This window comes from Pimephales promelas, chromosome 7 (genome assembly GCF_988280905.1).
Source record: "Pimephales promelas chromosome 7, fPimPro1.hap1.1, whole genome shotgun sequence".
NCBI classification, from domain to species: domain Eukaryota; kingdom Metazoa; phylum Chordata; class Actinopteri; order Cypriniformes; family Leuciscidae; genus Pimephales; species Pimephales promelas.
In genome coordinates this window covers 11360911-11432999 of record NC_142775.1, presented here as the reverse complement: position 1 = coordinate 11432999, position 72089 = coordinate 11360911, and the positions used below count along the sequence as shown (strand labels likewise).

Genomic DNA, 72089 nt, shown 5'->3' with positions numbered 1-72089 from the left:
GAACTCACAGTAACGCCAGAGACCGTCCAGCCAGAGACCGTCCAGCCAGAGACCGTCCAGCCAGAGATGCTTCATGTCACTTCTGTCGAGCCAGAGACGCTTCACGTCACTTCTACCGAGCCAATGTCTAAAGACAAGATGGCCGCCTCCGAGGAAGTGTCTACGGACAAGATGGCCGATTCAGAGACTGTTCACGTTACTTCTTCCAATTCAGAGACACACATCACTGCCTTCAAGCCAGTGTCTAAGGACAAGATGGCCACCTCCGAGCCAGTGTCTCCGGACAAGATGGCCAAAACCATTGTCTCCGGACAACATGGCCGATCCAGTGTCTCCGGACAAGATGGCCGATCCAGTGTCTCCGGACAAGATGGCCGTTCCAGTGTCTGCTCCCGAGCCAGTGTTTGTTTCCGTGTTTGTGTCTGTCCTTGTGACCATTTCTGTTCTAGTGTCTGTTCCTGAGCCGGGGTCTGTTCCTGAGCCGGCATCACCACTGCGGCCGCCCGAGGGGTCTTCACCGCCGCGGCCGCCCGAGGGGTCTTCACTGCCGAGGCCACCCGAGGGGTCTTCACCGCCGCGGCCACCCGCTCATCCTGCTCAGCCCTGTTCGCCCGCTCGGCCTGCTCCACCCTGTTCGCCCGCACGGCCTGCTCCGCCCTGGTCTCCTGAGGGGTCGTTTCCGCCCTGGCCATCCATTCTGCCGCAGTCTGCAGTTCCTTTTCCGCTCCACGGACCTGGCCCTCCATCCCTCCCCCGGATCCCCCTCTGCTCCACCTCCCTCCTGGACTGTGTTTTGAGCGTCTGGAAGCCGCTCTTTGGGGTGGGGCTATGTAATGGTCAGCAGGTGGAGTGCCCTTGAGAGTCACCAGAGGGCACTCCACACCAGATGTTCATGTTTCATTTACAACTACAATTCCCAGAACTCACTGCCCGGACTCATCAGCACTCATCTCATTCACCTGGTTCTAATTGTCTTGTTCAGTTCACACTATAAATACCTTGTGTTCTCATTAGCCGAACCAGTTCTTTGTGTTTCGACAGCCAAAGAACCGGTTCGCGGCCGGGAAAACTGGTTCCAAAGCGGCACCAACTCTTTGCTGGGCTAGAACCGTTCTTTTAGCACGTCATGTTTACGTCGGGGGCTGGGCGGGTTTAGATGTGTTCTAAACATATTTTCTGACCATCGCAAAGCCAGGAGAAACTGCAGAAACACGCGAGCGTTTTTATTATTTTTTTTATTTGAAACATAAGCAAAGAAAAAAACTGTCACGATATAGAACAAATAAATGGAAAGAAAAAAGACACAAGACAGGGGTACATAACTTATCAGAAAAGATTACATATCAAACGAAATGATTAATAGACTTACATATTTCAATTTCAAAAGGGGTAATTCACTCATTGCGAAGTCTTGTTGTACTGTGTGTCTGCATTTCTGAGTGTTTTCCCATGTTTGTTTTTCTGTTTTTGACTTTGGATTGTTCTTGGACTCGATTATTGCTGCCTGCCCTGACTTCTGCCTGTTTCTTGGATTCCCTTTGTTTATTTTCCAATGCCATTCTTGACCCTGCCTGTACGACTATTCTAAAATAAAGCTGCATTTGGATCTCCACGTCTCGGAGCAGTTCATAACAATTTCTCATAATTGACTTTTTCACATATGACTTGATCACAATTGCAACTTTATTTCTCGTAACAGTGATTTTTATCTCACAATATGCCTTATTTATTTATTTATTTAGTTAGTTATTTATTTTATCTCACATTCACTATAGTTTTAGAAACTATACAGACTATAACTTTAATTAAAACTAATTTAAAGAGATTTAAAAATGTTCCTTCATGCAGTTCTAGAGCAATATAATGTCCAATACAGTGATGGTTACTATTCTACATTGTGTACTCTTGCTTTTCAATGCCAGTCTTGCATCTTGAATCATAAGGATTGTTTCTGAAAAACAACTGACTGGTGTGTAGGTGTAGTTTTCCATTTTCTCAGTGTGATGGTGTTTGTGCAACTGCCCGAGCCCTTTGTAGGCAGCTTGCACAATAAAGATGTAAGCCACGTGTTTGTGCATCAGAGCCTCACTTATGGAAATCGTGCTCTTGAAACAGGATTCTATTAGCAGGCAGAGAGAAAGAGTGCTGTTTGATTAACGATGCTCCTCAATGCAAAATTAAACGTTATCTTATCATGTTTCTTCACCTTTTCATTTCAAAACAAATCAAGTTCAAGTTTAAGTTTCACTTTATTTATCCTTAGGAAGAAAATTTACTCTAAACAAAAATAAAAGCACCACCAGATGTCAACAACATTATAAACACAACACAAGACACACATCAACACCTTAATCAATGAATCAATGGAGACACTCCTTCCCCAGAATCAAATGACAAAAAACAAAAAGAAAAAAACAATGCAATACACAGATCAGTATATCTTAATGAATAATGACCAAAATAAATAATAATAAATAAGCATATACTATAAAAATTCATAAGATATCACCTAAGTTCAGGTTCCTAATGGCCACAGGAATAAAAGAATCCCTGGCACGTCTGGTTCTTAGCAAGGGTAGCCTAAAATGGCGACCTAAGGGGAGCAAAGCAAACTCCCCAAAAAGTGGGTGATCAGAGCAATTTAAAATTTGGTTATTTAAAATTTGTTTAAAATTCCGCTGGAGCAGAATAGCATCAAAGCGATTGTGGTGTTCTGTTCTTGGGTGTATAACGAACACAGTCATTTTGATGTTCCTAAATCCAAACCGCTAAAGACGCAGTGGCAGAGTTGTTTTTGAAAGGAATATTCACCACGATCAACGTCAATGCTTTCATGTTTGTGCAAATCATTTCTTAGCAGACTGCATTATAAACGAGGATCAATACGGTAATACTGATACGGTTGCACAGATGTGTCCTCAGAGACTCCAGCTGTCATGCTTTCTCCAAAATATACCCTCAACTGTTGTCAAGGTAACAAAATGCCCCATAGAACAGAGAGTCATGTTGATAAAGCTCATTATCATTTAAACATGTGCATACATGGCGCGCTGAAAACTGCTGTTTTTGAACAGGTAAAAAAAAAAAAAAATTGGAGGGTTATATTAATAATTTTATTGTTGAGAAGGTACATTTTCCAGGCAAAAATGTACAGGTCACAATGTAAATCTGATAAACCGCATATCGTTGCCATCACCATAATTTGGTGCTACAGTATTTACATGAATCATTCAGCACAACATTGTTAACATTTGTTATCTCGGTTATTTACACATATACAGTACTGTGCAGAAGTCTTAGGCACACTAGTATTTTCGCCTCAAAGAAATGGTTTACATTTCCAGTAGGAAATATCAGTTTACATTTACAGACATTAATTGTGCCATTAATTGCAATAATCCAGTGAAATTTTTGAATTCTGACAACAGCCAATGCTCCACACGGAGGTCGGATCTCACCATCATCGAGTGCATCTGAAATTATATGAAGAAACAGAAAAAGGAGACTAAGACCAGAATAACTGCGGCAACGTCTCCAAAGAAGCTTGAAAAAACCTGCAAAACTAAAAACTATGTGCAATACCTTTAAACGTAAAGGGTACTAAACACCTATTGATTTGATTTAGTTAACTGTTAAAAGTTAATAACCGTTAATAATAGTTAACTAGTAAAATGAATTGATAAATAAAATCTATTTATGATTATGACATTATTTTTGAAAACATTCTCATTTACAGCATTTTTACACAAGTGCTTTTTCACAGTAGCTTTGCAGGCAGGCAGTTCTTCTGGTCCTAGTCTCTGTTTTTTCTGTTTCTTCATATAATTTCAGATGCACTCAATGATGGTGAGATCCGACCTCTGAGTGGAGCATTGGCTGTTGTCAGAATCCTTGTGCATTCAAAAATTTCACTGGATTATTACAATTAATGTCTGGAAATGTAAACTGATATTTCCTACTGAGACACTACAACAAAATATATAAATAACTGGCTTAAAACCATTTCTTTGAGGCGAAAATACTAGTGTGCCTATGACTTCTGCACAGTACTGTACGTTAATGAAGTGACATGATGTACAATGCAGCTAGAAGGTAACGTTAACGTTTTCTAATGTTAGGCTAACGTTAAAGGGGAAATGAAGCAGTGAATCAATTTCACATGATTTACAAGATGGATTTCCAATATAATCAACAATTATATAAGAAACATTACAAATGTAAACATTTAGAAGAAAAATAGAAAAAACTTTGTATCTTTCGCCACCAGGGCGCCGCCATTGTGCAGTTGACGTCACGGGGTTGGTTGGCTCAAGTTTAACAGGCTCTGGGCATTGAAAATCGCGAAATTGTGTTTACACCCGTGTTTTGACCGCGGACGACTAGGTATAGTTATTAGACAAAAAGACGACGTCTAATGTTATATGTTGACAAACTGCACATAGAAACATTGTTCGCGATGTCTGCCGTCAGATATTCCCGTCTCGTCAACAACATGCAAGTTACGTTGCTATGTAGAACAGCCGCGGTGGTGGTTTGGGGCGAAGAGCGGGTTTGCAACGCTAACTTTAGCAGGTGTCAGTGTGGCTGTTGTACTGCGATGCCCTCCGTGTCGAGATGGGTCTGTCTGCGGACTTGTCCGTGTCAGAGTCCATCTGTTGTTAAGAGGTTGATCTTGAGCATGTATTGCGTGTTCAATTCTGCACCGGCGTGCACGTTTACCATGCTGTGCCGGGAGTTAGACGTGTGGAAGCGGCGATGCTTTCCCTGAAGGATGTCAGAGCGGAGACACTTTTTCCTAGTATATTTTGGCTGTAGCTACTAGCATTACCAGTGCGAAAATATGGACGTTTCATTTCCCCTTTAACAAATACATGCTAACTTACGTGTTGTTGACGAGACGGGAATATCTGACGGCAGACATCGCAAACAATGTTTCTATGTGCAGTTTGTCAACATATAACATTAGACGTCGTCTTTTTGTCTAATAACTGTACCTAAAATTAGTCGTTCGCGGTCAAAACACTGGTGTAAACACAGTTTGATGTCGCAATTTTCAATGCCCAGAGCCTGTTGAACTTGAGCCAACCAACCCCGTGACGTCAACTGCACAATGGCGGCGCCCTGGCGGCGAAAGATATAAAGTTTTTTTCTTTTTTTCCTCTAAATGTTTACATTTGTAATGTTTCTTATATAATTGTTGATTATATTGGAAATCCATCTTGTAAATCATGTAAACTTGATTCACTGCTTCATTTCCCCTTTAAGCCTAACCTTACATTAGAGATTTTAAAGATAACATTCAAATACGTTGTTGACTTTTAGAACAGAAATTTAGAACAGATGTAGACATCCTTGTTTAATTTATCTACTGCATAACATAATCCAGAGCAGACACTTATCTCGGTTGAGATGTGGCTTGGGAAAAGGGAAAAAAAATACACACCGTTTCCCAGCCTCTTGGGAACCTCTAGCCACTAGTGTCGGAGTAGCATGTACACCATGCACACCGTTTGACCATTTTAAACTTAAAATGACAAGAAAAAACGAATGAAAACTGACTAACTGCAATGCATTTCAATAGACGTGGAAGCAGAGAATGTCCGAGTGTATGGGTTAGCTGCGCACTCGCGTTTGAGGGTGTGGCTTAGCCATAGGCAATTGTTAATGTAGACGACTATTGTTGATCCTTATGTTTTTGTGTTTGCATATTTCAGTATTGTTAGTGATTTAAGAAGATCTGTAAATAATGTGTCTGAGTGGCACATAATGGAATACAACAGCAAAGATCTCATATCCTTGAGTATAAACCATAAAATCGATAATTAGTTTATATTACCCTGTATAACTTTCATTATAACCAGAAATCCCCTTTGTGCAGTATTTCTATGCTCCATTTTGTTCTTTCAGTTTACAATACATCTACATCGTGTTCCTCTAATAATGTTTCCCAGCCAAAAATGTGCATGCTTCCTCATAAGCAGTGAATGATTCTCATAATGGAGTGTAGACACTGACCACATATATCTTCCAGACCTCCCTCAAGTACTTTTAGCTACATTTCCTGTATTTGATCATGGTGAACTTAAAGTCACTTGTACAACAGATGGGATCAGAACAGTCTGTGAATGTCTCAAGGAAATAAGGCTGGTGACGGCTACTTTACCACAATGTGATATGCCAGCAAGAATGACTAATGATGTGTATGGGAAGAAATCAGTTTCTTTACTCACAAAAGGAATTCACAAATGTGCATGTATTAAATTAGAAACATTTTCCATCTCCATGTTAAACCAGTAGCCTTTCACTTTTCTGTATTGTTCGTAAATGATACCTCAAATTCTGTGGCACGTTGAGGAGAGGTAAGCCATTATTTTTCAAAGTGATCAGACTATTTGCTCCTGATGGATGTAAAACAGGTGAAAAAAAATCATATGGACTTACATTGAAGGAGGGACCCAAGTCACATTGTGAACGTGATTTCACCAAGTACAACATGTTACTGGATCAATATATTTGTTGATCCTTGAACAACATTCTAATCAACCAATCATATTTGAGGAACAAGTTTACAGTTTATGTCAAGTTTAGGCTCACAACCAGGGTTAGGTTTTTCTGCATTAGTGATTTTCACCCATCATTTCCCTCTGATTTTAAGGTTAAGCTATGGGGGGAGTTTGGTTTAGGGGTAGGGATATGGTTAGGAATAAAATTCCAGACATGAATGTTCCAGGGTCAACAAAATATGTCTTATAGACATAAGGCTATCAGCCCCTTGACCTAGAGTTTAGAGCAAATTGCCATTATTGAGCTAAATCTATTGTTATTAGTACTATTGTCACTATTGTTGTAGATTGCTAGAGCTAATGCTACTATTGTTGTCATGAATATTATCATTGTGAATATTATCATTAATACTAATACTAAAATTAATATATTATTGTTGTCTTTGTGATTGTTGGGGTTACTATTACCTTTACCAGAATTTGACTGATACTGCCTGATTGCCCCTATCTATATGCTTACATCACAGAAAGGATCTTGTGTGCCTACATACACTAATTTGTCAATGACTGTGTTGGGCTGTTTTGTATTTTATTGTGTTTGTTTTGTTCCTGTGGGCGAAAATGCCTTGTTGATGCTAGAGGTCAGAGGAGAATGGGCCGACTGATTCAAGCTGATAGAAGAGCAACTTTGACTGAAATAACCACTCGTTACAACCGAGGTATGCAGCAAAGCATTTGTGAAGCCACAACACGCACAACCTTGAGGCGGATGGGCTACAACAGCAGAAGACCACCACGGATATCACTCATCTCCACTACAAATAGGGAAAAGAAGCTGCAATTTGCGAGAGCTCACCAAAATTGGACAGTTGAAGACTGGAAAATGTTGCCTGGTCTGATGAGTCTCAATTTCTGTTGAGACATTCAGATGGTAGAGTCAGAATTTGGCGTAAACAGAAAGAACATGGATCCATCATGCCTTGTTACCACTGTGCAGGCTGGTGGTAGTGGTGTAATGGTGTGGGGCAATGGTATAGGGGCAAACTTTTGGCTGTGTACAATATATTAGTTGATTTTAATATATTTACAAATATATAATAGATAACAGCAAATTGTGATGAATGTCACTCTTTCTTAATCAGCTCTGCAGGGATGCAAACCCCAAAATGGAGCTAATGGATACCGGACCCACTCAGGCAAGCTCAATGAAGATGTAAGAACAGCTTTGTCATGGTTCCCTGAAAGAGGCAAATTATGTGATTTATTTAATTTATTTTATTTCAATTATGTAATTTATTTCATTTATTTTCGCAAGCTACAAAAATAAGACAAGCATTCATTCATTTTTCATTTGTTAGATAACATTTCATACATTTATCATGGCCACAAATTTATTCATTCATGTTTTACTGACACCCCTATTTGGAAGGAGTACTTCAAGTGTTCCATATGTTCTAGTTGCCCTTTAAAGCCCTGTATTGATTTGATGTGTTGTTTGATTATATAACTGTTACATAGCAGATGGAAAACAGCTCTGAGTTGCAGCTCACTCAACGTTTGTTATGTAATATAAGGCCATTATAAATACATTTTCACATCTTTCACCACCACAGAATGAGGTTATCTTACTCAAAGTCACACTCACAGATATCATCACAAGTGCGTGGTATTTTACCACATGATTGCCACAATTAATATGTCTTTATGAAGTGCAAGAATGTCTTGAGTGCACAATCCATCCGGTTAAGTGCCTGCAATGCTTTGTCTTATTGTATTATTCTCTATTCAGTTCTTTTCATTTGACAGCACGTCATCCTATTAACAATGCTGTTTGTTTAGAGTTAAAACCCCTCTTTGAAAGAGAGATTCTGACAGATTGTGTGGGAATTCAAAAAAAGTGCTTGAATATTTCCATGGATTCTGATAAATACCACCTTCCCCATTTGAAGGGGAGAATCAAAAGAGAGACTGCATTGTAACAGCCGACAAATAAGGCAAACCAACAGAGGAGGAGGAGGAGGAATACGACACCTCACTCCATTCTTCTGTTGCCCATGTTTGTTTGCTTGTTTTCTGTTTATTTGCTTTCTAAACCCAATGTTGTACAGCTAGTTGTAACAATGTTGTAACGGTAACACTTTACAATAAGGTTCATTAGTTAACATTAGTTAATGTATTTACTAACATGCACTAACCATGAGCAATACATTTGTTACGGCATTTGTTAATCTTTGTTAATGTTAGTTCATGAAAATACAGCTGTTCATTGTTTGTTCATGTTAGTTCACGGTGCATTAATTAATGTTAACAAGATTTTAATCAAGTATTAGTAAATGTTGAAAATAACATTAACAAAGATTAACGAATGCTGTATATGTGCTATTCATTATTAGTTCATATTAACTAATGTAGTTAACTAATGTAAACTAACGAACCTTATTGTAAAGTGTTACCGTTGTAATGATGTATGGGTGAGGCATGATGTACATTACCTTTGCCAAGTAGTGCTCTCTAAAGTGAACTTGAATTTCTAATTAGTGTTGGATTCGCGAAATGGCATAGGACGATTCTCAAATTATATAGATGTAAAAAAGATTAATTTTAAAAAAAATGTGTTCTTACACGCGAGCAGCTCATTGCATGTGCATTTAGGAAAGCATCAAGTGCCAAAATGTTCCCAAATGTTCCAAAAACATTTTTTTTTTAAAGTTTTTTTTTTATACATACATACAACCCCCTTCTCTCCCCCTCCTTTTCTGCTTCTCTCTTTTTGCTCTCTCTCTCTCTTTCTCTCTCTTTCTCTCTCTCTCTGTTATCTTTCACTCATACTCGCACACACACTAATCACCACCAACCCTTTCAGTAGATTTTCCCAACCGACTTGTAATACCGTATCTTTATATTTGCCTGTCCGTATGTATTTATCTGCCTTTTCGTTTTTCAATTGGTCTGTTATTGTCCAAGCATTAATTTGGATATATACTGTATATATATATATATATATATATATATATATATATATATATATATATATATATATATATATATATCCAAATTAATCCCCTCCCCCCAAATATATTGCGTTCCCCAGAAAAGTTTTGAATTCCCTCACAAAATGTATGCTTTCCCATGCAAATGTTACACATTTAGAAAGGAGCAGACGTCTTTTCTGGTGCAACACATTTAATATTGGGGCTTTTTGCATGCAATCCTGCAAGACAGATATAACAGTATACAATTAATCATTCATGGAGCATCTCAATTCGGTGTGTTATCTGCTCGTCTCTGCGTTAACTGCTATATTACACATTCTCAAATCCAGTATGACATTTTCTAATTGCTCATTATAACAGTACCTGTTGCTCACTAACCTAAATTAACATTCACTTGAACCTACAGTTTGCAAATGAAACATGTGAACGTACAGTCTATCTTGCCCCATATCAAAAATAACAAATAACCCTTGTTAAACTTAATTTGAATCTATACATTTCCCCTTAATTGTCTGTTAAACACTTTCCAAAGTATATACATTCCCTTTCCCAGCATGACTTGTTACTCTAAATAACACAATACGCTTTAATGTTCTCTTCTGTCACATTTCACGACTCTTTTAGACTATTAATGAGCAAATCACTTCGTTTGAGTTTCCCTTAACTCTAATGTCCCCGCTGCATACAATTTGCTCAAAATGGCGGACACCCGCGAACTCCACGTGCGCTACTGAACTCGCGTCACTTTAAGTATTATTTTACCCGTCAGTATCACACAACTGCTGAATAACATTACTGTGCATACTTTCTTTCCATCTCTATTGTACAATACCAATTATTGTTTCACATACGAGCTTTCATTGCCGTCATTTCTGATCACGCTCTATCACGGGTAATAAGAATAGTTTTCATGCTCAAAACCTACCGAACACAAATCCTTAATACCCAAACACTAAACATAACTGCTCATGGACCACCCCGACCCACAATAGACACAAGCAATCTTACCTGCAAGACAGATATAACAGTATACAATTAATCATTCATGGAGCATCTCAATTCGGTGTGTTATCTGCTCGTCTCTGCGTTAACTGCTATATTACGTGCATTCTTGAGCAGACCTTGGAAAGAGCTCCCTCTAGTGGTTTGGACTAATTGATATACCCAGTATACTTATGAGTACATGTCATTTTTGCAGATATCTATCAATGTCACTTACAGGAGTCAAAGACACACTTCAAGCGCATTCAGAATTTTAGTCTGAATAGATTACTCTGAATATAAAAGTATAATAGTCTCAAATTTTTTTATTTTTTTTTTTGGGGGGGGTCTTCTGTTTCTGTTTTGGGGCTCTTCTGTTTCTGTTTTAATTTACACTAGTGCCACACTCTCCCCCACAAAACCAAATGTCTCCTGACATTTCAAAATAACTTGAAACAAATTTAACCATTTCTCATCAGGAGTCAACAACTCTCAACTATGCTCCAGGGTCTCCAGAAATGACCGCTTGGTGCCGGCGACTGCTTTACTTCTACCGAGCAGTCCCTTTGGACCAAAGAAGGTTGGCCTAAGGTATCATACGTGAATACCACCGATTTCTGTCTCTGTCGCTTTGGATAAAGTCTCAGGGGTTTGGAGAGTCCATCTCACACTCACTGTCATTTACCCCATTGTCACTGTCAATGTCTCCATGACTTGAGCAGGGAACATTTTCTTCAAGGTTTAGGGGCAAGTCCCCTCCTACAGAACAACTTAGAAGGGGCAAATCCTCTTCGCTCTGAAGGGGAAAATCCTCTTCGCTCTGTAGGGGCAAATCCTCTTCGCTCTGAAGGGGCAAATCCTCTTCGCTCTGAAGGATTTCATCTCGAGGCTTGAAGGGCAGTGCTCTCGGGTTAAGAGGCATACAGTTCCCCTCTTGCCACTGACCGGTAAGAACATACTCCTCCTCTGAATCACTTTCAGTGTTTACTGGAATCTGACTCTTTTTGTCTCTGTCACTCTTACTCTCTTTATCCATATTTCGAGTGTTCTGTGAGCGGAGTCGATCAGATTTTTCCCTTTCCAGCGGCAGGAAGTCACACGGTAAGAGAAGATTCCTGTGGATGATACGGCTTTTTCCCTTCTTGCTTTCAGGTCTCACCTCATACACCGGACTTTCAGCGTGTTTCTTTTCCTTAACCACGTATACCTGATCTTCCCAGTATAAACGTATCTTCCCAGGGCCCCCCCTAGGAGTCAAATTGCGGATCAGGACCCTGTCACCAGGCTGAAGATCTCTCCCTTGAGCCTTCTGATCGTAGTAACTTTTCCCACGGGCTGCTGCTTGTGAAGCGGTCTTTTCAGCAATTTGATATGCCTCACCCATCCTTTCCTTCCAACGAGACGCATAGTCCTGATAAGTGCCACACACTTCATCTGTCTTCAGGTTGAAAAGAATGTCAATCGGTAAGCGAGGGGATCTTCCATACAATAAATAGTACGGCGCAAACCCTGTTGCTTCACTTCTCGTGCAATTGTAGGCATGAACCACTTTAGACAAGGAATTCTTCCAGTCTACTTTCTCCTCATCCGCAAGTGTACGGAGCATGGACAATAGAGTGCGATTGAATCGCTCCACTTGTCCATTGCCTTGTGGATGGTAGGGTGTTGTGTGTGATCCGCAAATTCCACAGAGTTCTTTCAGTTTCTTCATCAATTTGTTGTTAAATTCTTTGCCCATGTCATGATGAATTTTACAGGGGAAACCAAACTTTAAAGCAAAGTCGTTAAAAAGTTTCTCTGCAACCGTCTTCGCGGATTTATCCCTGGTTGCGTACGCCTGCGCAAATCTAGTAAAGTGATCCATCACCACAATAATGTATTCGAAACCTTGCTTGCGGGTCTCCAAATGAAGAAAGTCGATTGAGACCATTTCAAATGGATGTGTGGTGTGAATCGGGGTTAACGGTGCTCGAGTTTCTCTGACTGGCTTTTTCTTTTTCAGACACTCGCATACTTTGGTGACAAAGTGCTCCACATCTCTCTGCATTCTTGGCCAGTAAAAGCGCTCTCGGATAAGGCAGAGGGTTCTCTCCACACCCAGATGACCCATCTTTTGGTGTAGCTCATTTAGGATCAGGGAATGGTAAGATTTCGGTAGGAGCAACTGTTCTCTTTTCCTGGTTTTCCTATACAGTACTCCATCTTTACCCACACAGAGTTTACCCCATTGTTTTAACAGGATCGCCACCTCATGATGTTCCGCTTTTACTGCCTCTCTACCTGGTCATTGATCTTTCTCCTTGAACTTCAGGACTTTCCCAATAATACTGTCATTCTCCTGAGCTTCTCGAATCTGGGCTGGGGTCAGTGGTGGACCCAGGTCACCTTGGTCTCTCTCTCTCACTAGACTCAAGGCATTTAAGTGAATGTACCCAGTTCCTTGTGAAGGATTTTCACACTCCACTACCACTCCTTCCACTGAAGCTTGAAGGACTTCTGGTTGCATTTGTTCTGTGCACTGTTCCATAAACTTGTCGATGTCCAACGGCATGCGTGACAGACCATCAGCATCTGCATTCTTTTTTCCTGGCCGGTATTTTATGGAAAAGTTAAAGTCGGCAAGCTCTGCGACCCAGCGGTGCCCGGTGGCATTCAGTTTGGCGGTGGTGAGGACATAGGTCAGAGGATTGTTATCCGTGTAAACAACAAACGACGGGGCATAGTACAAGTAATGGCGGAACCGCTCACAAACAGCCCACTTCAACGCCAGAAATTCCAGCTTACCAGAATGCATGTGGTAATTTTTCTCTGGGACACTTAGTGTTCTGGACCCATAAGCTATCACTACCATCTTTCCATTCTGACGTTGATACAGTATCGCACCCAATCCTTCCTGGGATGCATCGCAGTGTAGCACAAAGTTCTGGGTGAAATCTGGGAAACCCAGGATTGGAGGTTTTGCAAGGTGATCTATCAGGTTGCTCAGTGTCGCCTGATGGGTTTGTGTCCACTCAATGGGTGTCCGTGATGTTAGATTACTTTCTTTCCTCGACCGGGTGGGTTTTGCTTTCCTTGAGACCCTTCCTGATTCACCTGAACCGCGCTCTCTTGCCGTTAGTAGCTGGTACAGCGGTTGGGCGATGCGTGAAAAATTTGGGATATAAGAACGGTAGTAAGACAGGAACCCGAACATCTTCCGTACGTCGCCCACTGTGGATGGTCTCCTCTCCTTCAAGGCCTGAACTGGCGCAATCTCCTCTGGGTCCATCGTATAACCTTCACCAGACACCATCTTCCCCAGGAATCTCACTTTGCGCTTGAAGAGCTCACATTTTTTGGGGGTGAGCTTTACACCATGCTCTTTGTAGCGCTGGAGCACCAGCCGCACATGGGCCAAATGATCTTCAAAACTGCTGCTATGGACCAAGTTGTCATCTAGGTAGGGTTGACATATGGTGTCCCTAAGGCCTAACAAGCAGCTTTCCATACTTCTTTGGAACTCAGCTGGTGCCGAACTCAGCCCAAATGGGATTCGTATCCACTGGTACAGCCCCCACGGGGTTATAAATGCTGATAGCGGCTGGCTCTCCTCATCCAGGAAGCCTTGGTGGTATGCCTTCCCCTGGTCCAAAACAGTAAACCAAGTGCTTCCACTTAACGCATCCAGCATGTCTTGTATCTTAGGGATTGGGTGGCGATCAGGCACTGACTTCTGGTTTAGCTCCCGGTAGTCACAGCACAATTGCAGACTGCCATCTTTTTTCCTCACGCAGACTACTGGAGATGAATATGCAGACCTGGAGGGAGCCACCCAGCCTTTATTTAGCAAGTCTTGTAGGTACTCCTTGACCTCATCATGCAAGGGCTTTGGGACAGACATATAAGTTTTCTGCACAGGCCTTGTGTCATGAAGTGTGATGTGCATCTTTATTGATGGAATGCAACCGATGTCATCATCATTGTAAGCAAAAGCTTGACACTCATCCCTCAGTACTTTTCTCACAGCTTCCTCCTGAGCTTTTGGTAGATGGTCCAGATTCACAGGGGGATCCCATGATGGTGGTAGTGTTTTGGCTCTTAAATCATCAGTGGTCTTTTCAGAGTCTGGCTCACCAGTTTGGACTCTCTCTGCCAGGGGTTTCTCAAGTCCAGTGGGGTGGACTGCCACAGGATACACCATTTTCACAGGCTGTAAGTGAACCAAAATTTGATTTCTCTGCAGAGTGATGCTATGCTTTGCTGCATTGACAATAGATATGGGTATATACTTGATGTGTCTTGCAGGAATCTTCACAACTGCTTCACTTAATTCTAACTCTTGAACTGAGCTTACCTCACTGGGTGAGAAGAGTAGTTCTTGGCCCTGATACTGAGACCCTATGTGAGCACGGACCATTACAGTGGTCACTTGATTCGCAGGCAAGTACACATGCTTTCTCCCAATTTTCACCACCCCCACTGTTACATCTCGCTCCTTACTCCGGATCAGTTTCATCAGTGTGTGCGCCTCGCTGTGGGTGATTGAAAATGCAGAGCTCATTGTATGTAGCGTTTTCCTCTCTCCCTGTGGGGCATCTTCGATCCTGTTCACAACCTCTTCGATTACATTGAACCCAATAATTGGGTCCTCCGCCACTGTTGGATCACTGGACACCAGCATGGGTACTTTTAACAGTGGTGTTGGGAATGGGCCTCCATTCAGTTGGAAATTAACCTCCACCCACCCAATGAATGGAATCTCTGTGTTGTTCGCTGCCAGCCCAGTCAGGGTTGCCTCTCCCAACAACTCTTCCAGAGGCTGAATGACAGTATCAGGGAGGTGTTGTTGTCGCCAAGCATCATTTACAATGCAAGCTTGTGCCCGTGTCCCACAGCGCCTCCATCAGCTGACCATTCAGACGGCAGTTGACCAAGCAGCGCTGTCCAATCAGTTTAATGAGCTGTGATTCATGTTGGGGTGGGAGATACTTTACAGCACAGAGATTGGAATTTACTTCCACTGAGGTTAAATTAAATGCATGGGCGTTTGACATGGCCACTTGAGATGGTTGACTACTTTGTATGCGGTCCCCGGGAAGGATAGATGCAGAGGAATGGGACACTTCTGGGAGGACTACTGATGGCCCCGTCTCAGCAGTCCTTGGTCGTTTCCCGACTGTGAGCTCTGTACTCTGCATCCACGTGAGAAATGGCCTGTTTGTCCACATTTGAAGCAGTGTTGACAGTTTTCACCTACTTGCTCTTCCCTACATTTCTTACAGCCCCGCTGTCGTTCTTCTCTGTACCGGGAGGATGACTTATTATTTGCTTCCATTACAGCTGTAATCATCTGTCTCATTTCAGCTCTCAGCTCCTCCATGAGCTTTTTAGTGTCTGGAACTTCGTTATTGACCTTCTGACATTCTTTAGATTCCCTTCCTTTCACAGTTCTGATCGCCATAGCCATACCAGGCTCTTTTGCTGACTGCGCAGCCATAGCAGGTGCGTACTCAGATCGTGGGTCGGTATGGAACTCATGTATGCGGGGAGGTTTACCTGCATGGAGCCTTTTCAGTTTCTCTTGTCTTTCGCCTCCCAGCTTAGCAGCCTCATTCACTGCTTCAATCAGCTCCTCATCCGTTGTCCAGATGTTATTGAGTAAGTGCTGTATCTGGAATTTCAGAGAGTCACTCGTAAGTCCGGTTTCAATTGAACGCAGAAATTTATGCTGGATGATATCTCTGCTACAGCGGTCGTCATCACCATCCTCAGCTTTCCACAGCAGCTTCTCTTTCAATTCAATTGCCCTGAAGATGAAGTTCTGAACTGACTCTTTGGGTTCTTGGGATACGTTTATGAGCTGGTGATACAGAGCAGTTGTACTGTCAACTTTGTGGCCCTTTAAGATTGTGTGTAATGATTGGAGCGCAAGACCACGCTTAATCTCCAACATATCTCTCAATGGTAAGCCTGGGGTGACAGCCCTAACCACTGCCTCTACTATCTCAGTCTCAGAGTTGCCCTTCTCTAATCCCACTTCCATTTGACGAATTAGACTGGGGTATGACAGCTTTTCTTTCTGTCCACTTTCTCCTATCTGTCCCCAGATCTTGAATTCTCTTCTTAGAGTCACTTCAGTCAGTTTCTGAGAAGGTTCAATACTCTTCTCATACCTTGTTTTACTGTTAAAAGGCTTGCGACTGTCTATACTCCTTTCAGTCTTACAATAACTTCCCTCATCTTGCTGCGAGCGGCTAAGATACTTTTCTTCCAGCCCTCTTACATGAGTTGGTTTCTCTCCCGTCACCTCCACGTCAGTGGTACCAAATCTCACCTCACTCATGAATGCGAGTAAATCTTTGAAGTGCTGAATGACATCACTCTCACTCTCCTTCTCCTGTATTTTATCCAACATGCTTTCGACTGTCCTAATGAGCAACTGTCTGGGCTTACCTGAGGACACATCACATTTCAGGTAACGACAAACCTCCTGCAGATGATCTTCGTCCAACTGCCAGAGATCGGCGCTCACTTGGTCATGAAGGTGTTCCATGGCTAAGTTCGTCTCTGTATGAAGAGGTAGTCTCTGTCACACTGCTCTACCTCTCCTGGCTGGCTCGCCAAAATGTTACACATTTAGAAGGGAGCAGACGTCTTTTCTGGTACAACACATTTAATATTGGGGATTTTTGCATGCAATCCTGCAAGACAGATATAACAGTATACAATTAATCATTCATGGAGCATCTCAATTCGGTGTGTTATCTGCTCGTCTCTGCGTTAACTGCTATATTACACATTCTCAAATCCAGTATGACATTTTCTAATTGCTCATTATAACAGTACCTGTTGCTCACTAACCTAAATTAACATTCACTTGAACCTACAGTTTGCAAATGAAACATGTGAACGTACAGTCTATCTTGCCCCATATCAAAAATAACAAATAACCCTTGTCAAACTTAATTTGAATCTATACATTTCCCCTTAATTGTCTGTTAAACACTTTCCAAAGTATATACATTCCCTTTCCCAGCATGACTTGTTACTCTAAATAACACAATACGCTTTAATGTTCTCTTCTGTCACATTTCACGACTCTTTTAGACTATTAATGAGCAAATCACTTCGTTTGAGTTTCCCTTAACTCTAATGTCCCCGCTGCATACAATTTGCTCAAAATGGCGGATACCCGTGAACTCCACGTGCACTACTGAACTCGCGTCACTTTAAGTATTATTTTACCCGTCAGTATCACACAACCGCTGAATAACATTGCTGTGCATACTTTCTTTCCATCTCTATTGTACAATACCAATTATACCACTAAACATAACTGCTCATGGACCACCCCGACCCACAATAGACACAAGCAATCTTACCTGCAAGACAGATATAACAGTATACAATTAATCATTCATGGAGCATCTCAATTCGGTGTGTTATCTGCTCGTCTCTGCGTTAACCGCTTTATTACGTGCATTCTTGAGCAGGCCTTGGAAAGAGCTCCCTCTAGTGGTTTGGACTAATTGATATACCCAGTATACTTATGAGTACGAGTCATTCTTGCAGATATCTATCAATGTCACTAACAGGAGTCAAAGACACACTTCAACCGCATTCAGAATTTTAGTCTGAATAGATTACTCTGAATATAAAAGTATAATAGTCTCAAATTTTTTTTTGGGGGGGGGGGGGTCTTCTGTTTCTGTTTTGTGGGTCTTCTGTTTCTGTTTTAATTTACACTAGTGCCACACAAACATTTTTTTTTCTCCGGATTCTCAGAGGAATGCAAAAGATTTGTGAGTGAATGGATTGAAATATTTTTTTCCCCTCCCTTTTCATATTTTTTACATCACCATGTTGTCCCTTTTGGTGCTCCACCATGAGTTACAGTGCAGTTGTGTGCAAGTATAGCAATAATAGAGATGAAAAAAAAAAGATCAGCTATCAACATCTGGGGCCCTATCTTGCACCCAGCGCAAATGACACGCGCGCAAAGCGGGATTTTCCCCTCCACAGACGCATATCGGTAAACTAGGGAATGAACTTGCGCTCCCTGGGCGGATCGGCCCAAAAAGGAGGCGTGTTACGGCGCAAACTGGTGCTATTTTACACTTCCAGAAAACAATTGCGCCACTGACCAGAAAAAAACTGGTCAAAAGTCAGTGGCGCGTTGCGCGTTGTTCATAATGCTATTTTATGCGCGCATGCTTGCCCATAATGTAGCGGGTACACAACGCGCATATACTGATTCTTTCATCAACACAGATGCAGTAGTTTTTATTTTTGCAAATCATACATTATAACAAGGAAAAATATTAACACATAAGGGAAATCATTGTGGTTTACATGAAGATGAAAAAACGAATTATACCCATTTGTTAAGGCTAATTGTAGTACTGGTTCAGACCTGTTTGCCCGATAGTGGCAAGAAACATACGTATAGGCTGTAATGTTTAACCGACGCTGATGTGCGAGAGTTTCTCCCATCCTAATACAATGTCACCTCTCTGTCTTTCACTGTCCTGACAAGAACGTCGGTCTCATCGGCTGCCTGGTAAACCCGCAGTTATTATAACAATCCGTCATGCAACATGCGCTCCTGTTATTAAAGGGTATGTTGGATGGCGCTCGGATTGGTTTATTTCACGTTACGCCCAAACCACACCTATGAATTATGAAGCTAACTTCAGACCAACCCCTTTTAGATTTGCGCCAGGCACAATAGGCATTTATCCCGCCGGGAAAATGGCAACAGCGCCGGAACCCGCCCACAAAGTTACTTGCGCCATGCGCTTTGACACTTGCGTTTCAGATCGTTAAAATAGGGCCCCTGATGTTTAACAGTGGACATGATGATTATTTTTTAAACCTTTTTTAAACTGAACTCAACCAGCACACTAAACTTGATTTATATTTATGAGATCTCTTGTTTCTTAATTTTGGATATTCAAGATTTATGGTCATGAATGTGCAAACTAGTGTTTCAACTTCTTCTTAAAGGGTTAGTTCACCCAAAAATGAAAATTAAGTCATTAATTACTCACCCCCATGCTGTTCCAACCCCGTAAGACCTTCGTTCATCTTCGGAACACAAATAAAGATATTTTTGATTGAATCTGAGAGCTAGATCAGTCCTAGATAGACTGCCTAAGGGGCTGGCTCTTGACGGCCCATAAAGTCATTAAAGAAAAGGTTTAAATATTCCATGTGCCTACAGCGGCTCAATTATAAGTTTATCAAGCGACGAGAATACTTTTTGTGCGAAAAAAACATAAATAACGACTTTATTCCACTATTCCATTACTTCCTTATGGGCGCATGCACGAGAACTGAGACGAGGACGTTCTCATTCGTCTACTTCTTGTTACCGGCTGCTCACCGCTTAGGAGTTTTACCGCCACCTACCGTATAAAATGATGATCCATATATAAGGCGCTCCGGATTATAAGGAACACTGTCGTTTTTTGAGAAGATTAAAGGCTTTTAAGTGCACAGCGCGCATCTTCCTCTGCTTGTAAACAGAAAGTTTTGCGCTTCCAGCTATATCAGCACATCATCTTATACGGTAGGTGGCGGTAAAACTCCTAAGCGGTGAGCAGCCGGTAACAAGAAGTAGACGAATGAGAACGTCCTCGTCTCAGTTCTCGCGCATGCGCCCATAAGGAAGTAATGGAATAGTGGAATAAAGTCGTTATTTATGTTTTTTTTTTGCACAAAAAGTATTCTCGTCGCTTGATAAACTTATAATTGAGCCGCTGTAGGCACATGGAATATTTAAACCTTTTCTTTAATGACTTTATGGGCCGTTTAAGAGCCAGTCCCTTAGGCAGTCTATCTAGGACTGATCTAGCTCTCAGATTCAATCAAAAATATCTTTATTTGTGTTCCGAAGATGAACGAAGGTCTTACGGGGTTGGTACAGCATGGGGATGAGTAATTAATGACTTAATTTTCATTTTTGGGTGAACTAACCCTTTAAGCTAAGAATTCAATTAAACAAAAAAAAAAGGTTACATGTTATTAGAACTTATAGTGTGTATGCCATATTTTGGGAGATACACTTTATATCAAATATTTTGTTTTCCTTTAAAACCATCTGAGTTGTCAGAAAATGAAAACTGCATAGGAAGGCAGGGTTTTAGACCAGACTTATTTATTTGTATTAGACTTTGTTTATTTGTATTTACTTTGAAATCAAGTTAGCTGTTCCTGTCCAGCCCGATCTCATGAAAGTTCGTGTCTATGGCACGAATGTCATTTCTCGTGGCATTTATACGCCAAAAACAGTTTTTGCGTGTATTTGGCACGCGATTTTCGCGTACATATGATACGCACTTTTTTGCGTATAATACGCACGAACTCCCCACCCCCCTCCCCCCTAAACCTAACCCAGGGTTTTTTAGTGCGTACCATATACACGAAAAAAACACTTTTGGCGTATAAATGCCACGAGAAATGACACTCGTGGTATAGATACGCATCTTCATGAGACTGTGTTGTCCTGTCCCCTTTAGGGAGATGAACATTGGCCGTTCTTTCTGCTCCATCTCCAATTTTGTTTCATTAGTTAATAAATATTATTTGACTTGGAAAAACTGACTGCACTGGTACTGGAGGAAGGAAACTCCACAATCATTTATTACTCCTCAACTGTAGACTAGGGAGTGTGGCCTAACTCTCCAATGGGATGCTTGTTTTCATTGTTTTTTTTGTTTTTTTTTGTTTGTTTTTTTTTGAAGTTTTGATGCTTGTGACCGCATCTGGATCTGACAGCTTTTTACAGTTCTTACATACCCTCACATTTGGCTCCTCTCTTCTACTGGCAAAACACATTTACTGTATACTGGCAAATGCTGAGAGCTTGTAGTTGGAGGTCTGGGTTTTTATTTAGGTCATTTCCAAGACTCCTACATGTGCCTCCGCAACTTGAACACTCAATAAGGCTGTCACTGCTGCCACTATTTATCTTTTTTTTTCTATAAGCACTGACACTCACCCCTTATTGGTTTGAGAAACTGTCAGCCTTTTTTAAAGGCTTTTATACAACAGTTATTTCTGTCTTTTTGATTTGGCAGTGGCACTAGTTTCTGTAAAGCTCTTTTGAAATGGTCAAAAGTATTACATCGATAGACTGACTTGACTGTTCCCCACCTTTTTAACTCTTCAATGATAATTTAGGCTATTAAAATTAATCATATTTATATATACATATACACAGTACACAGATCTTCAAACGTTTAGGGTTGGTAAGAAGCTTTTTGAAGCCTCTTGTACTTAAAAATACAATCAAAATAGTAATATTGTAAAAAAAAAAAATGTGCCTCTGGCAAAGCAAAATTTGTAGTAGTCATTACTGTAGTCTTCAGTGTCACACGATCCTTGTGCACATGATATGCTGATTTGGTGCTCATTTTTTATTATTATTATTAGAAAGAAAGTTCAAAAGCATGTATTTGCTTCAAGCATGAAATTTTAAAAGAAAAGGACAGAATCAGAGATTAATTAGAAAATTGTACTTTGCATATTATAGGCTACTGTAAAAACATAAAGTTGATCATTATGTAAATTATTTTCATTTCATGAATATAGTGACCAACATGATCACATAGCCTACACAGAATCTTGTTCAAAAAGCCTAACACACAATGGAATCAATTCACAAGTTAATAACATTAAAGATTTGTTTTAAAGGAGTGTCTTTTATTTTACCTAGGCTATAAACTTAAAAAAGGTTAACACAAAAAAAGATTTTATAAAAATATAAACCTCATACAGCATTCAATCATCTCTATAAAAAGAATGAGTCAATAAAGATACATTCCTGACATTTATAATACACAGTAGCTTATCTTTTATTATTAATAGTAAAATTCGGACCGATTTGCCCATGGCTGTCGTTGCTATACAACCATGCACTGCGCTCTCCACAACGACTAGGAAGTTTTAGTAATGTATTTCCACCACAGAAAAACGCTTGCTGAAGCTCTGCTAAAAGATTTATTTACGGAGAAGAGAAAAAAACACCCAAGTGTTTGGGTGCACGAGCACTCTCATACTGAAAAGTTATGAGCGCGCCTCCCTCGAGCGCATAATGAGCTCTTCCCGTGCGCCTAATCGCCTATTTGAAATAACGACCTCAAGCGCGCAAAAGACGCGATACGTGAACTAATCAAGAGACCCCCTTGACATCGCTTCTGTGCACGGCACCTTCTCAGCAAGCAGGGGGGCCATTGCCAATAATTGAATCGAAATGATAAAAAATAGAAAACCTTCGCGGCACAGAGGATTTTTTTAACTGCTCGTGCCGCCCCCCATGTGACATGAAGAAATGCCGCCCCGGGCGACTGCCCGGTTCGCCCGTGCCTAGAACCGCTGCTGCCCTTTAATGGGCACCCCCTACCCCAGACCTAAACCTTCCCTAACTCTAACCCTACCCCAGACCTAAACCTACCCTATCTAATCCAAACCCTACCCCAGACCTAAACCTATCCGCGTCATCTAACTGACGCTAAAGATAAAGCGTCAGTTAGATGACGCCCTAGGATCGTCATCAAACTGACATTAAAGGGTACCCTAAAACGTTGGATGTTTACATATGGTCAAAAGCGTCAGTTAGATGACGTCTTGGTATGAGAATGTGTTGTTTAAAAATACATGTGTCAGATAATAAAATGTAATTTTTGAAAGCAAAGCAGTATTAGCTATTAGCTATAATACTAATTAGCTATTAGTATTAGCAGGATTTAGCATAAGTAAAGGTGCACAATGACTGCAGTGTGTTTTTCAAGGTTTTCTAGTTAGTATTAGTGTGACACTTGTTTGGGGTGATTCTCAGTATTAAATAGTTGTTTATGAGCATGCACATTACTAGCATATTACTGTTTATTAGTTCTTACAACATGGCGCTGGTAATGGCGACAAGCAGCAGCAGTGTGAGAGTGGTGTGTAGTCAAAATGTTTCACTGTTAATGATTGGGATGTGTTTAAAAATGCTTGTCCGGATTTAGATGAACTGACAGAAACTGTGTCTGCCTATCCGTTTGTGAGGAAATGATCATCTCCCCAAAATTCATCCTTATTTATCCAAATAATAAACACTGGGTCTCCAAATCAGTAATAAGCATAATTAATCAGAAGAACATTTGTTTTAATCAGGGGGACATGATACAGCACATGGTACCATCTAAACAGTTGAAGAGGGAACTCAAGCTTGACAAGCGTGTATATAAAGACAAAGTAGAAAACTTACGTACTGGAAATTCACGTCCTGACACTCACGTCCAAAATGCTTTCCATTAAAAAAAAAAAAAAAAAAAATGAAAACAAGCATCCCATTGGAGAGTTAGGCCATACTCCCTAGTCTACGGTTGAGGAGTACATGATTGTGATGTAATGTCATGCCATGTTTCTGGCTGGTAAACCCCCATTAAATGAGTAGGTATCTTTTATTTTTATTTTGGTATGAGTTGATTGGAGATTTATTTTTCCTCAAAATTTGGGGGGTATGCTATTTAATACAAATTCATATTAAATTTTCATTACTCAGAATGAAGAAAAAAAAAAAAAAAAAACAACCTGGAATTTGTCACAGTTCGTCGTCTTCACCTGTTTGTCCCGTCATCTGCACTACACTCCCCGGATCCTTTTGTTCCTCTCCCGGACTCACTCCCCAATCAGCCACCTGTTCCTCGTCCTGTCATTATCATTTTCACCTGTGTTCACCTCATTAGTCCTGATTCCTCTGTGTATTTAGTTCTCCCTCCTTCAGTCTGTCTTGGTCGGTCAATGTTAATGTTAACCTGTGTTCCGCCTGCCTGTATCCTGTTTATTTTGTGATTAAACCTTTTGTATTGAAGACTTTTGGACTCTGCCTCTTCGTCTGCCTGCACCCACCCCGTGACAGAATTGTTTAACGAACTGAATGTTTTTTTTTTAAATCGTTTTAATATTCATGATTATATTGAGATGTCTGTTTTTAAAAATGTCGATTTAAATTATGTAAATAATATTGTGCCCATTAATAAATTCATGGTCTTGAAACTCTTTCATGGTGTAAAAGAAAGGAAAAGTCCAGGTCCCGATGGGATCGGGGGTCGTGTTCTGAAGAACTGAAATGTCCACCTGGCAGACATCTTCTGCTTCATTTTCCAGTTATCCCTACTCCCTACCCATATAGGTTCCCCTGTCTTTGGAAGGACTCAATACCTAAGACTCAAATGTTACGACCCGTCATAACATAAAGAGGACAGAATACAAACTGTGTTTCAAATTAGAAAATATAATTTTATTTAAAGTTAAAAATATTAAATAATGATTTTATTTAAAGTTTAGGATTCTTACCAGAAATAAAGAAATTAAGAAAAACCGGGGTAGGGATATAACACCTCCACCAAAAAAAATAATCTGGATTATTTAATACAAAATAAACATACCCCCCAAATTTTGAGGAAAAATAAATCTCCAATCAACTCATACCAAAATAAAAATAAAAGATACCTACTCATTTAATGGGAGTTTACCAGCCAGGAACATGGCATGACAGTACATCACAATCATTTATTACTCCTCAACCGTAGACTAGGGAGTATGGCCTAACTCTCCAATGGGATGCTTGTTTTCATTTTTTTTTTTTTTTTTTTTTAAGTTTTGATGCTTGTAATTTATGGATCTGACAGCTTTTTACAGCTTTTTTACTGTATACTGGCAAATGCTGAGAGCTTGTAGTTGGAGGTCTGGGTTTTTATTTAGGTCATTTCCAAGACTCCTACATGTGCCTCCGCAACTTGAACAGACTCAATAAGGCTGTCACTGCTGCCACTATTTATCCTTTTTTTTCTATAAGCACTGACACTCACCCCTTATTGGTTTGAGAAACTGTCAGCCTTTTTTAAGTAAGGGTTAATGCCCGACGAGGTGTCCATTGTCAGGTTTTTATGGACGACGGCGAGGCGTAAACCGGCCGACGCGCAGCGGAGGACGGTTGCCTCCGCCGAAGTCCATTAAAACCTGACAATGGACACCTCGGAGGGCATTAACCCGCTTATACCATGGTCACTTGCCAAATAAAACATTTTTAAAACATTAGTTTATATTTTAATTAGGCTAAATCTAGTTTTTACAAATAATAACTTGACTGACTGTTTATCTAGCAACCGGAGATATTTATAGTCCGCTTAGCTCGTATCCCTTCAGGTTCACAAATACATTTTTTTTTCATGAAACACAAAGGTAGGCATAGTTTTTTTATTACACATAAAACAATTAATCAAACAACAATAAAAAAAACAATTAGCTCTGAGCTCCAGCGATTTGCGCTTAAAGGGTTAGTTCACCCAAAAATGAAAATTAAGTAATTAATTACTCACCCCCATGCTGTACCAACCCCGTAAGACCTTCGTTCATCTTCGGAACACAAATAAAGATATTTTTGATTGAATCTGAGGGCTGTATCACTCTTCCATAGACAGCCTGAGGGACTGCCTCTTGACGGCCCAGAAAGTCATTAAAAGAAAAGGTTTAAATATTCCATGTGCCTACAGTGGCTCAACTATAACTTTATCAAGCGACGAGACTACTTTTTGTGCGAAAAAAAAACGTAAATAACGACTTTATTCGACTTTCCATTACTTCCTTATGGGCGCATGCGCGAGAACTGAGACGAGACCGTTCTTCTTCGACTACTTTTTGTTACCGGCTGCTCACCGCTTAGGAGTTTTACCGCCCCCTACCGTATAAGATGACGTACTGATATAGCCGGAGGCGCAAAACGTTCTGTTTACAAGCAGTACGTCATCTTATACGGTAGGGGGCGGTAAAACTCCTAAGCGGTGAGCAGCCGGTAACAAAAAGTAGTCGAAGAAGAACGGTCTCGTCTCAGTTCTCGCGCATGCGCCCATAAGGAAGTAATGGAAAGTCGAATAAAGTCGTTATTTACGTTTTTTTTTAATGTTTTTTTATGTTTTTTCGTATGTTATCCAACTATGGTCGCAAGTTACGTCGTTACCAATAGAGTTCAATGGAGCAGAGCAGCAGCGGTGTAATTTTCTCAGTTTTATTTACATTTTTTCTTTCTTCAGCAGCATACCAGTCGTCAAAGTTGCCATATTCTCCATAAATGTTAAAAGAAATAGCACGAAGTCGCTCATTGTTGTATTAGGCTATAATATCTAACGTTAGATGATAGAGCATGTGACTGCCTGTTGCTATGGTTACTCACAGCCGTTGTAGGCAGCGCATTTATTTATTAATTTCGAATGGTAAACAGGCAGTTTCACCAGAACTACTTTACTAGGTGTCCTCTATCACTTTTTAACGGACACCCTGCAGCCAATCAGAATCGAGTATTCACCCAGACCATGGTATAAAGGCTTTTATACAACAGTTATTTCTGTCTTTTTGAAAACTGTCTTTTCAAACATTGAAAAGAACTTCAGCAAGGCCTGCACTACATCTGCATCTTCCTTAAAGGAATGGCCTCTGGAAAGCGAGTGGAAGCACACATAACCATCAATAAATATTGGTGGCCACGTTTGGTTTTAGGTAATGGACCAACACAATCCACCAAAACTCTATCAAAAGGCTCTTCAAAAGCTGGAATAGGATGCAAAGGAGCAACAGGTATACTTTGGTTGGGTTTACCGGTTATCTGGCAAATATGGCATGTCTTACAATAAGATACTACATCTTTTTTAGATCGGAGCAATAGAAATTCTGCGATATACGATTATAGGTCTTATTTATGCCAAGATGTCCTGCCATGCTACCGTCATGAGCTAGTTTGAGAATTTCTTTATGAAAAACCGAAGGTGCCACGACCTGAAAGACATTGCACCACTCATCTTGTCCAGATAAAGATTGGGGACGCCACTTTCTCATTAGTACACCATCCTTCCGGAAAAACCCAGACGACAACTCATGCATCTCTTGCTCAGTACTCAGCTCATCAAACAGAGAAGATAAAGAAGAGTCTTTACTTTGCTCAGAAATGAGTTGATCCCTTGTAACTAATGATTCTTTGTAAGGAATCTCCTGAAGTGTTTCTAACTCTTTACCTATCCCTATTTGAGGATCAACAGGCACAACTTTATCGCCATCCTTTCACATTCCCCCAAAAAGGTATCAGCCAAATTAACGTCCATATTGGTGGATTTAGTCTGTTTAGATATAGCACACGTCACTGCACATACTGGGAAAACATCAGGGAAAGACTGAGACAGCTCATCAAAGCTCTCATTTGACATAGGCACATCAGTAACTTGAGGGCTAGGTATAACTTTGACTCCAGCCAAAATCGTTGCCCAAAATGAAGGAAACCCCTTCAATTGGCAAAGAAGGTAGTACCCCTACTACTACCGGACCAGAAACCAAGGGTGACTTTATCACAATGTGATGTAGAGGGGCAAAACCCATTTCAACTCCTCTTACCAACACCTGAGCTCCTGTATCAGTCTGATCAGATAGAGGTAAAATCCCCTGAAGTAGTAACGATTGCGCAGCTCCTGTGTCCCCGAGAATACGCACCGGAACACAACAGTCATGCCCCGACAAAGACACAACTCCAGTTGTTAGAATAGGAGTATAATCGGTGGAACTATCACTACCTTCTAAGTTTTCACACTTCAGAGAATGGTGCACAAAACTCATCACTTGTCAAAAGGGGAATTTGGCATGCAGTGGCTAACCCAAGTGGCTTGGTAGATTTCGCTTTCTTATTGAGAACAAAACATTCAGATATCTTGTGCCCTGGCGTTTTGCAATAAAAACAAATAATATTTGCCCTAGCAGGAACTGCCTCATGTTTACTGGGAGAGGTTGGAACAGAACTAGTTCTACCAGAAAGACTCAGGAGATAAATTGAAAAGCAGTATACATTTATTGTCAGCTCAGCAAGCATAAATTTATGAGTTCTTTGGCGTAGGCCCCATCCTTAGCGAGCATAACGAGGTTAGCCGAATCTGCATGTCCCGCCTGAGATGAAGGCGGGGGCGCAGCCGACCCCCTGGAGGTGAGGAAGGGACCATCCTGGTGGTGGTGGTGGGGAGGATGGAGGGGATGGTACCATCTTGGTGGTGGTTGGGGAGGATGGAGGTGAATGGCAGCGTCAGCATCTGCGAACTCAGACAAGTGTAATAATAATGTGTTCGAATAATTATGTGGTGCGACGCGGCGCTGCAGCTTCTCGTCCGGTATGCGACCCCCTTAACGTTAATTTTGTGAAACTGTAGCTGTGGTTGAATACTTACACAACATGAAAAGATGTGTCAAATGTACATTAAATTGATTTTTTATTTTTATAAAGTTACCAAGGAGGACCAGCCACGTCAAATCCTTGCAAGAGACCTGCCCCTTCAAACCCTCTCCACCATAGCTTCGTCCAGTGACTCGTACAGTAACATCTGTGATAACTAATTTACTTTTAAACCTGACTTTTGTTGCGCGGTTATTTCAGTTTAATGAAAAACAAGCATGTCATTAAACGCAACGTTTATAGAAATCGAACTTTACCTCATCCATGACAACTAATTTTCGATTCCCGTCTGACTGATTTATCCACGGTGGAGTTGAAAACAACAGTTCCCATCATTCCGCGTTTCTCCACGTCGTCATCAAGCAAAGCCATTGTTGTTGTTTTGAATGTAGCGCCCTCTAGCGGCATCTAAATCTTAGGTATTGCAGCTTTAATATTAAGTGCCCCCAACTAAGCAAGCCAGAGGCAACAGTGGCAAGGAACCCAAAACTCCATCAGGAGAAACCATTATGTATTAATACAATTTATTATTTTGGTGTGTCATGCAATTTGGTATACAATAATTAAAATAATTATGATGATCATTAAATCATGAATTTTTTAACAACTGCCAGGAAAAATAAACATGAATAACATTTATTTATTATTTATTATTTTTACAAACAGACTAATACATTGGAATGAATAAAACATATTCTATGAAATATCTACAGGTGATTTTATAAAATATTTTTGAATTATCCAGCTAACTGTAAAGATATTACTAATATGATGTTTCTGTTCTTTTACAGCAATGGACAGTTTTGTTCAACAAACTCATCAACTGGAATCTTGAGTGCCTCATTGAAAAATTTGCTGGTAAATATGTGATGAACAATTTTGAATTTCAAATTCTCTTTCTTTGTTGGTAATCTTTTTTCACAGTTGCATCCAGTGCCAGCCATCGTCATTTACTCACCCTTATGTTATTACAAACCTGAATGACTTTCTTCTCCTGAACACAAAAGAAGATATTTTGAAGAATGTTGGTAACAAAACAGTTAACCGTAGCCATTGACTTTTATAGCCTAGTACTTTTTTCCTATTATGGAAGTCAATGGCTACCGTCAACTGTCTGGTTACTGTCATTCTTTAAAATGTCTTTTTGTGTTCAGCAAAAGAAAGAAACTTGTACAGGTTTGGAACAACATGATGGTGACTAAATGAGGTGAGTAAATTTGACATGAGGCTAGTAAATATAGCATTTTGAAGGTGAACTATCCTTTTAATAACACTAAATGTTTTCAGATTACCAGAGTACATGTCTAACGGTTACATATTTAAGCTAATTTCAGTCATTCTAAGTTGACCTTAGTTGCTTAAATGCACTTTGCTTAATTTGAAAGGTGATGAATTAACAAGTTCTAATTTGCCTTTTATCTCTACTTAGATTCGAAAGGCATACTAGCACTTAAAACCTTGCCTGTCATTCTTCCCCCGCCTGTGTTCAAGATTGGCCACAAAACCTTTCGGCCAACTATTCAAGAGGCAAGAACCTCATTCATTGATGTACAACCTGTAAGTAAAACAACATTTCTTTACACCTGTTTGTAGGGCTGCACAATAATTTGTTTTAATCGTGATCATGGTTATTGCTGCTTGGACACGCGTTTCATTTTCTCACAACTCTTCAAGTTAAAGGGATAGTTCACCCAAAAATGAAAATTAAGTCATTAATTATTCACCCCCATGCTGTACCAACCCCGTAAGACCTTCGTTCATCTTCGGAACACACATGAAGATATTTTTGATTAAATCTGAGAGGTGGATCACTCCTCCATAGACTGCCTAAGGGATTGAAACTTGACGGCCCAGAAAGTCATTGAAGAAAATGTTTAAATATTCCATGTGACTACAGTGACTTTATTCGACTATTCCTTTTCTTCCTTGTGGGCCTGAGACGAGAGTTCAAGAGATTTCCACGACGCATGCGCGAGAACTGAGAAGAGGACGTTCTTCTTCTAATACTTCTTGTTCAGTTCTCGCGCATGCGTCGTGGAAATCTCTTGAACTCTCGTCTCAGGCCCACTAGCATTTTCTTCAATGACTTTCTGGGCCGTCAAGTTTCAATCCCTTAGGGAGCCTATGTAGCAGTAATCCAGCTCTCAAATTTAATCAAAAATATCTTCATTTGTGTTCCGAAGATGAAAGAAGGTCTTACGGGGTTGGTACAACATGGGGGTGAGTAATTAATGACTTAATTTTCATTTTTGGGTAAACTATCCCTTTAATTTAAGACGTTATTTAACTAATTTAAGAATGCTCTTATGAAAACCTAAGACACACTTTTAAAGAATTATCTGTGTCTGATATTGTCATTCCCTCATTTAGTCTGGAACCAACATGGTGCTTTACGGCAGAAAGAAGCGAAACCCTTCCCCTTTGTCTTGGAGCTTGGAATTGCGGGACAGTTTTTTGTGGTGGTGAATGGGGAAGCTCTGGAACAGGTGACTCTCCTCAAGGCATTGGATGTTTGTTTCAAGGCATTTTATTGCTTTGACATTCACTATCCGAAACAATGTGCCCCTGTTTGGGAATTTTTGCAGCAAGTAGTGTATGGAATGCCTGGGACAGAAAATTCAAGCATACGGTTTTTGCGGGCCTCCATTTTTGCTGCAGAGGACTAAATGATTAAATGACTAAATGAGCTATTTATCTGTAAATTTTTCTTTCATTTTTGTTTTACATTTTTGTGAAGAGATCCTTTAGCTATTTATTAATCTTTAATCTTAAATCCTTCAAGTATACCGTTTTCACATGTCTCCCATTTTTGCTGCACAGGACTAATTGATTGCTTATTTAAATGAATTTCAAGTATGTAAATAGGTTTTATTTCATTGTAATTTTTTGTGAAGAGAATCTTTAGCTAATTTACAGTTTATACGCAGAGTTTGTATGTGCCTCCCATTTTTGCTGCACAGGACTAATTGATTGCTTATTTAAATTAATTACAATGTACTTATGGGTTTTTTATTGTAATTTTTTGTGAAGAGAATCTAGCTATTTTGCACAGTTTATACGCAACGTACGTAATGCATTTCCATTTTTGATGCACAGGACTAATTGATTCTTTATTTAAATGAATTTCAAGTATGTAAATATGTTTTATTTCAGTGTAATTTTTTTGTGAAGAGAATCTTAAGCTATTTTGCACAGTTTATACAAGTTTTTATGTGTCTCCCATTTTCATTTTTGATGCACAGGACTAATTGATTGCTTATTTAAATGAATGTACTTATGTGAAGAGAAGAGAATATTTAGCTATAGGCTATTTTACAGTTACTAAAGTTTTTATTTTGCTACACAGGACTAAATGATTGCAATGTGTATTGTTTGTTTTGAATTTTGAGAATCTTACCATTTTATAATCTTTTAACATACCAACATTTTAGCACAAATGATTTTTGTGGGCCTCTGTTTGTGCTGCAAATGACTAATTGTTGATTAAACATGAATGTATTTATGATCGTATTAATTTTCTGGAATAAACACTTTAAGTGAATCATTAACAGTAGACAGTATTATTATTATTAATATTATTTTTGTTATTAGAATTTTTAGTATCTAAAATTAACCTGTAACATGGGGTTGTTTTACCCAGCACTGATAAAAAAAAAACAACCCAGCAAATGGGTTAATCTATAAAACCCAACCTGCTGGGTCAAAATAACCCAGCATGTGTTCTGTCCAATATTTACCCAGCGCTGGGTTACCAAATAACCCAAATTGGGTTGTTTTTAACCCAGCATTTTTTAGAGTGTACAATGTCCTCCAACTTCCTTTTGGAGAAGTGCCTGTTTCAACAAAATTAGTCCATTTGGTCTCTGGGAGATCTTGCAGTGCTCTTAAATTTAAAACTTTTACACAAACCATATAAAAAGACTTCTTAGATATCATATCAAAGAAACCGATTTCAGGTGTTGTAAAAGAAAGTAATCTTCCATCACCCTCCTGCCAATCTCCTACATTTATCCCCACCCTTATACTGGGAAATACATTCTCCACCCTTTCTTCTAGCAAAGGTAAGGCCATAACATACTCCTGTATCTCAGGTAAAAAATGTTCAACAGTCCGAAAAGAATGAATACCAACCTTCAAAGCTAATTCTTCTGCAGTAATCCATTTATCCCAAATTCGAAGATGACCTATTTTACATATTCCTGCTTTAACAAAACTTGCTCTTATTCCTTTGGATTGTAACATTCCATTGGAAAAGAGAGGATTAAAAATCAAAGGTTCTTCAAGCACCCAATCATAGGTTACCTCAGACAGCTCTCTTTTGACCATAAATATTTGCCACACATTAAAAACTGATGCATAAAAAGAAGTGAGTCCATTAAAATCCACTTCTTTCAAATTCATTAAAAACAGATGTTTATCCAAATTCATACGACCAACCCTTTTTAGTAACGCACAAGCTATATTTATCCAATTCTGAGGCTGACTATATAGGATTCTTTGTGCAATCTGTAGTCTAAACGCCGCAACTTTAGACTTGAGGTCCATCAGGCCTTGGCCACCCTCACTCAGCGGCAGATAAAGCACTGCTTCTCTCAACCAGTGTTGTCCGTTCCAAAAGAAATTAAATAGCATTCTTTGGATTTCCCTTATGAGTTCCTCTGGTGGATTTAGCACAATCAGTTTATGCCATAAAGTGGATGCTGCAAGATTATTCGCCACCAACACTCTTCCTCTATATGAGAGTTGAGGTAATATCCAATTCCATTTTGATAACCTATTATAGATTTTATCTTTAATTCCTTCCCAATTTTTTCTTTGATAGAACTCTGAACCTAAAAAAATTCCTAAAAACTTAAAACCCTCCTTTTCCCATTTTACATTTCCTGGGATAATGGGTTTAGTAATGACATTACAGTGTTTTTCTTTATCATTGCACCAAAATGCTTCTGTTTTACTCCAGTTCATTCTCGCAGATGATGCTTTCTCATAAATGGAGATACTGTAAATAACAACATCAACATCTCTTTGATCTTTCACAAAAACAGTAATATCATCTGCATATGCTATTAATTTAAACCCATTGCATTTTCCATCAATATTTACCCCAGACAGTTCTTTTCTTAACAAACATAGGAGTGGTTCTACTGCTAAGGCATATAACTGGCCAGATAATGGGCATCCTTGCCTTATACCTTTAAGCATACTTATTGGTTTACTTAACCCACCACCTATTTTTAACATGCAAGAGGCATTCATATATAGTATCTTGATCCACGAGATAAAAACTTCTCCGAACCCAAAAGCTCTCATTGTATCATACAGAAACTCATGATCCACTCTATCGAATGCTTTTTCCTGATCCAGGAACAGAAAACCAACATTCACATATTATCATAAATGGATCTTTCTGGAATGCAATAAGATTGATCTCTATGTATTACATCTCCTAATACAGTTTTTAGCATATTTGCCAACACTTTAGCTATTAACTTATAGTCAGTTGTTAAAATTGACACAGGCCTCCAGTTTTTAAGATCACTCAAATCGCCTTTTTTGGGTAAAAGGCGTTTTTCTTCAAAACACTCATGGATCACCTCGTGAAAGTCTCTTCCAATATAGTTCCACATAGCTTTAAAAAGTCCACTGATTGTCCATCACATCCAGGTGCTCTACCAGCGTTCATCTGCTTCACGGCCTCAGTTAACTCTTCAAATGATACTGTACTGTCCAGATTCTCACTTTGTGTTTCTGTGATAGACGGCAACTGCTGCAATATCTGTGACACACATTCAGTCTCGGTTTCTTCTTTTCTGTACAAGTTTGAATAAAAATCCACCGCCATCTTTCTCATTTCTCTTGCATCGAAAGTCTTTTGTCCATCAGGTTTTGTCAAACAATACATTTCATTTTTTTGCTTTGACACTTTTTCCAAATTAAAAAAATAAGCAGTAGGAGCGTCTATCTCATTTACAGTCATAAAACGAGATCTTATCAGGGCGCCTTTTGCCCGAACTTGTAACAATTCTTCTAAATCTCGTTTCTTTTCACCCAACATGCCATCCGAAGCTGAAATAAAATTTTGATTCATACCAGATGTGATATTTGAAATATCTTTCTCTATTTCAGAAATGTTCTGTTTTATATTTCTTGTTGAACACCAAGTATACTGTTGACAAAAAGTTTTTATTTGTGTCTTCCCTATGTCCCACCATTGTATCAAACAATCAAATTCCTTTTTCTTAGACACCCACTCATTCCAAAAACTCTCACATTTCTCAGTAAACTCTTTTTCTTTCAACAATGCACCATTAAATTTCCAATACGGACTTCTAAATCTAGCTTGTGTCAAAATAATGTTAACTGTAATAAAATTGTGATCTGATAGACAACATGGAAAAATATTGCACCCCACTATTTTATTATTTTCTGCACATTTGACATAAAACCTGTCTAATCTCGCTACACTCATCCTTCCCTGCGAAATCTTTGTCCATGTGAACTGTTTCATCTCTTTATTCCTGTCTCTCCATACATCTACCAATCCATTCTGAGCTATAATACTTTTTTAAAACATCAGCTGACACAGGATGTGGTTCATCATTATTCCTGTCTAAAAGGAAATTAAGGGAACAGTTCAAATCCCCCCCAATGATTAGCATGCCATCTACAGTATAATTATTTAAGAACTCTCCTAATTTTCTAAACATGATAATTCTTTCAGACCCTTTATTTGGAGCATAGATATTTATAAAAACGAATATCTGATTTTCAACTTTATTCACCATCAAAATGAGTCCTCTCTCTATTTCTATTTCTGATAAAATACTGACGTTAAGATGAGTTGAGAATAAAATAGCTACACCTGCACTCACGTTCATGCCATGGCTCAAACATAGCTTTCCTTCCCACCATAAATTTAAACATTTTTAATATCACTATGTGTTTCTTGTAAAAAGGTGACTTCTGAATCTTTAAGCCTAAGAAACTCGGAGAGTAAACCTCTTTATCCTCCATCCCTCAACCCGTTCACATTTAATGATCCTATTCTAAGAATCTGCATGGCAGGGATCTGCAGGGAAAAAACAAACAGATGACAGAAAAATAACCCAAGAAAAAAGATAATTCCCACACCCATGTGTTCTATTTTTTCAGTTTTACGGTATCTCTTTGAGTTTTACGCACATTTGTCAGTAATTTTTTCAGCCGAAATCGTTTCTGTTTTGAAATGACCTCATAGCCCACCGTCCTCTGAGCTGTCGCCACTGATTTTATAAACTTATTAGCATCAGGAAAAAATGATGAAACATCAACCCTTCTTCCCTTTAGTTAAATCCAGAAACTCATTTAACTCTTCGACTGAATACAAATCTTCCATAGTCTGACTACAATCTATCTCCGAATACTCCGAACAGTTGTCACACTCTTCATCTTCATCACTGTTTCCACTCTCCATAAGCACGTTATTCTGTCTCCCACTGACACTCGCAACTCCATCATTATGATCAACTTCCTTATCCTTAAATTCAGCTTCGTCCATCAACACAATTGGGCCTATAGTATTATCACCAGCTCGCGTAGATGAAATAAACTCACTCACCTCTGACTTTGAACTTGGATCTACAGCAGTCCTCTCAGGTGGATCACTCGTCTGAGGAGAAACTCTAGGTTCCCTTTCGTAGTCACTTCGAGTTACGTCAGAAGTGACGGAGATTGGGGGTTTCGCATAGAAAGCCAATCCTCTTCGAGTATTTAAAAACGAGCCAATGGCATGCAATGCCTTAGGGCTGCGGAAATTTGCATAGCGTACTCCGCCCTACTCCGTGAGTATAAAAGGAGGAAGTGAACGCAACCACAGTATGTTTTCGCTTCGGAGCCAAGAGAACTCTTCACTCCTGAAAGCCATTCTCACTGTTTCAAGACTCTTCGAGACGAGCGTCCTCTTCAGTGTTGGTGTGATGGCGGTACCCAGCGAGACTCTGCATTGCCTGCGATCTGAGCAGTGGTCTGCCAGACTTTGCGCTTCTCCCTGGTCGCCTCAGCGCTGAAAGAGTGAATTTCCTCTTCTCTAGTGAAAGAGCTGCACGCGGCACGTCTTTTTAAAGACGACTCGCCCGTGTTCTTCTGGGTGCATTCGTTTCATGTCATTTTCTGATGGTCGCGATCGCTGCTCTGTGTGTGCCTGGGCTTCAGCATGCAGTAGCAGCGTTCGCGGATGACTCATGTTCCTTCTGAATGGGAACATGAGCATCTCTACACTGTGATCGAGACTCAATGATCTGATAGTGAGAGTCCCCGTGTCCGTTACTCGTTCTGCTTCTTAAAATAGAAGCTCTTCGACTCGCGGATAGGGTGATATGACGGTGAATGTGTGACACTCCCCCTGACGTTAGTTCTTCGGGTCACACCCACCGCTCCAGTGTTAGAGCCAGTGAGCGCTGTATCGCTTCAGACGTCTGCCTCTCTGAGGTACCGTCTGTTTCGTTCGGCGCTCCAGAGAACGATGCGATGACGATCGCAGCATCACAAGGCGGGCTTGACTCCTCGGGAAGTGAGGATGCGGCCGCATTGCCTCCCTCGGGAGCGTCAGCGTCGCCGTGTCTGATCCCGCGATGATGGCCATGCTATCTCGGGCATCGGGTGGGGGTGGAACTCCGCCCTATCCCGATCTCTCGCGGCTGTATAATTGGTTTTTGGGTAACGCTGCCGCATTACGGCCACGGCCAACCCCAATTTCCTTTTTTCCCCGAGTTGCATGCGGAACTGACACGCACTTAAAAAAAAAAAAAGAGCGTGCTTCAGTTCCCTGCCCTTCCTCCCCTCGGCGATGCGGCTGTCTGTGGGTACGCTGGGGCTCCCCCGGTGGAACGCTCTGTTGCGATGCAGCTGCGTCCGCAGGGCGCGTCCACCCGCGGTGCTCTCAGATGCCTCTCCAAAGCCTATGGTTTCTCGTCATCTATGGCAGCGCGATTCTGTAGAGCGGCGGGACAGGCAGCCTCCGCCCTGCATATGATGAGCACCTGCTAGCTGCTCAGGAATGTGCACGAGGAGAGGACGGACCAAGCGAGCTGCGAGCCTACCGCCTACCTTTCTCTTAAACGGGTCATGGAAGCGGTCGCTCGCTCCCTTGGTCAGGTGATGCCCACCGATATGGTCCAGGAGTATCATCTAAATGTTTCGGCGGTGCAGTCCAGGACTTTGCCCAGCACTTCTCGACCGCCTAGGAGCAGACGAAGGCGGGTTTACTCTCTGCCCCGACGGCCAGCTGCTGCCTCCACCCAGCCGTCGGCTCTGACGCCTTCGCCCGCTCGCCGCCGAGGACGCCCCCCTGCGGCTCCCTTCCCTCCCACGCGGCCCCAGCAGCAGCCTTCAGCCGATTCGCGTCGCGGAGGAGGCCACAGGTAAGCGTCTCAGCCCCCTCAGGCCGTGTGCCCCGCTAACGCCAGGCGAAGCGATGTTCCTGAGGTGGGCCGCTCAGTGATAGTGTCATGGTTTTTCTCAGGAGGCGGTAGCAGGGCCCCTCCTTCCCCCGGTGGAGGGCCGGTGGAGATTTTTTTTTTGTTCCAGCTAGCTCCTTGAGCTGGTTGAGGAAAAGCTGACACTATCATTGAGCACACAGACTGGAATGAGCGCGCACGACGTCCAGTGCGTCGCCCCGTTCATTCCCCTCTGTCTCTGAGGGTGCGGATGGGAGCATGTGCCGTCCCCGACTACACTACTCCCCTCCCCCTCTATCGCCAGACCCCCGGCAGAACAGACCCCCGTGGAACGCTGGTCCTTCCCTGGTCTCTTCTGTCGGGGAACGGGGCTCGACTGTGCATCCGCACAGGGTAACTCCTGTGCGAATGCCGGTCTCCCTGTACCGCTGCCCCTCCGGGGGGGGGACGTCTGTTCGCATGACTCCGCTGGTTCAGTTCCTGGGAGCCCGGCTAGAGCTCCCCGACCTGTCCCACTGCGTCATCAGAACGATCAGATTCGGCAACGCGAGGTCTCCTCCCCGCTTTAGGGGAGTTCGCTCCACGGTGGTCGGTGGCAATGCCCCGGTCATGAGAGCGGAGATTGCGACCCTGCTGGCGAAGGGTGCAATCGAGACGGTCCCTCCAGCCGAGGTGAGGTCCGGGTCTACAGCCCATACTTCACTGTCCCCAGAAGACCGGTGGGTTATGGCCGATCCTGGATCTGCGCATTTTGAACCGTACTCTCCATCGATTACCATTCAAAATGCTCACAGCCAAACGCATTTTCGAATGCATTCGGCCTCAGGATTGGTTTGCAGCGATCGACCTGAAGGACGCGTTCTTCATGTCTCCATATTGCCTCGACACAGACCGTTCTCGGTTTGCCTCGAGGCCAGGCATCAGTACACGGTTCTCCCTTTCGGGTTAGCTCTGTCACCTCGCGTCTTCACGAAGATCGTCGAGGCAGCCCTGGTTCCCCTTCGCGAACACGGGGTTCGCATCCTGATTTATCTCGACGACTGGCTGATTCTGGCACACTCTCGAAAACAGGTTTGCGAACACAGAGACCTGGTGCTCCGGCACCTAGCCCGTCTGGGCCTTCGGGTCAACCGGGAAAAGAGCAGACTTTGCCCCGTGCAGAGGATCTCTTTTCTCGGCATGGAGATAGACTCGGTCGCCATGTCCGCGCAGCTCACGAACGAGCGCGTGCTCTCACTGCTGACTTGTCTTCGACAGTTCGAGGGCAAGAGTGCGGCTCCACTGAAACTATTTCAGAGGCTCCTGGGGCATATGGCATCCGCGGCCGCAACGCCGCTCGGTTTGCTTCATATGAGACCGCTTCAGCTGTGGCTTCGCGATCGAGTCCCGAGGTGGGCATGGCTCGCTCCGAGTTCCAGTGACTCCAGCGTGCCGCCGAACCTTCTTCCCGTGGTCGAACCTCAGCTTTTTACGGACCGGCGTCCCTATTCAGCAGGTTTCCAGGCATCTCGTTGTCTCCACGGATGCATCTACCACGGGTTGGGGTGCCATGTGCAATGGGCATGCAGCCGCGGGTTCCTGGACAGGACCCCAGCGCCTCATGCACATCAATTGCCTCGAGCTGCTGGCAGTACGCCTGGCCCTGCACCGCTTTCGAGCGTTGCTCAGGGGTCAACATGTGCTTGTCCGTTCAGACAACACCACGGCAGTAGCGTACATCAACCACCAGGGGGGTCTACGCTCACGCCGTTTGTCGCAGCTCGCCCGCCACCTCTTGTTATGGAGTCAGAAGCACCTGAGGTCCCTTCGTGCAGTTACATTCCAGGAGACGGGAACCTGGCAGCCGACGAGCTGTCACGCGTCCGTCCTATCTCCGGCGAATGGCGACTCCATCCCCAGACGGTCCAGCTGATTTGGGACCAGTTCGGGGAGGCACAGATAGATCTGTTCGCCTCCCGGGACTCATCCCACTGCGCCCAGTTTTATTCCCTGACCGAGGGTACGCTCAGCTCAGATGCACTGGCGCACAGCTGGCCGTAAGTCTATGGGAAGCATGACCTGGTCATCAGGTTCCTGAGGGGAGCGAGTGGGGCTAAATCCGCCTCCCTCCCCTCGTGCCCTTCTGGGGACCTCTCAGTATCTAAGTGCTCTGCAGAGGCCTCCCCTGGAGCCTTTGCAGTCGGTAGAGTTTTTGCCCTGTCCTATGTGACAGCACTCCTGATTGCATTGGTCTCCATCAGGAGATATATCCATTCCACTCGGAGTGTGGCCTCCTCTTGGGCTCTAGCGCACGGCGCCTCGCTAACAGACATCTGCAGAGCTGCAGGCTGGGCGACACCCAACACCTTCGCCAGATTCTATAATCTGCGAATTGAGCCGGTGTCCTTTCACGTACTCGCTTCCGCCAGTACTGGACCCGCTTAGGTGTCTTCGCTTGCTCGCCATTCCACTCCTCGGACTGGATAAGTGCGATATCTCCTCAGTTCTTCCATTGAAGCCTTGAGTCCTCCAGCACCGACGATGCGGGCACCACTGCTGTTGCTCTGGATGCTGGCTAGGTGCCTCCATGTGCACGGTTCCCCACGGTAACCGTCTCATGTGTATTATCCACTGTAACCCTCTCTGAGCATGTGTTTTCCCTTAGCAAGCCATCTGCCACCCCTGGAGTTAAATTCTAGTAGCCACCTACGGTTGGTGCTCCAGTGATCTCCATATGCGTTCCTATACGGCCATATGTGTATTGTAAGTCCTCCTTCGGTAGGCATCTATAGCATGTCCCCCCCGGGATATGTTTCCCAGTGTACCTTGGTAATCCTGTGTCAAAGTGGGATCCCTGTAAAAAAAAAAAAAAAAAGAAGGTAAGGCTCAGGGGTCCAGACTTTCGCAGGGCACTGGAAGACAGCTTGAAGATGGCGTGATGGCACAGACCCCCAATCTCCGTCAATTCTGACGTAACTCGAAGTGACTACGAAAGGGAACGTCTCGGTTACGGATGTAACCCTCGTTCCCTGAGTAGGGAACGGAGACGTTACGTCTCCCTGCCACTTCTGCTGTATCGCTGGGTAGACGCCGAGTTCAGTCTTGGCTCCTCAGCGAAGACATACTGCAGTTGCGTTCACTTCCTCCTTTTATACTCACGGAGTAGGGCGGAGTACGCTATGCAAATTTCCGCAGCCCCAAGGCATTGCATGCCATTGGCTCGTTTTTAAATACTCGAAGAGGATTGGCTTTCTATGCGAAACCCCCAATCTCCGTCACTTCTGACGTAACGTCTCCGTTCCCTACTCAGGGAACGAGAGTTACATCCGTAACCGAGACGTTCTCCTGCTGATGCTGCAGCCTCCAAATCATTCTCATTAACCCTGTTTAACTTTTGTTTTTTTTCCGGAATCACTACCTCCTTCGCAACTTTAGGCCGTTTTTCTTTATTTTGATTTTCGTTTTTATCACTCTGACTCAATTGCTCATCAGAAATCTCTTCGTTCTTTTCGTTTTCTGATTGTTTCTTATGTGGGCACGTGAACTTCTTATGTCCTAAATCCCCACATTCAAAACAACGCAAGCTATCTGTCGTTGCAAAAATCATGTAGGAACTATCCCCTTGCTGAATACGAAACGAAATATCCAACTCCTTAGATTGCGCATTCAAAAACATAAACACTTGTCTACGAAAGGACATTACGTGCTTTAATGCTGCGTGTTTGCAACCGAGTGGCAACATTTTAATGGCTCCAGCGAACTTTCCAAAGCGACTCATTTCTTTTAGAATTTGCTCGTTGGAGATAAACGGCGGCACGTTTGAAATGGTAACCCTGGTAGCAGGCGCGCGCAAAGGCATTACTTGCACCAGGGAATCAGAAATCACAATTCCGTTTTCAACCAGTCTGTTAACGAACTTTTCCTCTTTCAAAAACACCACCACCGCCTTGTTCATTCTGGAGGCTGACGCTATATTTTCGTGCCCCACAATTTCCCCTATCGCTAATAAAACATCTTCTACCGTAAACGCCTGATCGGAGAAAACTTTACACCCGTTTTTGATTGATAACCCCGGCGTCCCCTCACCTGAGAGAGACGCATGGCCTTAATCAAATTAATTATCACACCAAAACAAAACTACATTCTTATCACTAAAAAGGTGACAAAAAATAAAACAAAAAGAAGAAAAAGAAGAAAAAAAACAACTTAAACACAGAATAAGAAATCAAAATTGAAATCAAATTCAAACGTGCCGCTCTCAAACCCCACACCACACTTCCGCTCCCAGCATGCAATCCACGCACACAGAGAGAGAGAGAGTGAGAGAGAGAGAGAGAGAGAGAGAGAGAGAGAGAGAGAGAGAGAGAGAGAGAGAGAGAGAGAGAGTGCCTGATCGGTTACAGCTTTAGGCCGGCTTGACTGTCATTGTTGTTTGTGGCTCTATTATGGTCATTAGACACTTTTAAAAAAAATAAAATAATGAATCATGAACGATACGAGGCAGATGAGAGGCAAGAAGAGTTATCTATTACTGCCGCCGTTCCCTCATCAAGCTCAGGTCTGAAGACTCTTCAGCAAACCTAAGTTAGCCCTGTAGCCTACGCACTGTGGTTTTAATGCAGATTCAGAACATCTAAAGTAAGTTATGTGAGACCTTCTATTTCGCACAAAGCTAATCCATTTTGTGAGTCATAATCCGTTTCTCGTGAAGAATGTAGATGAAGTAGCCTAAACTTATTCATCTGATTTTGCGATTGAAACACGATGTGTAAATTAACGTTATTCCCCTCAGATGGAGCTAACTAGGGGCCGTATTACAGGAAGAGTCTAAGATAGGATTTTTCCAAATTGGTATTATAGAAGAAAATAGGCTACTAAATATCTTTAGGAATCCTATCTTGCTTCCTCCTATCTTATTTCAGGTTACTGAAAACCCTAATAAGTTGATTTAACTCAATTGATTTGAGTAAACTCGTTCCCTCAATTTAATTGAGTAATGAGAACTCCCAAAACTTGCATAGTTAAGTTTACTTAACTTGGTAGTTATGTAGACTTGACTTAAATTGTTTAGTTCACAAAACTTGACGATTATTTAATGTACTTAAACAATAAAGTTCACTTAACTTAGTGGCAATATCAATTGTACTTGTATATTTAAGTAAACTCAACATGAAAATTTAACTGTAATTTTATTTCAAAATTTTAAAGCTCATATTTTTGACTGTAAGCTGTGTGCACACTGCACTTACATAAAACAATGAACAACATATTGATCCTTTGAGTCTTTATTGACCAAAATTTCAAATGGAAATGAGTCACACCCTGTACATAACTCTAAATGTGGCAACAGTATCCAACATTAAGTAGTGCACTATCAATTGTACAACTCTGATCACTTACACATTACATTTAAGTCTCAAATTTTTGTAAATGTACTGAACATGTACACGTAATGTACATTGTTTTTACATTTTACTTGTTTAAGCTTTATGAAATCACAGCAAACTAAGTAAAGCATAGTGACCATAGTCAGTGTCTTTGACCAAATATTTGCACAATATTACAGTACTGTATATTAGGGATGAGCGAGTACAGCATTATCTGTATCTGTATCTGTATCTGTATAACCATATGAATTATCTGTATCTGTATCTGTACTCGGACTGGGCGGGGCCTAAACCCGGAAGTGGGTCGGGTAGTCTTGAAATGGGCGGGGCTTTAACCGGTATGTTATTTTAAGCATGCAATTGATATGGGTTGATCAGAAATTGTTATATTTATTGCTGATAAGAAAACTATTTACATGACAGCATCAGCATTGAGCTTCAGATCAATGGTTTTGATCACGATAACAACGAACTACAGAACAAGTTTTGCAACAATGAATACAACACATGTGGTTGCAAATATGAAGTAAAATGTAACGAACAAGAGTTTTCATCTCAACTAGGGCTGGGTGATATGGACCAATAGTCATATCCCAATATATTTAGGCTGAATTTCAATATACAAAATATATCCCGATATTTTTTCTGCAAAGTGAGAGCAAATGTTCAGTCAAAGCCAAATATGACATGTCACAAGTAGTTTTATTGAAACATGAACATTTGCAAAATCAAATGAATAAATAATTAACAGGTTTCTTCACCTTAGGGCTGCATGATTATGACAAAAATCTTAATTGCAGAGAATTGTAATTGTGATTTATTAATTGGTTTATTTATTTTGTCAATACAACGTTGGTATGAGCCATTACATTCATTTAAAAAATATAAAAAATAACACAAAGAAAAATAGGGGCATTAAGGGGTTAATATAGACATGACAGTTACCTTGGTGAATAGACAATACTGTTAATGAAACATTGAAACTGCTCCTGGTGAATAGAATTAAAATCATACCTGCTTTGTTTTTATTTCGTGTTATTTACAACGCAACAGTGTTGCATGCTCGTTGTTTCTTTTGCACTTTATATACAGTGAGGCGATCCAGCGCGCGCCGCCGCATTTGCGCGTGCAATTGAGTGTGCGCTACGACTAACGTTAGAGTATAACGGCTGACAGGACAAAGTCCGTTTTGCTGAGGTGAAAGACTTTATTTCATGTTATAACATAACATGCTTTAATCAAGCACGCAAAGTGGAAAAGGAGTGACTGGGGCGCGGGGAGCAGTGCAGAGAGCTCTGGATCAGCACTCAGCAGCTTGCTTGGAGCAAGGCGTGCAGCGCAAACTCTAATTACATATCACATTTAAAATATATATTCTTTATATTGATATATCGCTCAGCCCTAATTTCAACATTACTTTTTTTTTTCTTTTTTTTTTTCTTTTTTTTATCCGAGCACAGATATTGACTCGTATTACTCGTATAATATTTGTACTCGACAAAAGTGCTTTATCCGTACCGGATACTCGTTTCAGCCGAGTATCCGGATCAACTCTACTGTATATATCTTCTGCAAATCATTTGTAGAACATTTCTCAGAGTGGTGTTAAAGTCTCACAGTCACATTTTTTAAACAAAAAGCTGGTTTGCCAGAGACTGCAATTTAGGCTTGAGAGAATACTGTCCCATTGACATTAGCACACGCTGGATTGGCAAATGATTTGGGGTAATTCTGGTCTAGAGCGTAGATCAGACCGAAGAGGAGACACATAGCCTGTGGGAGGTCCTGCGTTTTTTCAATCACCACTTGTCCTTCAAGTATTATTCCAATCGTAGAAGTTAAATACAAGGAATTGGGGGGCTGAAGTTCAGTGTCCTCAAATAAGATGCCCACTGGCACATTAAGGATGGAGTTGCGATGATCAGACACCTAGTGAAAAAACAGACATAAATAGAATATTACGATCATTAATCAAATGTTTATGAATTCATGTTTCTCAGAACGTGCACTAGATCTATTAAGAACACATAACACTAACCTTAATCACAGAGTCACCATCATCTCCAAGCATGATAGGTTGTCCTCGAATCCCAAGGGTTCGGACCTCCGTTGGCTGGGCTGATTTTAAAGGAAAACACAAAATTCCATTAATGCCAACAATTAATCAATATATTTGAAGAATTTTTATACGATTAAATGCTGACAAAATTAAATGCTTTTAAAGGGATAGTTCCCCCAAAATGAAATTTCTGTCATCATTTAGTCACCCTCAAGTTATTCCAATCCAAACCTGTACATTTCTTTGCTCAGCTAAATACAAAGGAAGAATACATTTTGAAGAATGTTTGTAACCAAGCAGTTTTGGGCCAACATTGACTTTTACATGCTTAAAAAAAAATTTAAAAAAAAATACTACGAACATTAATTGTACCCAAATCTGTTCAATTACAAACATTCTTCAAAATATCTTCCTTTGTGTTCAGCTTTAACAAATACATACAGGTTTAGAACACCTTGAGGGTGAGTAAAAGTTATCCTGTTAGTTATTTTAAATAAGACAAAACCTTTATTTATTATTAACCATTACTAACCTTTATTTGATTTAAAACGTTAGCCAAGTACTGACCAGGAGTCCCCCTTTTGGCTGTAAAAAGGTCAATGAACTGTATGTTCTGTAGAAGTAGAAATCCTGTTTTAGGTTTTTTCTGTTGAACTCAGATCTGAGGGGAGATAAAGAGAGATCACATAATCACATTAGTGTGCACATAGAAATGCTTTATTTCTTAATTAGGAAACAAATGTAACTTAGAGGCTAAGAAATATTTTTAACACGTTAAAGGAATAACTTAGTCCACTCAAAAATGAAAATTATCAAGTACTCATGCTCAAACAGTTTTGTGCATGGTTTTGTTTGTAGCCAAAAGTTGCTAGTTTGCATTGACTATAGTATTTTCCATATGATTAAATCGTTTTAATTAACTTACTGGTGACAAGCGTGACGAAACATCACTAATTCGTCCTAGCTATAGTAACAATGTTCTTAAAACTTATCTCAGTCAATCAGAAATGTATCATGAAAATATTTGCAATTAACGTTAAAGTTACGGGTAAAACTGACAAAGTTTGCCCGGGAAAAATCTATGGGAAAAATAACCCACATGGTCTGTGCAGTAGCTGCCATGTTTCTTGCACGGAAAAAGATCATCAAATGTGTAACTTAGCTAACTTATCTTGCTAGTAAAATAAGAAATAAGCTGTTGACATTTCAATAATCATACTATCACAAAATCATGAAGAAAATACCGTTAATTGATGTCGAGGTTGTCAAAGTTTGACCAGAAAAAAGAAAAAAAAAACATCACTAAGTTGACTGGTCTAAAGTAACGTTAGTTAACGTTAGTTAACTATGATCTTTTGCAGAGAAATACACGATTACACAATTGAACTAATAAATTAAAGAATCGTTTGATATCGCAGTTATCATATCATCACAAAACCATCGATAAAACGTTATGTTGGAAAAGTTTGACCAGGAAATATTGTAATTAACGTTGGCTGCGTTCTCTTTAAACCGTGCAAGGATTTAAATAAACATATTTCAGAGTTAAAAAGTCATACAAAATAACTTTATATATTAATAATTCTACTTACCGAGAATGTTACACAAAGAAAACCTCCCGTCTTGAGATTTGAACTTGTGTCAGCAGCAGCAACAGACGATGCGAAAATCACCGATTTTGAAATCCACCAATTAGTGCATTAGTTTTCTTGTTGCCAGGCAGAACTCCTTGCGTGGCCAACCGCATCAGAGCAAGATCATAGAGAGACATTTTAATTAAACCGATTTGAAATGAATTTGATTTAACGTTAAACATAATGTATCGTCGCTGTATTTCTGTAAGTTTGTATATTATTTTTTCATTGATACTTGGTTGGTGGCTGATGTGAGGAACTCTTTCATGCATTTTGTCACGAGGCATATATGTGCATGTGAAATGTATGAGCTTGTATTTTGTTTGTTTTATTGTTCTGTACATGTTGTTTACTGCATAAAAAAGGCTACTGAGTGAAAACTGCAACCCACAGTATTACAAAAACACTTGAATACAGATATTAAAGTTTATTTATGAAGTTTAAAGTATCAGGATTTTTTTTTTTTAAATAAACGTTTATTTCCATTACGATCAATAATTGTAAAATGAAAGCCATTTGTTTTCTGGTAAAATAAGAATGACACCTTGCACTTGAAGAAAGCATGTATGAATGTATCATCATTTCACAGTAAAGAAATTTGTGAAAATGACCTTTTGTAAGTTTTAATCATTATTTTGAGTTCACTGCACTTGGAATCTTAAGTTTTTGTATTTTGAAGGTAAATTAGTTATTTGAACTTATATTTTTGAGTGACCCGGCAAAAATGCACAATTTCAAGTAATGTTTAGTCAAGTACACTTGATTGTTTAAGTAAAGACAACATTAGGGTTTACAGTGTACCGCTAGCATCAACTTTTCTGTCTAGCTAACGATGTCACTTTTCATCTCGCGAGCATAAACAGCTTTTAATTGGCTTTTTTTTTTAATGAAACATTCACTGAAAATGGAGAATTAACATCGCTGTCATGTGATTTAGCCAGCTTGATTAACGTTCTAACAATATATTCCTATTTACCACAGATGTTATTTGCTAATTACATAAACTATACGATCAATTGATAAGTATAAATATATATTTAGAACATATATAAGTATATATTTCTATGGTCCTCGAATGTGTTTGAATATTTCACCAGAATCAGCCTTTTCACTGCTTGTATCACTCCGCTTGTTTTTGTTTGCCCAACTTGCGTTAAGCCAGTAGGTGGTGACAAGTGACTGTCTTTATGAGTGAACAATTGAACTTTAACTTAACTGATTAGTGCCAAAAATATTGATTAGCTAACCTTAGAAAGAAACAAGTTGCTGAAACCAATCTTTAATGCTAATATATAAATTGCTCATTTTCCTCTGGAAACAAAAAGATTGCACTGGTGTTTGATTGAAATAACATATATGCAAAATAATCCTTGAAAGATTTCTCATTAAGGCCATTCCTGTTAGGAATATGTGATTGTGGATTGTCAACAATAAGCAGAAACATTCTGCATTTGCATCCAAGCGTGGATCATTCATTTCAACATTTATCCTCATTCTCATATGTAAGAATCTGTAATCTTTTATGCTACTGCCCACTGACATGCTTTTAAAGCTATTGTTATACCATTTTTATGACCTTCAAACACCTTAAAATGCACACTTGTAGGTCTGAGAAATCCAAATTTTGAATTTTGAATTTGCGTGACTATCTGTGGTAATGTGGGCTGGTATGGTTACAGTGCCAGGGATGTTTTTTTTTTCTTAACCAGTCTGCCCCGCATATAGGCCTGCAATATGCATTATTCTCTGTATCGAATCATGCTATCTTATTCCCCCACCCCAGCCCCTGATGTTTCGGGTTCAGCCCCTGATGTTCTTAAAACCTAGAAACGCCCCTGCTGCAGCCGTTCATGCTGGACAGAAGGGGAGTTACACCACCATAAAGAACCGTTAATACATGGAGAAGCATAGTTTACTGTAAAGCTGTGTATTAGTTTTGCTTACCTTGGCGAAAGCCGAGTACAAATCAGCATGAAGTTTTAACATCTACTCTCGTGTAATGGAAATCTTGAATCAGTTTCTTTCTCACTTTATCTTTTATCTGTTGGCATGGGTCACTTTCTATTAAACAGAAAAATCGAATGCAAGGTATTGTGAAGGTTTGCAGTAAAATTGTTGGCACACCCTTAAAGGAACACTCCGACTTTTTGGGACTTTAGCCTATTCACCTTATCCCCCAGAGTTAGATAAGTCCATACATACCTTTTTCATCTCCGTGCGTGCTATAAGTCTGTTTGACGCACCCACCGCTAGCCTAGCTTAGCACAAAGACTGGATGTGAATGGTTGCAGCTTTCATAATAATCCAAATGAGTGACAAAATAACGCAAATGTTTTCCTATTTACATGTTGTGGTTTGTATAGTCACAGACTGTACAAATATCAAGGCCATATGAGACACAGACATCTTTTAACAGTATAAATACTATATTTTCTGAAGGCGAAGCACTGCTACTTGGGCAGAGTGATAACCATCACCTGAGACGCACTGTGACGAGGAGCAGAGTTCGCTCAGTGTTGGAGTAAAGAGACAGCAATTACTAACGTTAGATAGAAAAGCATAGTTTATCATGGGTGTTTGCTTTATTGTATGAGCTGTGACAATAAACAGGGAAGACCATGCAGGTAATACAGTACCATGTTTCATTGAATTCCAAACAAAAACGCATCCAGATTTATAAATATCACAGAACATGAATAAATTATTATTATTATTACAGGAATCAATAATAATAAAATCAATTTTAAATGCAATTTATTAGTTGAACCAAATGTATTCAACAGCATATAATATACAGTATAATTGCATTACTATAGGATAGAATAAGGGGAAAGTAATAGCACAAATTGTTTTTGCACAATGAACTCACAGCCTATCGTACCCTTTTGCACGCTCAAGTTCGTTATTTCCATGGTTATTTCAAATTTAGGCTACTAGGCGCGCCACGCGCAGGGTGCAAGTTCAACGTGCTCGTTTTTTCCCAAGCGCGTCCGCGCCGCATCAAGATAAAAACATATTCATACCCTAATCATATAATAGTGTCATTAACGTTACATTAGCTCTGGCTAATGGCACTGTTACAGTAGGTCATCTAAAAACATAACGGAACACTTACCTCAGCCGCAGGTGATCCACTTGTCCTGTCTGTGCTATCGATGGGATGGCCGTATCCTTCAGCACATTATGGTCCGTGTGGCAAATTCCATTTTTTCAAAATAGTCGTCCATTGAAATGTACCGAGCAAACATAATGTCCCTTGAAAATCTATTTAGGTGTGTTTGGATCAATATCCAGAGTAAGTAAGTTAGCCATTTCTTTATCCAGTCAGCGAACTCTGTGAAACACCCCCCCTGTTTACTGTCGCAGCTATTTACAATAGAGCGAAAACCCATGTTAACCGATAACCACTCTGTTACCCAAACACTGAGCGAACTCTCCGCTCCTCACCACGGCGTGTCTCCGGTGATGCGGTTATCACTCCGTCAAAGTAGCAGTGCTTCGCCTTCAGAGAATAGTTCCCAGGTTTTATACGGTTAAAAGATGTCTGTGTCTCATATGGCCTTGATATTTGCACACTCTGTGACTATACAAATCACAATATGTAAATAGGAAAACGTTTGTATTATTTTGTCACTCATTTGGATTAGTATAAAAGCTGCAACCATTCACATCCAGTCTTTGTGCTAAGCTAGGCTAGCGGTGGGTGCGTCAAACAGACTTATAGCACGCACGGAGATGAAAAAGGTATGTGTGGACTTATCTAACTCTGGGGGATAAGGTAAATAGGCTAAAGTCCCAAAAAGTCAGAGTGTTCCTTTAAATGACCTACAGGACCTGTATAAGGTCCTTGAAGAAGGCGAGAGCCATTCTGGCTGACCCCAGTCATCCCTTGTGGGATGAATTTACGCTGCTGCCATCCGGGCGCAGTCTGTCACGATGCAGAACAAACAGGAAAAAAAACTGGTAATTTATCCCAACTGTTATCACCATTATTATACCCTGTAAATTCAATTTTAAATTATGTTTTTCTGTGGTTGTGTTTATTGTTGGTGTGTGATTAAAATGTTTGTTAGTGCTGGCTGTAATTTAAATTGCTCTTTGGGGATAGTAAAGTTACCTTGAACCTTATAAAGAACATAATGCTTTATTCTGCATGACCATATTCTACATCCCTTTTTCATGCTAATATGTTACTAACTATTAATAAGCAGTAAATCTGAAGTTTTATTCAGACAGAAGTCATAGTTAATAGTGAATACAGTACGTGTCCCCCAAATTAAAGTGTGGTATTATTATTGTTTATATGTTGATATAAATATTGATCAGTAGTGACTGGTTAGATCTAGATGTTAGTTCTTAGTCCTTCATCGAGTGTTGGCAGATGGTCTTTTGGTAAACAGGAAGCTGATGCTAATTTCACCCTTCTCATGCTAACTGGGCATTCACCAGGACAATGGCAGGAAACGGGGCAGATGACATTTGGTTTATAGAGCTCTACTTTCTATCATGGGAACAACTTCTAAAATGACCAAGAAGTGTCAGTTAATTGAAGAGAGACAGTCACTGGCCTTTAATTGACATTGACCTCTTTTTTTTTACTTTTAGAGCTGAGATCCTCCAGCTGTTACTATGATTCTTGGCAGGGCTGGACTGGGACAAAAAATCGGCCCGGGCATTTTGGCCGAGACTGTCCCACACTACATATGAACATAAACACAACTGAACTGTGTACGCCCTTGAAAATGTATACCAACAACTCCTATTAAAACCACCAACGCCATCAAATGAGTGAGATGAAATAACTACTAAGTTTAAAATACAATTTTCCAATTGCATTAGCAATACCAGTCTTTCTCACAAGATGTTTATATAGTATTGGTCAGTGCACCTCTGTCCCTCTAGGGGGGTTCGGGGGCATGCTCCCCCGTAAGAAAATTTTGTGCTTTTTAATGTTAAATTCATCTCGTGCACTTTGAGAGTTTAAAATTAAGAGCTCCAACCCATATTCAGTGTGCAATTTGAACAAAGACTCAAAACTCTTTTAGTTGGGATATAGTGTCTGTCTACATTACATACTACATAATTAATAGTTATAATATTAATCACATGACAGTAACAACGGTTCAAGGTCCAAATGAGAGTTTCAGTGCAGCTTCAATGGGCTTTAAATGACACCAGACGATGAATAAGGGTCTTGTAGGACCCTTCGAGTCATGACTCGAAAAAAGATTTGGAACAGGAGAGTCACGAACGCTCATCAACAGAGCAAGGCAAGTATATGTGCTTATAAAACTTAAACTTTTTATTTATTTTTTAAATGGCCGATTGTTTCGCTAGATAAGACCCTTATTCATCGTGTGGTGTCGTTTAAGGCCCTTTGAAGCTGCACTGAAAAACTCATTTTGACCTTGAACCGTTTGGTTCTCATTGAAGTCCATTAAAGGGAGAAAATCCTGGAATGTTTTCATCAAAAACCTTAATTTCTTTTCGACTGAAGAAAGACATGGACATCTTGGATGACATAGTGGTGAGTAAATTATCAGAATTTTTTTTTTTTTTTTAAAGTGAAATACTCCTTTAACGTGGACAATACGAACAAAACTTTTCCAGGCCTCCACTACAACTGCAGTGTTTGAGGGTCAAAGTCACAGGCAACTAATGAAGACCAAGGCTGGCCACTTAGGTTCAAGCAGGGAGACAATAACTCCATTTGTTGTGCACTTTGATTTTTTAAACTTTGTAGACGTTTTACATTCACAAATAGCTATATTATACACTATGTGAAAGGTGATTCTGTGTATTCTGGTGTAGGTATTCTAAAGTGTTTTTGTTTTTATTTCTTAATCTTAGATCAAATATATAATTTTAACATGTATTATGGCTATTACATTAAAATCCCCCTTGTTTTAAATGCAGTTGTCGCATTTGAATCTTTGCAGTGTGTTTGTGGCCCACGAGACTCGGTCTGTTTCCAGGTTGTCATCAAATGAGAAGTGTTTTACAGTGATTGATTGTGTCCTTACAACAGGGGAATCAAAACAAGCTTTTAAGGCATGCAAAACCCTGTCACGTGGATCTTATTATTTGGCTACTGTAGGTGTCACTGCTGTCTGATATCCTTGGAGAGCTTTGTAACTTGCTGTGGTATTCCCCAAGAAATAAGCGATGACATCTGGAGCTTTGGATAAATAGTGACTATAATTTTTTTTTTTTTTGTGAACCATTACAAAATCAGCACTCTCAGTTAAATGGCACATCGGTTTCCTCGGTCTTTCAGTGTGAAAGTGTTAATTGTTGAGCATGTTCTGTTTTATTATTCTAGCGTGTGTGGCCAAACAGTGTAATTCTTGGCTGAGGTTAGATTTTGTGTTTTCAACGCTGGAACCGCAACAGTGACATTTACAGAGATTAATATAATTGAGCTGGATATGATGAGCAGAATTAAAATAAAGGTCAGTGTGGTGCATTGACAAAACAGTGGGATTTACAGTCAAGTGGCTTCTCTTCTATGTGTCAAATCTGAAGCTTTGTCATCGAAATGACAAAACTAAACGCTTACTCTAGACAAGGGTCTTGTTTACATCATTTGCATCAATCAGGCTGTTACATAAATTGTTTGCCATGCCCCAATGTAAGGTACAGACAATAACAACTTTACATATTAACATTGATCAGCGAACATAAACAAGCTCAACCCGAACCTGCTTGACGTGCAAGAATAGACTTTGTTGATTCTTGTGGAAGCTCAAAGTGCTGCGTAACATGAGAATGAAACTCAATGGTTCTTGCACGTCAATCAAGCATTTGTTTTACTATAACTGATGTGTGAGTTGATGAATGTTAATATGTAAATAAAAGCCTAAATTAAATCTGAACAGCATAAAGTGATTGAGTCTCTTCATAATATGTGGACTAAACCGCTCAATTCATATGGATTAGTTTTAAGAACTTTTCACAATCGGTCCTTGGGGTCAATATGACCCCAATCGACTTTTCCTTAATAAAAAAAAAATGGTTTCCTTTATCTGAGTGGAATAAGATTTTGTGACTTTTCCTACATAATCTATACACACACAAAAAAACTGGGCTTGATTCGGTTGTTCTGAAGGTGTGTAAAAAATTTTTTTACAAATCTGGTCTTTGGGGTCAATATGACCCCACATTGAAATGAATGGGAAATGTGAAAAAAAAAACTAAATATTTTTTATTCATTTGCCCAAAAAAATATATAAATCCATCATAAATCAGAAAATTTCCACACAGAAATGAAGGCCTACTACTAGAGCATAAATGTGATGTAGAAAAGACATGCTCACTCACACACACACACACACACACACACAAAAACACACACAAACAAACATGTATGAGTGTACTGCCACAGAGAGCATTTTTTAGAACTCACAAATGAAATCAGTCACAAATGCAGAACAAATTAAAGTGTGAGACCTAATACACATACACACACACTCACACACACTGATTATAGTTTTACAATTTGTTTTACATGTTTTTTGTAGCTTGTTATTGCTTTTTAAGTTCAGAATTTTATTGTAAAAAATGTTAGATTAGATGTTCACTCATATTGCTTTTGTTTTCATATTATTTATTTTATTTATTTTGCATTCTAAAGTTAATTATTTATTTTCTACACTTTTTTCAATGAAATCAACAATGTGCAACTAAAATCTGACTCCAAGTCTTGTCCTTTAGGTGCGTCTTATGTGGCATTTAGGTGTTCTTTTTCTGTGGCACTTTGTAAAAACGTCTCGGTTACGTATGTAACCCTCGTTCCCTGAGTAGGGAACGGAGACGTTACGTCAGAAGTGACGGAGATTGAGGGTTTCGCATAGAAAGCCAATCCTCTTCGAGTATTTAAAAACGAGCCAATGGCATGCAATGCCTTGGGGCTGCGGAAATTTGCATAGCGTACTCCGCCCTACTCCGTGAGTATAAAAGGAGGAAGTGAACGCAACCGCAGTATGTCTTCGCTGAGGAGCCAAGACTTACATACGGGTTACATACGTAACCGAGACGTTCCCTTTCGTAGTCACTTCGAGTTACGTCAGAAGTGACGGAGATTGGGGGTCTGTGCCATCACGCCATCTTCAAGCTGTCTTCCAGTGCCCTGCGAAAGTCTGGACCCCTCCTCTCTTTTTTAGGGATTCTACTTTGACACAGGATTACCAAGGTACACTGGGAAACATATCCCGGGAGGGACATGTTACCAGATGCCTACCGAAGGGAGGACTTAAGAAAACACATATGGCCACGAAGGAACGCATATGGAGTCACTGGAGCACCAACTGCAGGTGGCTGCTAAGATTTCAGCTCCAGGGGTGGCAGATGGCTTGCCAAGGGAAGACACATGCTCAGAGAGGCTTACAGTGGATAATACACATGAGACGGTTACCATGGGGGAACCGTACGCATGGAGGCACCTAGCCAGCATCCAGAGCCACAGCAGTGGTGCCCGCATCATCGGTGCTGGAGGACTCAAGACTTCAATGGAAGAACTGAGGAAATATCGCACTTATCCAGTCCGGGGAGTGGAGTGGCGAGCAAGCGAAGACACGTGAGCAGGTCCAGAACTGGCCGAAACGAGAACGTGAGAGGACACTGGCTCAAACCGCAGATTATAGAATCTGGCGAAGGTGTTGGATTTCGCCCAGCCTGCAGCTCTGCAGATGTCTGTTAGCGAGGCGCCGTGCACTAAAGCCCAAGAGGAGGCCACACTCCGAGTGGAATGGGCCGTCACACCAAGGGGGCACGGACAGCCTTGCTGCTGCTAAGACAAAGCAATGGCGTCCACTATCCAGTGGGACAGCCGTTGCTTTGAGAGGGCCCTTCCCTTCTGGCTCCCCCCATAACAGACAAAGAGCTGGTCTGAGGTCCTGAAACACTGCGTTTTGTCGACATAGGTGCGGAGACCACGTACCGGACAGAGCAGTGCCAAGGCTGGGTCTGCCTCCTCCAGGGGCAGCGCTTGCATGTTCACCACCTGGTCCCGGAAGGGAGTGGTGGGAACCTTGGGCACATATCCAGGCCGGGGTCTCAGGATCACGTGAGAGTAAGCCGGCCCGAACTCCAGGCACGCTTCGTCAACGGAGAATGCGTGCAGGTCCCCCACCCTCTTGATGGAGGCCAATGCAACCAGGAGTGCTGTCTTCATGGACAGAAACTTTAACTCTACCGATTGCAAAGGCTCAAAGGGATGCCTCTGCAGAGCACTTAAACTACCGAGAGGTCCCAAGAGGGTACGAGGGGAGGACGAGGCGGATGCAGCCTCCTCGCTCCCCTCAGGAAGCTGATGACCAGGTCGTGCTTCCCTAAGGACTTACCTTCCACTGCTTCATGAGAAGCGGCAATGGCCGCGACGTAAACCTTAAGGGTGGAGGGCGACAGCCTGCGCTCCAACCCTTCTTGCAGGAAGGAAAGCATGACCTCGATCGAACACCTCCGGGGGTCTTCTCCGCAAAAAGAACACCAATTGACGAAGAGGTTCCACTTCAACGCATAAAGATGTCTTGTGGACGACGCTCTTGCGGAAGTGATGGTTGCCGCCACCGCAGGTGGCAGCGAACTCAAACCTGCCTCGTCCCGTCCAGGAGCCACACGTGCAGCCTCCAAAGATCGGGACGAGGGTGTCACAGAGTGCCCCGTCTCTGAGAGAGTAGGTCCTGTCTCAGAGGAATAGGCCAAGGAGGTGCTGTCGCGAGGAGCATGAGTTCGGAGAACCACGTCTTGGTGGGCCAGTAGGGGGCTACCAGCAAGACCTGCTCCTCGTCCTCCTTGATCTTGCACAACAGCCGTGCAAGGAGGCTCACTGGGGGAAACGCATACTTGCGTGGGCCCCGTGGCCAGCTGTGCGCCAGCGCATCTGAGCCGAGCGTACCCCAGGTCAGGGAATAAAACCGGGCGCAGTGGGACGAGTCCCGAGAGGCGAACAGATCTATCTGTGCCTCCCCGAACTGGTCCCAAATCAGCTGGACCGACTGGGGATGGAGTCGCCATTCGCCGGAGATGGAACGGACCCGTGACAGCTCGTCGGCTGCCAGGTTCCGGTCTCCAGGAATGTATACTGCACGAAGGGACCTCAGGTGCTTCTGACTCCATATCAAGAGGTGGCGGGCGAGCTGCGACAACTGGCACTGCATGAAAAGTGGGATTTTCGTCCCCGTAAACTGCCGGAAATCTCCCTAATTTTCGGCAGTTAACGACAATTTACAGACTGTGAACGTCGCGTTCCACTGTGCCACATATTGACGGAAACGAACCATGACGTATGCATGCAGCGCTCGCGGAGGTGTGAATGGCCCTAATTAGCATATGAATAGCAGCACTGCGCGCGCCTTGCCAGAGAATGGCTTGAATTTCCTCACTCAGTATTGGTTGAAATTCACTACATTTAAACAAGAAAATCACTCGTGATTGGTTGGCAGATCTGTTACTATTGGTCAGCCGACATAAAATTATAATAATAATAATCATATATATATATATTCATATGATATGCTATTATGTTGTTTATTCATGTCATTGTTATCCTATGGACTAAATTATTATTACCATCAAGGACATGAATTTATTGAGGAAAGGAACATTTGCCACATACTGTTTATTCAAAGAAATAGCTTTATTAGAACAAACACAAAACTATGTACACAGCATAGGAGAACATCTTTCAAAGCACAGAAAACATGTCCTCCACCCTCTGGAAACATGGGACAACATACATACATACAGCACTACAGTTATACAAATAAATCAATAATATATTGCATCTCTATTCAAAAATAAATTGCCCTGAATGGCATCAGAATTGGGCACCAGATATATCAAACACAATGTACAGTGGAGCCAGAATTATGAACGAATAATAAGGATGAAATTTAAAGGTATGGTTCACTTTGAAATAAATTTTTGATATGTTTTATCTTATCTCAAGGGCATCCAAGATGCAGGTGGTTTTGTTTCCACAGTATTTTCAATTTTGATATTTTTAGGTCAAACTGTTGTTGTCTGTCAGTCATATAATGCAGGTCTATGGTCACCACCTCAAAGAGCATGCACAAAGAAGACCAAATTAAACATGATTTAATGACTCATAAATTAAGTACACAATGATTGACTAAGACACGAAATGAGCGTTTTGGGAAAGAAAACAAACAGTATTTATATTGTATAAATGTGTGTGTGTGTGTGTGTGTGTGTGTGTATATATATATATATATATATATATATATATATATTTAGATATACACAAAATGCAATACATCTTAATATGTTTAGATCTTCACAGTAAAACTTCCGAAATCTGTGTAAACAATGAGTGACGTACCAGTGCAAGATCGCTTCTGGCGGTTTCCACCGCATGCGCAGATCATATATATATATATACACACACACACACTGTTCATTTTCTCACACAAACCGCTCGTCTCGTATCTTAAGCCATCAAGGTGTACTTACAGTTATGATTAATTAAATCATGTTTAATTTGTACTTCTCTGTGCATGCTCTTTTAAGAGATCCCCATAGACTTCCATTATATGACTGACTGATGCCCTTGACGTAAGCCAAAACATTTCAAAAAATAATTTCAAAGTGAACTATCCCTTTAAAACTCTTAATTCAAGTCCTGTAGGCTTGGCTCATCAGGGCGAAGTGAATTTAAGTCTTTGCGACGCGTGCTTGAGGTTCACCTTGATGTACATACACCTCAGTGGCTGTGGAACCGAATTTCATGACCCCTTCTGCAAAGTTGAAAAAGACAAATGATTTAGATGTATGCAAAGGCAATCTGCCCCAAGTCCCCACATTTGTAAGCAAAAATATGTTTCTTCTGCATCCACTACCTGGTTTCCTTCAGGCGATGGCGGATGTCGACCAGTAGTTTCAGGACCTTTTTCTGGAACACTGAAATAAACGAACACATTTGGTGATGTTTACAATGCTCTAATTAGAATAACAAAGTTTGCTAGCTCACAAGAGAGAAGGTGTCTATTAAAAGTGTCTTCTCCACTGCCAATAGATCAACACTTACCACCAGGTTTCAGTCACTGCATCTCCCAGTCTCAGTCACTGCATCTATACCACAAAAAATGTGTTTTAAAAGTTATTATCAAATGATGAAACTGAACAGATTTATAAGATATTTAAAAACTTGGTCAAACATTTATAACTGAATATAACATGCCATGTTCCAGTTCTCTTTGGCGTTTTCACCACTGTCTCACGCTCAAAGTCATCTATAAACACAGACGTTAATCCAAATTAGTTTAGTTTTACTTTTTATTTGACTGGGGTCTGTTCAAAAGAAAAGAGGATGAGATCACAACACGTAACGTTACCTTGTTTAGGTGTTTTTTCTCCTATCAGCGAAGGACACCTCACTCCTTACAGCCCCTGAGAGACAAAACAAATCACAAACATCTGAAGATTTCACTCATCACACAAAGTGATGCAATTTTACAAACAAGGATAGCCTACACTAGAGCATACAAGCACATTACGCGCTTTATGTTTCATGACCCTGGCACTTATTATTTTTTCATAATTTCTGACGATATTCAGAGTAAATGAGTTAGTTTGATTACTATCAAAGAATGGTAGCTAACTTGCAGCCAGATAACAACGTGCAACCCAACGTACAGTTTAGTGTCCCAAATTTGTTCAAATTGAAATGAAACAAAAAAAGAATTAAGAGCAGCAAGCTAACGCAAAACAAAAAACTGTTCCGTTAGGTTAACACCCTTGGACATTCGCGGCAGTAATCACAGCCGATTTGTGAAGTTTAAGACAAAAACGCTAAACTACCAAAAACTATAAGTAGACATGGACATAGAATTCACTAAGCTGGACGAACTTACCTTCAATTTAGAGGAAAAGATGGGTTCCCCAGCGATCATGACGGCGAAGCAGGCTGAATATCTGTGTAGTTACTTTCTGCTTAAAAAAACACGCCACATGCCTGGCACGTTGCCTCAGCCAATCAGAGTGGCTGACGTTACAGGTTGGATTATGACGATATGCTGCCTCAGCCAATCAGAGTTACGTTCACTGGTTTTTGACTCAGGTTGAAAGGCTGTCGTCGGCTGTCCTTTGACTTTTCTGCTGCTGTTAGTTCATTTTAAATTAGGAATAAGGTGGATATACCTAAATAGGCTACCATGAAATGTAAAAATACATATATGCATAAATAAATAACTTTATTAGGTTACTTAAATTAAATAAACCAGTCAAAAAAATTGTAAAAAACAAAAACAAAAAACATCTGTTTATAACTGTGAATTAACATCAAAGATGTTATCATATATTTTGAAAACTGCTTCCGTAAATGTTATGATGAATCTTATAATTTTATTAGGAAAATTTCATATTTATAAGAGTAAAATGAATAATTCTAAACCTTGTTTGAAGTTTTTTTTTTTTTTGGTCTAATTTTTAGTTTTCTGTATATTCTGTCTCTCAAATGTATCGATAAAAATGTAGTGATACAATTGTATTTGCTAAAGAATATTGAAGCTAATTGAAGCTAATTTTCTTTCTTTAAATAGTACAAATTACTGGTTTCTAACTTTCTCTTAAATCATAATATTATACACAATAGAGATAGTCCCTTTCCTGTTTTTATTTCATTTGTTCAATTCTGTCCTATTTTTATTTGTTTCTTATTTATTGTGAAATTATTATTTGTTGATTGTTATCTTTTTGGATGTCATGTTATTGTTGTAATTGTTGTGCATTATGTGCAATGTTAAAAAAAACAAAAAACAAAAAAAACACAGCAATTAGGTTATACTGAGCCTGATCTTGTCTTAGAATGAAGTTATACCTTTCAGAAAAATGTTACCTGGGGTGAAACTCCCCTACCCTTATTTGCATGTGTATAGCTCACAGCATTTTCATTTACATGTCAAAGCCTCCTCTAGATTTAGGAGAAGGGGGGACAATGGGGGGACAACTGCCAAGCAAGGCCCACGTCAATTTCCGGCAATTCACAGCAGTTTTGAGTGTTACCTGTAAATTGCCGTGTGCAGTCGTAAACCTGAACTTCCACGACAATCTACAGTGCCGCTTACTGACGAAAATCCCACTTTTCATGCAGTGTGGCGCGAGCGTAGACCCCCCTGGTGGTTGATGTACGCTACTGCCGTAGTGTTGTCTGACCGGACAAGCACGTGCCGGCCCGAGAGCAACGCTCTGAAGCGGTGCAGGGCGAGCCGTACTGCCAGCAGCTCGAGGCAATTGATGTGCATGAGGCGCTGGGCTCCTGTCCAGGAACCGGCGGCTGCATGCCCATTGCACATGGCACCCCAACCCGTTGTAGACGCATCCGTGGAGACGATGAGATGCCTGGAAAACTCGCTGAATAGGGACCCCTGTCCCTAAGAAGCTGAGGTTCGACCACGGGAAGAAGGTTCGGCGGCACGTCGGAGTCACTGGAACTCGGAGCGAGCCGCGATGCCATGCCCACCTCGGGACTCGATCGCGAAGCCACAGCTGAAGCGGTCTCATATGAAGCAAACCGAGCGGCGTTGCCGCGGATGCCATATGCCCCAGGAGCCTCTGAAATAGTTTCAGTGGAGCCGCACTCTTGCCCTCGAACTGTCGAAGACAAGCCAGCAGTGAGTGCGCGCGCTCGTTCGTGAGCTGCGCGGACATGGCGACCGAGTCTATCTCCATGCCGAGAAAAGAGATCCTCTGCACGGGGCAAAGTTTGCTCTTTTCCCGGTTGACCCGAAGGCCCAGACGGGCTAGGTGCCGGAGCACCAGGTCTCTGTGTTCGCAAACCTGAGCTCGAGAGTGTGCTAGTATCAGCCAGTCGTCGAGATAATTCAGGATGCGAACCCCGTGTTCGCGAAGGGGAACAAGGGCTGCCTCGACGATCTTCGTGAAGACGCGAGGGGACAGAGCTAACCCGAATGGGAGAACGGCGTACTGGTATGCCTGGCCCTCGAAGGCAAACCGAAGAAACGGTCTGTGTCGAGGAAAAATGGAGACATGGAAGTACGCGTCCTTCAGGTCGATCGCTGCAAACCAATCCTGACACCGAACACATTCGAAAATGCGTTTGGCCGTGAGCATTTTGAACGGTAGTCGATGGAGAGAACGGTTCAAAATGCGCAGGTCCAGGATCGGTCGTAACCCACCGGTCTTTTTGGGGACAATGAAGTAGGGGCTGTAAAACCCGGACCTCACCTCGGCTGGAGGGACCGTCTCGATTGCACCCTTCGCCAGCAGGGTCGCAATCTCCGCTCTCAAGACTGGGGCATTGCCACCGACCATCGTGGAGCGAACTCCCCTGAAGCGGGGAGGAGACCGTGCGAACTGAATCGCGTAGCCGAATCTGATCGTTCTGATGACCCAGCGGGATACCCCGGGAAGCGCTAGCCAGGCTCCCAGGAAGTGAGCCAACGGGGTCATGCGAACCACAGACGTCCCCCCGGAGGGGCAGCGGGGCGGGTCGACTGGCACGCGTGCAGGAGTTACCCCGCTCGGATGCGTCGAAGCCCGCTCCCCGACAGAAGGGACCAGGGAAAGCGGAGCGTTCCACGGGGGTCTGTTCTGCCGGGGATCTGGCGATAGAGGGGGAAGGGATTGGCGTAGCCCGGGGACGACACACGCACCCTTCCGCGCCCTCAGAGACAGAGAGGAATGAACGGGGCGACGCACTGGACGTCGTGCGTGCTCATTCCAGTCTGTGTGCTCAATGACAGTGTCAGCTTTTCCTCCACCAGCTCAGGGAGCTAGCTAGAACAAAAGATTCTCCACCGGCCCTCCACCGGGGAAGGAGGGGCCCTGCTACCGCCTCCTGAGAAAAACCATGACACTATCACTGAGCGGCCCGCCTCAGGAACATCGCTTCGTCTGGCGTTTAGCGGGGCACACGGCCTGAGGGGGGGGGACGCTTACCTGTGGCCTCCTCCGCGACGCGAACCGGCTGAAGGCTGCTGCTGGGGCCGCGTGGGAGGGAAGGGAGCCGCAGGGGGGCGTCCTCGGCGGCGAGCTGGCGGAGGCGTCTGAGCCGACGGCTGGTTGGAGGCAGCAGCTGGCCGTCGGGGCAGAGAAACCGCCTTCGTCTGCTCCTAGGCGGTCGAGAAGTGCTGGGCAAAGTCCTGGACCGCACCGCCGAACATTATGATGCTCCTGGACCACAGCGGTGGGCATCACCTGACCAAGGGAGCGAGCGACCGCCTCCGTGACCCGTTTAAGGACAAGGTAGGCGGCAGGCTCGCAGCTCGCTTGGTCCGTCACCTCCTCGTGCACATTCCTGAGCAGCTAGCTTTGTAGGTGCTCATCATATGCAGGGCGGAGGCTGCCTGTCCCGCCGCTCTACAGAATCGCGCCGCCATAGACGACGAGAACCCATAGGCTTTGGAGGGGCATCTGAGAGCAACCGCCGGTTGACCGGGGGAGCCCCAGCGTACCCACAGACAGCCGCATCGCCGAGGGGAGGAAGGGCGGGGAACTAAAGCATGCTTTTTTTTTTTTAATTATTTATTTATTTATTTATATATATATATTTTTTTTTAGTGCGTGTCAGTTCCGCATGCAACTCGGGGAAAAAAGGAAATTGGGGTTGGCCGTGGCCGTAAGGCGGCAGCGTTACCCAAAAACCAATTATTCAGCCGCGAGAGATCGGGATAGGGCGGAGTTCCACCCCCACCCGATGCTCACGGAGGCCCGAGATAGCACGGCCATCATCGCAGGATCAGACATATTATTTTTAAATACTCGAAGAGGATTGGCTTTCTATGCGAAACCCCCAATCTCCGTCACTTCTGACGTAACTCGAAGTGACTACGAAAGGGAACAGACGTTTCAAAATGCATCAAAAACTACAACAATTATACTATTTAAAAAATTTATTATTTTAAATGTCCTTTCTTATGTTTATATATGTATATAAAAATTCATAAAATGTATTTCAAAAGTTGTGATTAGTTGTGAAAAGTAGTCAGTAATGTAGTAGGCCACATGCAGTAAAATGAATGGCTCTCTATTGCCTCTGCTGGTCAAAACTATTTATTTCTAAAACTGTAAAGAATTTAGTTTTATCTCTAACCAGTAGATGGCTTAATTCTACAAATAACACCTAGCTCAATATCCAGAAGCAATTTAAATTAAATTTTGATCATTATTTAAGTGATTTTTTCATAAAAAATTAAGATTTCATATGCAAGTTTATGGTGTGGTTGAGGAATTGTGTTGTAAATAGGTACAAAAGTACTTCTTATCTCCCAAAACACAGCATTAATGAATAGATGAGAAGTAAACAAAAAAAAAAACATATATTATTTGTATTATTAAAAATGTATAGTTTTTGTACAATTTCTCTATCAATTGTTGGGGTCATATTGACCCCAAGGACCAGATTTGTAAACAGGAAACGAAGACCTTTTGAGGGTTAAGTGTCAAAGTGTCAGTTGCCTAGCTGTCAATGGAGGGACAGAAATCGCTTCTATTTCATTAAAATTATCTTCATTTGTGTTCCAAAGATGAACGAAAGTCTTATGGGTTTGGAACGATATGAGAGTAATTAATGACAGAATGTTTATTTTTGGCTGAACTAACCCTTTAAATTGGTTCAAAAATTGTAGGTAACACTTTATTTTGATAGTCCACTTAAGACATTCAACTAACTACAAGTAACTTTGCTGCCACATGTCAACTAACTATCATTAGAGTACTAGTAGACTGTCAGCTTAATATCTGCTAACACTTTATTTTGTTGGTCCCCCAACAGACATTCAACTGACTGTAAGTAACTTAGCAACTACAAGTCAACTTGTTCTCCTAACCTGAACCCTAACACCTAACCCTAACCTAAACGTCTACTGACAGTCTACTACAGCCTACTAATACTCTAATGACACTTAGTTGACATGTAGTTGAAAAGTTACTTATAGTTAGTAGAATGTCTAAAGTGACTATCAAAATAAAGTGTAACCAAATTATAATTTTAAGATCGCTAGTAAAAATAAAAATACTATACTATCAAGCATGGAAATTTGAATTAAAAGTTGCATTGAAAATGAGAAATTATGAATTTCTTAATTATTTGTGTAAAACGTTTTTAATTTATTATTTAACGTTGTAACTTTCCTTTTCTAAATAATTAATTTCCAGGAGTAGATGAAAAAAATGGTCTTGAACGCCACTGTACGTAACGGTGTAGAGCTATTGTTCATGTAGGCAGAGCTACATAACTAAACCCACATGTGTCCAGCCACGAGGCTTCAAGTGTTTTTTGAGGCCAGTTAGTCACTGCTGCAGTGATTCATCCTCTTCACAATGCATCACATTTCCTAACCCTTCTTATGCACAATAAGACCAAACATTAATGGACTTGAACACCCACCTGAGAGAAATTTTCACAGGTTCGGTACCAATACACATCTATCTATTATCACAAAATAAGATATTTTGAAAAATGTGGTTAACCAAAGAGTTTTGGTGCCCACTGACCATTGCACAGAAAAAAAAATCTCATTATATTTTCTTTTATATGCCACAGAAGAAAATGAGTTATAGAACAACATGCATGAGTAAATTAAAGGGTTAGTTCACCCAAAAATGAAAATTAAGTCATGAATTACTCATACCAACCCCATAAGACCTTTGTTCATCTTCGGAAAACAAATGAAGATATTTTTGATTAAATTGATCAAATTGAGATTTTGATTTGAATTAAATTGAGAGCTTGATCACCACCATAGGCACCCTAAAGGATTGAAACTTGATGGCCCAGAAAGTCATTGAAGAAAATGTTTAAATATTCCATGTGACTTCAGTGGCTCAACTATAAGTTTATCAAGCAACGAGAAAACTTTTTGTGTGAAAATAAAACAAAGGTAACGGCTTTATTCGACTAATCCTTTTCTTTCTTCTGGGCCTGAGATGAGAGAGTTCAAGAGATTTCCATGACGCATGCGCAAGAACTACTTTATTTTTCTACTACTTCTTGTTCAGTTCTCGAGCGTGTGTCGTGGAAATCTCTTGAACTCTCGTCTGAGGCCCAGAAGGAAGAAAAGGAATAGTCAAATAAAGTCGTTATTTTTGTTGGGGGGGTTTTTTCGCACAAAAAGTATTCTCGTCACTTGATAAACTTAAAGTTGAGCCACTTTAGTCTGTAGTATACAGTTTTGGGTAAACTATCCCTTTAAGACAGAATTTTCATTTCTCTTAAAAAGTGCCACAGCTTACCCCAAGTTCCCCCTGTGTTCCTTACGGCCAGTCTGAATGCGATCTACTTGTAGTCTTGGAAATATAATATTATCTAATATATATAATATAATCTAATATAAAATATAATTTAAAAAATATAATCGGTATTGAAAATAAACAATGATTTCCACGAACAATAATGAGAAGATGTTTTCATTATTAGTTGCTATATAGCAAATGTTCTGGGAATCCTTTATTTTATTTTTATAATAAGTCTCCTTGTGTCCTTACTGTATGTTTTTTCTCCTTTTATTATGTTTGGAAATTAGTCAGACTGACATACATTCCCATGCATACATTTCCACCACTTGATGAATGGGAAAATGATCAAGGAACCACAGCAATATATACAAAAAGGGGAAATGATTTTCTTACCGAAAGGGAACATGAGGTTTACTAAATATGCTCTACTTCCCTCTGGCGTGAATGTTTATAGACAGCTGTGCACTTTGCTCATTGCTCAACTCTAGGGAATTTGGTATGACTTTCATGCATAATTCAAAAACCTTTTAATTAAACTTCATTATTCTGCTTACCAACTATCCAAATATAACCAGGCAATGAGTCCCACTGGCTTTACTTTGTTTGGATTTGGGTTTGCTTTTTGTTATTACAAGAACATCTTCCCATATCATACATCTTTCTTGGATTTGTATAAATACAGCAGTCAACATTTGAAGTGGATCAAACCCTTTCATCAAAGTCACATGATTTTTTTTTTTTTTTTTTGCTCCACTTCAAATGTTCTATAAAGATAAACTAAGCATTGGTTTTCTTATAATGGTTTTCTTATAATCAAAAAACCTTGCCACCATAATTTTGTGTTAAAAAAATAAATGTTAAATATTCTGTGGGAACCTTCTCCGGAGGGGGTGGTGATGATTTCTGAAACCCTCAATCATCACAAGTAGGTAAAAAATGTCCTTGCTGGTGATTTTTACACAATCACAGGAAAAATGCAATGCATTTTTCCTTCTGACTACAGACTGAACTGAACACAAGTTTCCTCTTCCTTGCTTTGGACCTCCTTCGTATGAAAGAATCTTAGGTAAAAACAAGACGTGTTCACCATAAAATACCATGGCAAATATTTTCAAACTGTCTGTACTGTTCCATTAGTACGACTTGTTAATCTGTGTTATAGGGTTGTTTTTTTAGTGCGTGGACAAATATCGCAATCTATGATGAATTACGTGGCATGGGTTGGCTTTAAATTCATTACCTTACCACTGAAATAACAATCCTTCTTTTCAAGGAAGTGAAACGCCCAACACAACACATTAAGGTTGGCAAAGTCATTTAACAGTATTTTCTAAGCAGATGCTTGTTTACTAAGAAAATTAGCAAAGGAGTGCAACAGTTGGTATTTTCTCCCACTTATTTTCTACATAGAGACATACCAAACCAACCAGATTAGATTTATACTACACAAAATCATTTACTATACATACTTTTTTTTTTTCTTTGCTGTCACGAAATAATAGCTTATTCAAAATAAGTCCTAAGAGAGTATGCGATTTTGGATGTATAGCCTAAATCAGGGGTTTTCAAACTTTTTGTGTGACATATTATGATATTACATATATTATGAGTTTCATTTGAACAACAGGCATATTTACATAGCAATGGAGTTCTATACAGTAATAAACACACTTGGATATAGTCAGCATTTCAAAACCTTTGGCGATTTTAGGGGATTATTAATGTTAATCTTCAGAGTTTTACAAGTCCTCAAAAAGTACTAGGCTTGAGTTTGTACACTTAATAGGACATCCGCAAAGCATTTCAGAAACACAAGATCAAGAAACTAATGTTAACCGGAAATCAAAATAATAACAGGCCTTATTCATTCCATTTATCCATTTATATTTCGTTTCAAAATAGGCATAAACTGCCTATAAAGGCTATGCATGTGATGTGACTGAGAACATATTTGCCTCTGCCCTATAACGTTACACATTTAATGCAAACACAGTAGGCCTAACGTTATTCCAGGTTAAAATTAAAAGAAAGTTGTTTAAAGGAAAAGCCTTTGGAGTCTATTTGCCAGCCTGATATGAACATAACATCCTCCTGTCACCCTCCACATCTTTCCCTTCCTCTTTGTATCGTCTGTCTAATATACTGTAGACCTATATTTAAAACAAACAACTAAATAAATGCTCTCCTAACCTGTTGCTATCCACCGATCCGGTGTTGTGGTTGTGACGACATATCACACAATAGCTTGACAATTAAATTAAATGACATTTTATATAAATATAGGCCTATATACTCTTTTTACTTTTTTAAAAGGGAATTTCCAGGTAAAATGAAGGTAAAAAAAATATATATATTTTGCCTTTTCACGGACCACCTGCATTACCCTCACGGACCACTGGTGGTCCGCGGACCACAGTTTGGGAATCGCTGGCCTAAATGTTACTGTTTATGTTTTCAGTAAGGCGAAATGCATGTTAGTGTTAATTGTTCAGTTATGCTGGACATTTAGAAGAGTTTCTGTAATGTTTTAAAAAAAATAGTTTTTTCAGTAAAAGTGGTGCTTGTGCTTAGGCTATTATTAATTGCTTCACTCAGAGTGTAATAACGCCAGTATTAACACCAGTCTATTCTTCTTTGTTTATTGTTGTGAAGACATGACCAGAGCAAAGGCAGGAGACCTTATTGACTTCAAAATAAATTATATCAAATCAAAAATAACATAAACAAAAACACTGAAGGTATTATTGTCAACCATTTGACAATAATAGGGAATTTAAATATGTTCACATACATCCCAACAAACAAAGAACATTCCCCTAACGTTCCCGAATGTTCCCATGAGGTTATTTGTTGGGAACCAAACAAGAACGTTATAGGAAAGTTCCATGTAGATTATTTTAGGTTCCATTTTCATGATGTAAGGAGAACGTTCCCAGAACCTAAATTTGTTTGTTGGGATAATACATATCTACACTGAAATGAAAATAATATTCAAAATACATTAACCTTAATTATACAAGGAAAGTAATGCAAATAATAAACAAATACATTTCTACATACTATAAACGTAAACACAATAAAACATGAAACAATAACCCCCTGCTCCCATTGAGAAATGGACTATGCCTACACTACCCAGAATTCTTTGGGATGGCATAAAATGAGGAACAGGAAGGCCTCACGTCCTCTTAAACACCCACCCCCGGAAACCATGTGCAGACCCAGAAGGTTAGTTTTGCAAATGAGGATAAAACTAATAATTTGTTTAAATTCCAAATGAAGAAAATAAAGAAATAAATCTCTTGGTGTTTTTTATCAGTCTAATGTGCACCTCAGAAAAGAAAAAGCCACCAAATAATGAGAAACAAACATTTATTGAAAGAATATAAACCAAACAAACACAGGGCATATACTGCCATCAGGGGTGACTTAGGACTTTTCACAATTATATATTGCATATATTGCATATTTGTCACAATTGTATATATTGCATATAATGATGAAAGAAATTGCATTAGTAATAGTGCATGGCAGAATTCTATAGACATTAATTAATTGAAGTGTTCTCATTTATTTATGAAAGAAATAGACCCATTCATTGTAGACATATTCACTAATTTAGTCATTTCGCATCTGTCGATGGAGAGAAAATGTAAAAAGCAATGTTGGCAGAGATTTCAGCTTATAAATTCCCCTATCCTAAAGAGAGTGAAGTGCTATTAGGTGCTAATGTGGATTTCTGTCTAGATATGTAATAAAAATTTTGCAAAAGAAAGCTTCAAAAAGGTGAATTTTAGATAAAGAGAGAAACACACCTGTTCAGCGGTCATTTTCCACAAAGGCAGGGCGTTTCAAATCAGCACTTACTAGTGCTAAATTAATCCCCTATTTTAGCGGCATCTACTGTTTTAGAAGAGAAAGTTGCTCAACTGCATTTGTGAGATAATCGAGCCTGTTCTCATCCTTTGGCGTCATATAGGTGACGCCATATGAAATTTTGTTGTTTGGCACCCTTTAGCGTCAATATAACACGCAGAACCCAAGGCGTCATACAGGTGACTGGCATCCTTTAGCGTCAATATGAGACGCAGACCCTACCCCAGACCCATTACAGTGCATGTTATATTGGCGCTTAAGAGTGCCATGTGTGTAGTATTTCGACAAAATGTCATATGGCGTCACATATATGACGCCAAAGGATGAGAATGTGTTGGATTATCTGCCTGGACACATTTGTGAGAAAATCGAGCCGAGAGATATCATAACAGACAGATATGCATTTGTATGCACTAGATTTGGTATTTGTTCAAAAGTTACATGCAATTTGTTGGATGGTTTGTATTTATTTGTGAAATTTTATCTAGGCTCATTTATTTAGATTTGCAAAACACAATGCATATGTGTTACTCCAGTGCATTTTCGCTCAAATTGACCTATGTACTTGCACATTGCTTTCTGTTTGTTTGCCAGTCGAGTTTTCCTTTGCAAAGCAGATTAAGTATGTTGCTTGATTTGTTTGTTTAATTATGGCTCAATGTTAACTCCATACTTCTGGTTCATTCACCATGAATGAGAAAAGAAATAAAGAGAGAGCACTCAAATGTACTTGACAGCTCCCCAGCTCTCTGTTATGCAAGGATCCCCACAGGCATCCTATTTCTCGCCTCAGCATCCAGACACTGATGTGCATTACGGTCTGAGCAACTAGAGACTATGGCTTAGCTCAGAGAAGCGGCAATATTCTGATTGTTTTGGCTGCTCCGACTCAAATCCATTTAGTTGTTTGTTGTCTAGTGAATCGCGAACATGTCATGCTCCTGAACCAGTTCTTTTGAATGATTCATATGAACCGATTCGCAATTGCAAAGTGTTTGTAAAGCATTCCATTGTAGAATAATATCAATAATAATAATATGAATTTATAGTAACTATGATATTTTGGTGGAAATGAATGAGTATCATTGAAGAAGAGTGACATTGGAACCATAAACTACTCTGATGTTCACATAATCTTTATAATTTACTCAAAACGACTATAATTAAAAAAAAAAAAAAAGATTGACCACAGAAATTGATGTAAAATGCGAACTGTAATGAATAATGAATGATAATTTTATGTGGCATTGATTCCACAAGGTGCTGAAAGCATTCTTTAGAAATGCTGGCTCATATTGATAGGATAGCATCTTGCAGTTGATAGAGATGGGATGCACATCCAGGGCACGAAGCTCCCATTCCTCCACATCCCAAAGATGCTCTATTGGGTTGAGATCTGGTGACTGTGGGGGCCATTTTAGTACAGTGAACTCATTGGCATGTTCAAGAAACCAATTTGAAATGATTTGAGCTTTGTGACATGGTGCATTATCCTGCTGGAAATAGCCATCAGAGGATGGGTACATGGTGGCCATAAAGGGATGGACATGGTCAGAAACAATGCTCAGGTAGGCCGTGGCATTTAAATGATGCCCAATTGGCACCAAGGGGCCTGAAGTGTGCCAAGAAAACATCCCCCACACCATTACACCACCACCTGCACAGTGGTAACAACGCATGATGAATCCATCCAATTCTCATTCTGTTTACGCCAAATTCTTACTCTAGATCTTTCCACTGTTAGTCCATACAGGGGATATCCAGATTTTTTTTCCTCTCATTTGGATATGACAGCC

At 40.8% G+C, this 72089-nt stretch overlaps 2 long non-coding RNA genes across 2 annotated transcripts; both read right to left on the bottom strand.

Annotated features, from left to right (window-relative positions):
- Nucleotides 1-45071: 45071 nt before the first annotated feature.
- Nucleotides 45072-47251, bottom strand: LOC148978300 (uncharacterized). Its single transcript, XR_016169253.1, has 4 exons — nucleotides 47161-47251; nucleotides 46101-46229; nucleotides 45548-45627; nucleotides 45072-45438 (listed from the first exon to the last, which is right to left on the bottom strand). It is a non-coding gene; the product is annotated as an uncharacterized LOC148978300 (long non-coding RNA).
- A 10566-nt stretch (nucleotides 47252-57817) lies between these two features.
- Nucleotides 57818-60451, bottom strand: LOC120491780 (uncharacterized). Its single transcript, XR_016169252.1, has 6 exons — nucleotides 60075-60451; nucleotides 59556-59610; nucleotides 59402-59453; nucleotides 59249-59292; nucleotides 59061-59121; nucleotides 57818-58958 (listed from the first exon to the last, which is right to left on the bottom strand). It is a non-coding gene; the product is annotated as an uncharacterized LOC120491780 (long non-coding RNA).
- Between the last annotated feature and the right edge of the window lie 11638 nt (nucleotides 60452-72089).